This window comes from Vulpes vulpes, chromosome 14 (genome assembly GCF_048418805.1).
Source record: "Vulpes vulpes isolate BD-2025 chromosome 14, VulVul3, whole genome shotgun sequence".
NCBI lineage: Eukaryota > Metazoa > Chordata > Mammalia > Carnivora > Canidae > Vulpes > Vulpes vulpes.
This window is the reverse complement of record NC_132793.1, coordinates 126,597,814-126,669,902: the sequence shown is the minus strand read 5'-3', so window position 1 is coordinate 126,669,902 and position 72,089 is coordinate 126,597,814. Positions and strand designations below refer to the sequence as shown.

The following is a 72,089-nucleotide window of genomic DNA, read 5'->3' as shown; positions in this document are numbered from 1 at the left end:
TATAACTAGATGTTTGTATTTCTTAATGCCCTTCACCTATATTATCAGGCCGCAACACCACCTTCCGGTAACCACCGGTTCATTTCCTGCATATATGAGTCTACTTCTGTTTTGTTTTGTTTGATTATTTTAAATTTATTTATTTAGTTTTTAAAATTTTTATTTATTTACGATAGTCACACACACACACACAGAGAGAGAGAGAGAGAGAGAGAGAGAGGCAGAGACACAGGCAGAGGGAGAAGCAGGCTCCATGCACCGGGAGCCCGACGTGGGATTCGATCCCGGGTCTCCAGGATCGCGCCCTGGGCCAAAGGCAGGCACCAAACCGCTGCGCCACCCAGGGATCCCGTTTTGTTTGCTTATTTTGTCTTCAGATTCCACATATAAATAAATAATTCATTCAGTTATCTGTCTTTTTTTTATTATATATTCTACTTGGCATAATAATCCCTTGGTTATTCACATTGTCACTAAAGGCAAGATTTCACTTTTTTTTTTTTTTTTTGGCTGAGTAATACATTATACAAGAATACTTTAAACAATACAATACTTTAAACAAGAATCGCCAACTGGCCGAAAACGAAAATCTCCCACAGCAGCACCTGCCCCACCAGATGGTACAGAGTCTGAACGGACTGACGTAGAAACAAGGTGTTCGGTGGCTGTGGAGATGAGAGCAGGATCTCAGCTGGGACCTGGCTACCAGCATCAAGCACAACCCAAGCGCAGGAAACCATGTCCCGACCATCTTTTCATTTGTGTTGGTGATTTCTCCAAAGCCATGCCAGGCGTCTTCTGAATCATCTTGCAGAACTGCAGCTTTGTTGAATATCACAGACCTCAGATCCGTTATACACTGGTGCAGATCAATGGTTCCAAAGATACCTAGGATTCAGCACACTTTTTTATATTCTATGCCTTGCTTATATGAACTTTTATAATGCTATTGTTTTGTATATTTCTTGTGTACTTTTTTTTAAATATTTTTTTTAATTTTTATTTATGATAGTCACAGAGAGAGAGAGAGGCAGAGACACAGGCAGAGGGAGAAGCAGGCTCCATGCACCGGGAGCCCGATGTGGGATTCGATCCCGGGTCTCCAGGATCGCGCCCTGGGCCAAAGGCAGGCGCCAAACCGCTGCGCCACCCAGGGATCCCCTATTTCTTGTGTACTTAATAACTAATTCGCACAAGTGTTTTGTTTTGTCTTGGGTGATTAAAGAAATATATATAGAGACCAAAAAATACTTTTTTATATGTATACATATATATACACATATGTATATATAAAATACACGTTCTTTATCCATTGATCTATTGATGGACACTTCGGTTATTCTCTATCTTGACTATTGCAAATAATGCTGCAATTAAAGTAGAACTACGTATATGCCTTCAAATTGATGTTTTCATTTTCTTCAGATATATATCTAGAAGGGGAATTGCTAGATCATATGATATTTCGACTTTTAACTTTTTGAGGAAACTCTATACCACTTTTCATAGTGGTGACACCTATTTACCTTCCCACCAACAGTGTAAAATAATTTCATTTTCTCCACATCCCTGCCAACATTTGTTGCTTTTTGTCTTTTTTGATAATAGCCAATCTGGCAGGTCTGAGGTGACAACTCATTTTGGTTTTGATTTGGATTCCCTGATGATTAGTAATTTTGAAAATCTTTTCATGTGTCTGTTGACCATCCACTGCTGTTTTGTTTACAGCAATTAATATAAGTATTCCCCAAAATAATCACAGTATATTTTAAATACTTTCATTGAGATTCAGTGTATGGAATTTAAAGTTAGTCATTTAATTTTATGTCTTTATTGAGGTATAATTGACATACAACATTAAATTAGTTTCAGCTGTATAACATAGTGATTTGATATTTGTAGACCTTTGAGCAGCATGGGTTTGAACTGTACAAGTCCACTTACATGCAGATTTTTTCAATAAATACAGTACTATAAATTATTTTTCTTATGAGTTTTCAATACCATTTTGTCTAGCATACTTTATTGTAAGAATACAGCATATGATACATATAACATACAAAGTATGTGTTAATCATTGTTTATATTATTGGCAATGTCTGTAGTAGGCTATTAGTATTTAAGTTTAAGGGGGAATCAAGGTTATAGTGGATTTTCATTTGCACAGGTCGTTGCTGCCCCTATTCCCTGCATTGTTCAAACTTGTCTAGATGGTCTGGGCTGGCTGGAATTCTTTGTCTGGTGTTGGTGTACCTTGAAGGGTAGCTTTGGTTTCTAACAAGGATGCTTCGCCTGAGTTAAGATACAAGCTGGAAAGAAGAGCTTAAGGAAAATGTGGGACAAAGGTTGGTGGATATAGGCAGGTGAGCATTAAAGATCAGGTCTTGGGGATCCCTGGGTGGCTCAGTGGTTTAGTGCCTGCCTTTGGCCCAGGGCATGGTCCTGGAGTCCTGGGATCGAGTCCCATGTCAGGCTCCCTGCATGGAGCCTGCTTCTTCTCCCTCTGCCTGTGGCTCTGCCCCTCTCTGTGTGTGTCTCTCATGAATGAATAAATAAAATCTTTAATAAAAAAAAAGGTTAGGTCTTGGGGTCTAGCTGATGATAGTAATGTCTCTGCTTTTATTTCTGATTTCAATTATTTGACCTTATCTCTCTCTCTCTCTCTTGTTTTTTTGGTTAGTCTTGCTAAAAGTTTGTAATTTGGATGATTTTTAAGAACCAACTTCTGATTTTTTGAGTTTTTTTAAATGCAAATTGTAATTAGTGAACCTACAGTGAAACACCGGTTTCTGAAATAGAATTCAGTGTTTTGGCACTAACATATAACACCTGTGCTCATCACAAGTGCCCTCCTTAATACCCATTACTCATCTAGCCCAACCCCTACTCTCCTCCCTTTATCAACCCTCAGTTTGTTCTCTATCATTAAGTGTCTTTGTGGTTTGTTTCCCTCTCTCCTTTTTTTTTCTTTTTCCCCTTCCACACATGTTCATCTGTTTTGTTTCTTAAATTCCATATATGAGTGAGATCATATGGTATTTGTCTTTCTCTGACTGATTTATCACTATATACTCTAGCTCTATCCACATCATTATAAATGGCAAGATTTTCATTCCTTTGGATGACCGAGTGATATTCCATTGCATATCTTTACACCACATTTTCTTTATCTATTCATCAGTTGATGGACATATGAGCTCTCTCCATAGTTTTTGCTATTGTTGATAACATTGCTATAAACATCAAGGTATATGTATCCCTACAAATCTGAAATTTTATATCCTTTTTTTGTAAACACCTAGGATCAACTAGCTACTTTTGATGGGGAGGACTACACAACCTTGCCTTAATGGTGTTCTGATTTTGTAGGAATGTTTATTTTTTAATTTTTTTTTAATTTAAATACAATGAGCCAACATACAGTACATCATAAGTTTCAGTTGCAGTGTTTAAAAATTCATCAGTTGCATATAACACCCAATGCTCATCACATCACATGCCCATATTAATGTCCATCACCCAGTTACCCCATTCCCCCACCTACCTCCCCTTCAGCAACTCTTAGTTTATTTCCCAAAGTTCAGAGTTTTTCATGATTTGTCTCCCTCTCTGATTTCTTCCCATTCAGCTTTCCCTCTCTTCCTTTATGATTCTCTACACTATTTCTTATATTCCACATATGAGTGAAACCATATAATAATTGTCTTTCTCTGACTAACTTATTTCACTCAGCATAATGCCCTCCAGTCCCATCCATGTTGATGTAAATTGTAGGTATCCACCAGCCTTTCTGATGGTTGAGTAATATTCCATTATATATATATATATATATATATATATATATATATATATATGATATATATCTCACATACATATCATATATGTCACATATTATCTCTATCTCTATCTGTATCTATATCTATATCTATCTATATCTATATCTATATCTATATATCTATCACATCTACTTTATCCATTCAGCTGCTATGAGCATTGAGGTGCAGGTGCCCCTTCGTTTCACTACATCTGAATCTTTGGGGTAAATACCCAGTAGTGCAATTGTTGTTTCATAGGGTAGTTCTATTTTTAACTTCTTAAGGAACTTCCATACTGTTTTCCAAACTGGTCCCACCAACAGTGTAAGAGGGTTCCCCTTTCTCCACATCCTTGCAAACATTTGTTGTTTCCTGTCTTGTTAAATTTAGCCATTCTAACTGATATAAAGTAGTATCTCATTGTGGTTTTGATTTGTATTTCCTTAATGCTGAATGATTTTGAACATTTTTTCACGTGTCTGTTGGCCATTTATATGTCTTTGGAGAAATGTCTGTTCATGTCTTCTGCCCATTTCTTGACTGTATTGTTTGTTTTTTTATTGAGTTTGATAAGTTCTTTGTAGATCTTGGATATTAGCCATTTATCTGATATGTCATTTGCCTGATCTGATTTCCCATTCTGTAGGTTGCCTTAGTTTTCTTGACTGTTTCTTTTGTGGTGCAGAAGCTTTTTATCTTGATTAAGTCCCAATAATTCTTTTTGCTTTTGTTCCCTGCCTTTAGAGATGTGTCTTGCAAGAAGTTGCTGCATTCGTGGTTAAAGAGGTTGCTGCCTGAGTTCTCCTCTAGGGTTTTGATGGACTCCTACATCTTTACATTTTTGGTTAGATTTATTCCTAGGTATCTTATGGTTTTGGATATTAGATTTCATACAACAACTCAGTAACACGGCAGGATACAAAGCCAATGCACAGAAATCAATTGCATTTCTGTACACTAACAATAAGCCTAAAGAACTCTTGATTTAATTGATCTACTGAATTGTGTCTCTATTACCTATTTGTTAACCTCCACTATAATCATTACTATATCTTCCATTCTACTTTTGTTTTATTTGCACTTTTTCTATTTACTAGAGATGTAAAGCTATTAATTTGAGATTTTTATTCTTTTTTATCATAGGAAGGAGACAGAATGAGAAGGAAGGAATAAAAGAAAAAAAAAGAAAAAAGAATGAAAAACAAAACTTGCATATTAGCTCTGTATGCATTCAACACTGCCCAGCCATTTCTAACTTTGTCTTAGCATTTACTTACTCTGAGCCTAGTGATCAAAGGTGAAAACTTAGTGTCTTCTCAGGTCTCCACAGAGCATGCATTCTGCCTTGGATGTGTGCATGAATTTTTAGACTTTGCAACGCTCAAGAGCATTTTTTGAATATCCATGAGAAATTATCTGCCAAGCTTTTCCTCTCAGGCTGTTGTTTGCCTACATTTTAATCTTTTCCCCTAAAGAAGTGTAGGTTGCATTTTAAAAAATATCTACCTCTTTTCTTCCATGAATAAATTCCAAGTTAGGTGCCAGAAAGAGTGTCAACTCTTCAGACAGTCCCCAAAAAAGTTAGAACAAACACAAGTCTGTGTGATAAGTTCTGCTCTGTTTTCCTTGACTTTTGGTGGTTCTCCACAGAACCCAAGTTCTCCACCATGGGTCCTTGGGGAAACCCTTTTTGTCCCCCCGATATCATTGTTGATCACTTTTGAGCTTTTGATGTTCTTTAATTCAGTTATTTTATTCAGTTCATGATGTTTTTGGTTTTTAGGTGCAATACATCTTAATAAGTAGCTATGTGCTATGTGTCATATGATTTATTTACTCTAAAGCATTATTTATCTATTTTTAATATACTTCAAAATTCTACTTGTGGTCTTTTACGTCTTGCTAACAATGATCTATTCTATTACTTGTTATACGTGATTTTTTCTCTTAATTTATATACATAATAACTGGGTTTTGATCAAATGCAATATTTTTTCTTTTTTAATGCAATATTTTTTCTTGAGTTTATTACATTTAAATTAAATGGCATATAAAGCTATTTTTTATCTCACCATCAGCATTTTACTTTATGTTTAACACCATTCCATGTTAATTTCATTTTGGTAGCCATTTTAGGCCACCAAATTTCCTAGAAATATTGCATTATCATTTACATTTATTTGACAAAGCTCTTTACTTTTTTGACAAAGCTCTTCCTATTCAAGGTGTAGTAACCATTTTTTTAGCACTATCTCCTGAATATCAGGCATACAGATGCACAGATATACAGACATAAATGTATGCATACACACATGTTTACATTTAAATGCACATTATATCATAAATTTAAAATATTTATATACATATACAAATATTTTTTCCCAAGGAAGTCTCTTTTCCTTTTGATAATCTAAATACAAGGCACAGAAATAAAAATTTAAAAAACTGTAAGTATCCAACACATTTTCAATTTCTCATTTTATATGATGAAATAAGTCCCTTAAATCTATAGGCTATGAAACCTAGGACAATGCTCCATCAATCACCCCTAAACATCTTTTTCCTCAAAATTATCTTACACTTCCAAAGTCAAAATAATTTGTAATATATGACACTGTTAATCTGAAATTTGGGGTTGTATAATAAATCCTATAATGCAATTTGGCTAGCACTTATATATGTTGTTATATTAAGGACATTGTGTTAGCACAACAAAAAACAGTGTATTTTCAGTGCTCTTAAACATTTTACTTTCTTTCCTTTATTCTATATCTTAACTAATTTAATCATTTAATATTTAGGCATACCTTAGGGATATTGTGGGTTAAGATCTAGATCACTGCCACAAAGCAAGTATTGCAATGAAGCTAATCAAATGAATTTTTTGAATTCTCAGTGCATATAAAAGTTATGCTTACACTATACTGTGGTCTATTAAGTGTACAATAGCATGATGTCTAAAAATTAGTGTATATACCTTAATTGAAAAATACTTTATTGTTGAAATGTACTATCATCTGAGCTTTCAGTGAGTTGAAATATTTTTTGCTGATGAAGGCTATTGCCTCCATGTTGATGACTGCTGACTGATTGAGGTGGTGGTTGCTGAATGTTGATTTATTTTCTTTTCTTTTTTTTTTTTTTTAAGAGGGGGAGAAAAGTGGGGAGGGCCAGAGAGAATGGGAAAGAATCTTAAGCAGATTTCATGACTAATGCAGGCTCAGTCTTACAACCCTGAGATCATGTTCTGAGCAGAAATCAAGAGTCAGTGCTTATCCAACTAAGCCACTCAGACATCCCGTAGCAATTTCTTAAACTAAGTAATACTTATTGCTACACCTACTGACTTTTCCTTTAATAAACATTTCTTTGTAGCATGTGATGCTGTTTGATAGTATTATAGTCATAGTAGAACTTCTTTCAAATTTGGAGTCAGTCCTCTTTAAACCTGCTACTGCTTTATCAACTAATCTTACATAATATTTTAAATCATTTGCTATCACAGCATCTTTACCAGAAGTAGTTGCTATCTCAAGAAACCACTTTCTTTGCTCATTCTTAAGAAGCAGCTCCTGATCCATTAAGTTTGATTATGAGATGGCAGCAATCCAGTCCTATCATCAGACTCCACTTTTAGTTCTCTTGCTGTTTCTACATCTGCACTTATTTCCTCTACTGAAGTCTTGAACCCCTCAAAGTCATCAAATTCAAAAGTCTTATATATATTGTGAAAACTACCAAATGTGACACAGAGACACAATTGAGCAAATAAATACTTTTGGGAAAATGGTGCCAACAGATTTGCTTGATGCAAGGTTCCCACAAACTTTCAGTTTGTAAAGAATAAACCAAAACAAAATACACACAGTATCTGTGAAGTACAATAAATTAAGTGCAGTAAAAGGAAGTATGTCTGTATTGAAAACAAACTCAGGAGAAACAGAATTGCAAATAACTTTAATATCAAGACTGGTGTTTGCATTTTAAGAAACAAAGCAGATTTCTGCCATTATCTCTAGTGGCCTAAGAGGTACACGAAGAAAGGAAGGGATTTTGAATAGGACAAGATTCTCTGATTACTAGACAACTACCATTGATACAAATATAGAGGAATATGAACCATTAAAACAATAATCCCATTAATGATTATCATCTGTTATGCTGAGACCCAGTTCTTAGGGAACTCATTATATGGCTGACCACCAAACAGAACTCATTGATATTCTGCTAAACATATTTTTCTCTTATTTAAATACCAATATATCCCCTTTAGTCAGATTTTCCCCCCACATTATCTCTCATTAATAATGGATAGGCAGGTCGGTTATGGTAAGGCACAAGAAGGATTTAATTTTTTTAAAGGAATTTGTTTGTTTGTTTGTTTATGGAAGAGAGAGAGTGTGTGTGAGAGAGAAGGAGCAGGGGGAGGATCAGAGGGAGAGGGAGAAGCAGATTCCCATCTGAGCAGAGAGCATGATGCTTGATCAGAAGGCCCTAAGATCATGACCTGAGCTGAAGTCAGACATTTGACTGAGACACCCAGGTGCCCTGAGAAGGTAGTAGAGTGTTACCAATTCCTATTCTATATACTTCTCAGACAATTGTAATTCTTTTTAGTGCTCCAAATATAAAATGTATTGGATGAATCAATCTCAGTTAAATTAATTTTTTTCTTATTATAATCATATAAGGACCACAATATCAGATAGAAGAAAATTTTGGTAAATCTTTGGATTGGGCACTATGCAGCTGTAGGTTGTACACCAATTTTAGACAACCAGATTCATTTATGCAGAGAGAGAGAATTTTCTGCTTAAATACATGATGTTGAAGAAACTGGTCTTCACAAAGCCATTGATCTTTTTTTTTTTTTTTGTCAAGATGATATCTACCTCTTAAATCATATAAAACATTTCATTATGAGCTTGTAGGAGTCCTAAAGATAATCCATTTTTTAAGATAATCAATTTTAAATCTCTCATTTTATGGGTTGAAGAAACAATTAAGAGAAAGTCAAGGTATTTGATCATGTGGAAGTGTCAAGACTAGAGTCTTGGTCTCATCACTTCCAGCCCAAAAATTACTCCAACAGTCCTTGGAAATGACATTATATAATAAAGACACATAAAATAGAGTATCGAATTTTATTGGAAGAACATAAGAAAACTTGGAAAAATATAGTAGGAGAAATTTATGGAATACTTGAAACATGTTTCCTTTTAATCCCTTTAAAATTATTTTTAAAATTTGCTTCCATTCCAAACTCCTATTTTCCTCACTTATATTTTCAAGTTATCCTCTTTTTATGATTATTCAAAGTTTGTTAAATATTGACTATGTCAATTACTCTTTATTCAAGTTATTTCAAGATCCCTATGGTGCAATGTTATGCTCATTTTAAAATTGAAGAAATGCATTCAGAGAGGTTAAGTAATTGGTTTAATGACATTTACCTAATAAGTAATAGACTTAGAATATTAACCTGAAATTCTTTAGACATTGTCTTTAATTTTATTTTTTTTTCCAGTTTTACTGAAATATAATAAATATAGCATTATGTAAGTTTAAGGTGTGCAACATAAAGACTTGGTATATGTATATGCCGTGAAATGATTTTAAATGATTGTGTCTTCAATTCAAAGATTTTGTCTAAAATCCTCTTAAAGTATTGCTTTCTATATTTTATTTTATATGTTTTAAAAATATTTTATTTTTTATTTTTTAGAAAGAGGGAGAGAGCACAAGCTCGGGAAGAAGCAGGAGGAGAGGAAGAGACAGGATTTCAAGCACACTCTCCACTGAGCAGGAGTCCTATACTAGGCTCAGTATCAGGATCCTGAGATCATGACCTAGGTCAAAATCCAAAGTTGGACGCCTAACTGACTAACTGACAGAACCATCCAGGCACCCTGCTCTTTGCGTTTTAATATACTATCCCTGTTTCCTGATTTTTATACCTAGCTTCATTAAGCATCATGGGATGTGAATATTTTTAGAATCAATAGATGTATTTGTCTTTACTGTTGCACATTAAAATGTTATAAATATATGAGCAGGCCTAAGTCTCTGGATATATTTTTTGAGTCAGTGTGGTTTTCTTTAAACACCTTATTTCATGTTGAAATTGATTATTATCACAGGTCTTCTAAAATAGTGCTGCATGAATCATCTACATTGAGGGACCAACTCTTTTAAATTTTCAGACCTTCGAAGAATGATATATTCATAAAACACAGCAGAAATTTTATGGTAATGTAAAATTGCTGTAACATTTTCTGAGTAATTATTCTCTTTACCTGTGCTTATGTCATTGAAGACTAGTGCCACGAAGTTATGTAGAGCAGTGTTGTGTCTCACCAACTTGTGCATACATATTAGCTGAAAATCACATAAAACTGCAGATTCTATTTTGGTAGGCATGTGGTGAGGCCAGAGATTCTGTATTGTAACACGTTCACAGGTGGTGCTGTTCCCTATTCATATTTGGAGTAGCAATTCCTGCAAAGGAGTGCCTGCAGCAATGATTGAGATGCCAACACTTTATTTGGAAGTTCTAAGCCCACTGGAGCGTGAGTGAGAAATAGTGCGTAATGAAGGAGAAAGGAAAAGAATGCAATGAGATATTGTTCCTTACCACATTCACTCCAGGTAGTTAAGAGTCAACAAGTTGCCCTGAAGTGTATTTACCAAGCTCTAGCTTTTTCATGAAGGTTGCAGGGAATAAATCAATTTTTAAAGAGAGAAAAGAAGAAGGATTATCTTCAAAGCTGGTCAGTTTTTACCCTAGTCTCAACCATGCTTTTGCACATCATCTCTGGCCTTTGAGTGGCTGCTCTGAATTCCAGATCCTTTATCTCATGGTGGAATATTTCATCCAAACCTGAAAGTGGAAGGGGCCATCTAAAGCTGGTAAGGTATTGACTAACAAAAAGAAAACAGAATGATGTCTAAGAAAGCACACAAGGTTTTACCCAACACACATTCCAACAAATAAATAATTTCCTTCCAAGTTTTATTTTTCTCCAGAATATGTGTTACCATACATACACACATACATATAATATATAAAACTTCTTTCACTTTATTGTTCCTTTCTCTTATCACACTGTATGGTACTCTCTTATCACAGAGGTCAAAGACTATTTTTGTCCTCTAACTCAAGAATAATGTTCAACACATAATAATTGCTGAATAACTTTTTAAAAAATAAACGTGTCTACAAATTAAAAGGAGAAAGTATTCTATAAAGAGATTAAGTCCAAAATTAAATAGTTAAAATGACCATTCTTTAATCTTGATTATATGATTTTTCCCTATGGTAAGGCATTACTATGCCAATTTTTAAAATCAGGGAATTACACAGAAATTGGCCTGATGAAAGCTTTGGGATTAGCATTTCATTAGCTATTGCAGTTTAACTAACCAAAGCCAAAAATTAGCTGGGTTTGTGTTTAGTGCAATTTGTAACAAATTATTGAGCTTTTCAGAAAATAATGCCTCCCAGTCTAACAGAAAGTGTTAAATTTTGAAAGAAAGGAAGACATATATTTTACTGAATTTTGATATTTTATTATTTAAAAAGCAATTGCAATCATTTTCAGTATTGTCAGCAGAGAGATTACTATGATTAATGTCCTTGCATATGAATTTTTGAAAATGGGAATATTTCATTAATTTCAGATACTTTAACATCATTCTATGCCCAAATTTACAAATCTTCTCCCACAGGGTAGATAAAAGCTGATTTCAATATATTTTAGATGACATTTTAAAGCACTTTATTTAGACATTTTAAAATAGTATTATCATACTAGACATTGTAGCTTTATGCCACTATGAATCTCCTTTTCATTTTGTCTAATTACATACTTAACTAGTAATGTCATTTATATAATTTCTGTTTCCCAATAGAGTGACAGAAAAATCAATTCAAAATTTTGTTTTCAATTTTTATGCTTATATATATATTTTTTACCAATTTTAAAATGTGATTTTTTCAATATTTCTAGGATACAGTATAAAATCATAGATCTTATTTCTATATTTTACACTCCTCTTAGTACCAGAAAGAATTATTCGTCATTCACTCACTCATTCATTTATCAATAATTAGGTGATTACCATATAAATATTACTATATAGATTACTTCTGGACAGATTGAAAACACTTATCCCCTTACATCTAAACAAGAGACCATTTGGCATTGGCAGTAAGTACTGTTGTAATATAGAGAGATACAGTGCTTATTACTGCCAAATAACAGAGCTGTTTCAAAAAGTGAAATATTGGGAGGCCTGGGTGCCTCAATCAGTTAAGCACCTGCCTTAAGCTCAGGTCATGATCCCAGGGTCCTGAAATTGAGCCCTGCATTGGACTCCCTGCTCTCTCCCCTCTTCCTGCCTCTCCCCTGGCTTGTGAGCTCTCTCTCTCTGTCAGATAAATAAATAAAATCTTCAATAAAAAAAGTGAAATATTTGCAACAAAAATTCTTCTTGCTTGCTAAGGAAATTTTATGACACATAATTGGTTATGTCTCTTCCTGTTAAGAGGATTACTTAAAAATAACTTTATATTTGGTTTCCTTTAATACATCTTGTGGTATACATAACCTATCAATATAAAACAAGCTGATTCAATATTTGCTTTCACAGTCCTTCATTAATCTACAGGAAGGAATTTTTAGTTCTAGATTTTTGCATTTGGATGTTTTAATAGCTTTTTTTTTATCTACTGAGATTCCTTACCTCTATTTTATTTCCTTTACCTCATTGAGCGTGGCTATAAAAGCTGCTATAAAATGTTTTTCTGCTAAAATCAACATCTGAGTCATCTTGGGCTTTTAACCCATTGCTCAGATTTTCTTATGAGAATTCCTGAGTATTCCTAATTCTTAATATGCTGTGCACTTTTGTCTTGTATCTTGAACATTTGGATTACAAAGTAGATACTGTTATATTCCTCAGAAGAGTGCTAACCATTTGTTTAAAAGACAATTTATGTGACTAGACACATGCTGCATATTCTCTTTTGAGTGAGATCCCCAACCTCGGTTCAGGTTTTTTAATTGTCCTGCACCTACATGATTCAGGGATAGCCATAAATTTGGGCAGAGTTTATATGTAGAAACCAGGTTTCATATCTGGCTCTCATATTACAGGGTCCCTACGCGCTTTCTTGCATTCATATAATAATTATCTATCATAGTTTTAGCCTTCTCATTTCTGCCAACTGCCTACTTTTGTATAATTTCTAGTGCCTCAAAGTGATTGTAGTTTTTGCTGCTGTTTTGTGATTTGCTCAGAGTTTATAGTGGTTATCTATTGAAGGCTTACTCTAGTAGTAGTAGTCTTTCATTACCCTAGAAACAGAAATGTAGCTAGAAAATTTTAGGGAAAAATTTAATTAATTTTAGAAAGTCTATGAACAAAACAAAGCAAACAAAATATAGAAGCTTTGCTTTTGAGGGATATGGTATGCCTGTTCCATTGAGACAGAGTGTGAATTTCACTGATTCATTAAGGAAACATGAAGAGAACATACAACAGTATGTCACAGTGGAGCAGAATGTATAATGTATGAATATGGAAAATGCCTGAAGATCCTGGTCATTATATTTCAAGTGAATATTCAACATTAGAAATGTCAAATATGTTATAAAATTTACAGTTTTGAATGTAGGATATTTGTGCAGTTTTTTAAAGTATACTTGACCTTTGGGAACACAGGTTCATCACTTGGGAGTAATTTAATTGCTTTTCAAGGCTTACTTTTAATCATGGTATAGGCAGGACAAGAGCAAACTTTAATCTGGATTTAATTTTTTTGGCCGTTAATGAGGCCATGGTTTCCTGAATACTCTACCTAATGTCCCATGCATTTGTTACAAGTTTTTTTCTTCCTTTGCTAGGGGAGGACACAGAGTGTTTCCAGCCCTGTGAGCTCTGGTGGTTATTGTATCCTCTTAACAGTCCTTGCCCTCCCTTGAGCATGCATAGTCACACCTATGTGCTACTTGATACTCACCTGAAGTCTACAAAGGAATGCTCTGTAGGTCTCCTGAGCTTGCTTTCTATGCAGCTCTCCTCACCTCTTCTCACAGCTGGCAGTTATCTGTTCTGTGAACTCTGAATGACCGGTCACCTGAACATCTCACTTCATCTCCTCAGTTTGAGACTCCTGAATCTGTTTGGATTATACCTCCCAGTTCTGTGGCCTGGAAACTCTCTAGGCAGTGACACTGGAAGCTACAACAGCTCACCTTGTTTGTTTTTATTCTTTCTCAGTCGTTGCCCTGTGTTGCCTATTATACAATGTCTGAATCTATTTTTTTCATATTTATATCAATTTGCTGTTATGTTTAAGGCGGGAGATTAAATTCAGTCGCTATTACTTCACCATGGCTTGAAAAGGAAGTCTGAAACTGTAATCAAATTTAAATTTGTAATGGACTGTGTGTTGAAAGTCACCTTGAGCTAATGGCTTACTAACGTTTTCCATTTTATTTTCCATTAATTAAAATGAAAATATTATATGCACTAAAGTATATGATTCCTGTAACAGAAGAGAAGGTGTGCAGCCTCAGATACCTAACAAGTTTGGAAGGAATTTGTACTGCAATTTGTGTGGAAGGTAAATGTTCTTAGCTCAAATCTGTAGGAGAGAGTCTGCACATGCCCTGGAGCAGCTCTACCAGTTTGAGAATATTCTGAATCAAATTATTCTTTAATTTTGATAGAAAATGTGCAGACACAGAAAGAGCCTGTTACATTTATTATGTTAGCTGAGTTGTTAGTGGAGACATTTTACCCTAGTCTATTTATTACAACTGCAGCCTGCTAACATAGCTCCCAAATTCAAATTGCCTCCTCTAATAATCTAGTCTCTGGGCAGCTACCAAAGACTTCGTATTTTTTCAGGCAGCCACCAGTGCTTTTTCTTTTTTTTTTTTTCTTTCTTTCTTCTTTCTTTCTGTATTATTTTTGGTAGAGTTAATCATATTTTATTACCTCTTTGCTAAAAAGCATTTAGAACCTTTCTATCTCACTTAGAATAAAGTCCAAATTATTGACAAGACTGATATCCTCCATTATTTGTCTGCTGCTTATTTCAATCACTTTATATTTTGTTCTTCTTATTATACCTTCTTTCAAATTAGCTGAGTTATTTTTATTATTCTATTGCATTTCCTTGTTTGATTATTAGATATACCTGTAAGTGTTATACATTTGTAAATGCCTTAGATTTTATAGTACGTCTTTCACTTATAGCTGTCTTTAAGTAATATTTTACTTTTCAAGCATAAAATGTGACTCTGACAGTACTGGATTTCCACTTTTCTTCTTCTAGCTTATGTGCTATTATTAAAAGGAAGTCCTTCAGGAAGAAGGAAAATAATTCCAGATAGAAATCTGGATCTACACAAGAAAATAAAGAGTGCTGGAAATGGTAAATATGTGCATAAATTTAAAAATACATTTTTATGGTTTTAAAGACATTTTTAAAAAGATAATTGGCTACTTTATGCAAAAATAACAATGTTATCCTGACTCTCTTATTCATGTCACTTAGTATGCTTGTTGGCTTACGTTCAGCTACTCACATATGACAAGAATTTCCTACTTTAAGCTTGAGGAAAGTGTTTTCCTTGCCTGGAGATATGACATCCACACTCCATACACAGCCACATGCACACGCACACACAGTCACACATGCCCACACATGCACACACACTCACATTGCTCTGGCTCGGGCTCTTTGTGGTCTCAACCTAATTTTTATGTCCCCAAAGACCTTCACAACTCATCTCATTTAGCCAACATTCCACTTGGTATCCTTACCTCCAGATTCCTCAGTTCCACTTTGCACAGTTTGTAATTATATTTTTGGTTTGACATTTACTCTTTTTTATGTGTCTCTCTACTAGTTCTCTAAGTTCTGTGAGAGTAGGAGATATGTCTCTATGGTCATATTTCCAGAATCTAAACAATGTCTGTGATTTTATGAAGCACCAATCGAATAATTTTAGAATGTATGAAGGATGAACTTAGAAAACATTTCCTTATAAGGTGGTTTTCCTATTGGGACTGTCTTGCAAAAGTCCTGTAAAATAACGTACCAACCCACTGTACTTCACACGAGCAACATTTTGAAGTTATTTAGATTCTACTTACTTTGCCTTGTGTGTTCTATCTACAAAATAAGCATTACAAAATAGGCCAGTACATTTTATTTTTAACGTTTTTTCAGAACCTAGAAGAAAAGTTACCATATCATTTTTTTTTTAATCCCTTGAGCTTCTTTGAAGTGACCCTGTCAACATCTCTCAATGTTTCAGCTCTTAAGTTGTTTCTTGGTCTGTTGCCAAAGGAAACACTGCAGGGATTTACACTGGCAACTTCTCTTAAAAAATATACAGAACATTTTAAAAAGTGAGGTGTACCTTGGAGCAATTCAAATCATTTTGTCACTTGTGATGAAAAGGCTATGGTGCTGATATGTCATTATACTTATTCTTAGGGCTGATAATTGGTAAGGTTTGACATTTAACTGACTAGTTAACCTCCACAAGGGGATGTCAATGGACATCACAACCACAAAGTCACAAGCAATGTGCTTTTTCCAGTCAGTGGTTGTTGATGTTCATATTCATACAATATGAAACCTGCAACATAGAAAGAGATGAATGGAATGTTTATCAAGATACATAACAAATATACAATTTCTAAATCTATTTTTTCATCTAAATAAATTGTATCTATGGTCATTATTTTTACTGATATATGTTTGTTAAGTGTAGGCTTCTTAATTACACTCACACATACTATCACTTTATATTTCATACAGCAATTAGCTTTAGGGTCATAACAAGAAATTATGCTATATCTTAATGGGACTATTTGAGTTCAGCTATTAGGTACCCAAATTAACATATATTTAGAGATTCTGTCAATGATGTTGTGACCCATATGAAAAAAATCAGAAAATATTGAATATCTTTTGCTTAACCAAAACTTGATGTTACATTCTTTTTACATGTGTAGATTGCATGCAGAGTTTCTTCAAGCTAGTGTCTGCTATTTTCACTTGAGAACACCCTATTTCATCACCTAGATAATTCTGTGAAAAATGTGCTATGAAAAAAAAAAAACAACCTAAATTATGTGCAAGTCGGTTATCTGGTAAAACACCTCTGTCTGGAAAACTGTTTTTAATTAATTAATTACCTAAATTATTAGTAATATTACAATCTAGAAGGATGGCAAAATTTAGGATTAAATGCACAGTTTCATAAAGACGCCAAAGTTAGAGCTAAAGTGAAGGTCCTGTCTTAGTAATATATGACTTATACGTTTTGAGACTGTATTGGAAATGTGCCAATTATAGACAGAAGGATATATAAATATTTGTACAATCATTAATTTAGGTTTAATTTTGTATAACATCTATAGAGAATGTGAGAGTATGCTGATCTGGCATGGAAAATAAGCAGAGGCCAGTATTATTCAGTAATAACAAGAATGTAAAATCAAATTATGTTTATTGACTATCAACTTACTTATGAGCCTACCTTTCATTGAACCAAATATTTTATGAAATTCTACCATGGGTATCTGCAGGGCACTCTGGGATTCAGAACACTCACATGTTTAATTATTTTTTGGCTACTTTTTACAGTAGTTATCAAAATTTTGATGAGCATAATAAGCCTTTAACTGTAGCTTTGACAAATTTTTTCCTCTCCTGGGAGGGAGCATGAAGGGAAAGAGGTTTTTTTTGTTTGTTTGTTTTTGTTTTATTTTGTTTTTTTCAATCATCTCTCTCTGTATAAGAACATTGGATTTTCAGGGAGTTGGAAAGGAAAAACACAACTCAAGCTAGCTTTATTTCTGCACTTTAAAAGCTATAGGATTCTTTAAGCAATACCCTGTCTCATGCAATGCATTCCTTTAGTTAATATTAAATTTATAAAACATAGCCTCTAGTTATCAAAGACCTTGAAGAAGCTGCAGAAACAGAGAAAAAAATTATCTCTCTCAAGTTATAAGAACTTACCTTCTTAAAACTTTTTTCATGTTGCTGAAGTAAATTTTGCTCTATTAAATTGGTTGTATTCAATTTAATTGCATAGAGTAGGCTTTATTTAATATACAGAAATTTTTTGATTCTCTAGGTTCTGTGATTTTATTATTCAGTAGTGAATAGAAACGTGAATATTGAACTTGTGCAATACACATCATTACCCACATTTAATGGGCTTTTTACTTGATATTTATAATTAAAATGTCTGAGGTAATGTACACTTGTCAGAAAAAAAGATTATGTTTTCTCTATTAGGGAAAATAAGCTCCATGACACCATTATCAACATGTGTACTTTTGTTATTAATTAATAATTTCATAGATTTGTCCTTTATAAATATTTTGCCTTGGTGTCTGAATATTTGTTTTATTTTTCCTGATTCAAACTGTTTCAAAACTTGACTGAAAGTAAATATATGTATAAAATTAAAAGAAAAACATTTAAACAAAAATTAAGACAAAAATCTGCATGTGTCCTGTGTCTGAATATGTGTACCAATGTTCATTGTGATGCCCATAGTAGAAAATATCCAGACTTTGTATTCAACTTGATCACAAAGTTTAAGCATAATTTATTAACATGGTGTTAAAGAAAGAATATACAGATTAGTGATAGAACCCAGTGTTCAGATTCCTTCTTTGCCCCTTTTTTTGTCTAAGATTTGAAACAATTATTGATTTTCTACTGGTATATTAACACAGGTTGATAATAATGTCACTCACAAAGGGGATTTATGAAGATTCAAGAAATATTTCAAGTGTCTCTAATCAGTGCTCAAATGTGATAACTAGCATTATTGTTGATTCTGATTCATTATCTTCAATATATCCAATTTCCTATGAGGTTTGAAGGTGGAGGAAGTAGGAAGAAAGCTCAAGGCAGAACTTCAAGGACAAAGGAAGTAATAAGAAGTAAAATTTTCCAGATTGTTTTATTTTATTGGCTGAGTGATAGTGGTTAACATTTCATTTATTAAGTCTAGCAAGTCTTTAAAAATCATGGCTAACCACTAAGAGAGTAATAATAGAAAGCATAATCCAAAGATAAAAGGAAATTTAAGGGAATTAGGGATGTATTATTGTATCAAAAAACAGTACAGTAGTGTACTGTTTCACATGTACACATGTACATGTGTATACATTTTATCATCTCACATCATCACAAGAACAAGAAAGGTATGTATAGTATAATAAAATATATTGAGAGACTACACGGACATAACTTTTATGACAGTATATTATTATTATAATTGTTCCATTTTATTAGTATTGTTAATCTCTTACTGAACCTAATTCATATGTTAAATTTTATACATACAAAGGTATGTATATAGAGGAAAAAAAAACAGTATATATAGGGTTTGTTACTGTCTGTGGTTTCAGGCATCCACTGGGAGTCTCGAAACATATCACCCATGGATAAGAAGGAGCTACTGCAGAGGAAAAAAAGAATGTTCAGGTAAATCCATAATGTTGATACATTGAGCAGTGGAAATTCAATATAATAGCATGATGAAATAAGTTTTTCTAAGTTTGCATTGTTTTTCTAGAACACAGCTGGTGTATTTAGGAAACATGGTCTTTATATACATTCTAGTAGACAATAAGATAAAATATCAGAATTTATGTCCAAGGACAGAATGATGGTAACGTTTAAATTAATAGTCTAATTCAAGATTACTGAGCAGTTCAAAAGTTGCCAGATCATGGCAAATGTTGTAAGAATATTTATTTTACAATACAGCAATTAAAAGAGGTTTTATTAGTCATGATTCTCCAGAGACAAAGAACCACTCAGCAATGTGGATAAATAGAATAAGATTTGCTATAAATGATTAATTTATATAATTATGATAACTGGCAAGTCCAAATCCACATGTGGGCCAAAAAGCTCAAAACTAAGGATAGCCAGTGGTACAGATGAAGTCCAGAGGAAATCTGTAGGAGACTTTTTTTTTTTTTTTTTAACATGGAAGAGGGTCAGTCTTTTTCTTCTATTCTAACCTTCAATTGATTGGATGGGGCCTATCACACTATGGAGGTTAATATGCTTTACTCTATTCATTAAATGTTAATCCCATCTAAAAACACTCTCAATGAAATACCCCAAAGAATGCTTGACAGATGTGTGAGTAACCCATGGCCTAGTCATGACACATAAAATTAACCATCAGGAATGTCCTCAATTTGGGTGGGAAAAAAAAAAAAGGAATAAAAGAGAGTGGTTATGAATGTATTAGTGAGATATGATGTTCAAAAGGATTAATGACACTCTAACATAATGTTTATTACAAATAATAGGATCACATTGAAGAACTCTGAACTGTGAAGGTAAGTTGAAAGACATTGTGTAACTCTTACAAGATCCTTTGTTAGAATTCCATTATATTGATTCATCTAAGTAGAAAAAGAAAATCTTGAAACCAAAGAAGTTAAATGTAAGGAATAGTTTGTACTTGAGATCATTTTTTAAAGCACTTTCCTACATATTGTTTTCACAGTATTATTTTTATGTTCCCATTAAAAAATTAAAAAAAATTCTTAATATGTTACTTCATTGAACTCTACAATTTCCCATTTGAAACAACACCCTGTAGCTAATGTGTATGACATTTCTGGGTATTTTATATGCCTTATCTTCTTCAATATTCTCAGCAATCCAATCTTGGACCTTTGTGCTACTATCTTTAAAAACAAAAAAACTACCTTACCCCAAAACACTCAACTTTGAGTCTATCTAACTCTAAATTAGACAAATATATTAAAACATATGGGAAAAGAAAGAAAAGAATCCTGACATTCTTCTATTTCATATTTGATCTGGAAGAATGAAGATCAAAGAATAAATGACTCAAAAGAAAGTAGTTTGAGAGTTTCCCTAGGAATAGCTATTTAATGTGAGATGAACAGTTGTTAAAGGCAAAAAAACCAATGATCATCACTTAATACAAGTAGCAGGGGAATATTTTAATGCTAAACTAGCAAGAGTTTAATGTTCAACTTGAAATAGCTCTCAATATGTTTTAGATTCATACACAGTGTCTTGATAATGGAAAAAATAGTACATGCAAAAAATGAAGTATATTTTCCTGACAATTGAAAAGCAAAGTTTCTATAATTAGTCCCAGAATTGAGGAATGAACATAACATGATGTCGAACGTAAATTCATGGGGTCAGAACTAGGGCTGGTCAAGCACGATAGGTGCACAGTCTATACAAACATGAGCAGAATTATACTTAGGGTCTAGTTAATAGTAATAGATAAACAGAAATGGGAATGAAACTAGCATAGTGTCAATGTATCAAAAGACGTGCAGTGAAAAATTCAAAGTTGGAAAGACTCCTGGTTTCCAGTTCCACATGTAAGTATCTAAAAACCCTTCTTTCATTTGTATCCCTCACTTATATCCTCAGAAACTATCGGATATTTTATGATATATTTCACTGCTTTGCCAAAAATCTATCAGCTAACACCTGATCAAAATCCGTATCTCTTAGAACCTAGTTCAAATGCAACTTCCTCCTTAGGGAGCTTTGTCTATACATTTCTCTTTGCCTTTTTCTGAGAACTCTTTTCTGTTTTTTTTTTTTTCTTTTAATTCTATCATCTCTAAATTTGGTGACACAGAGGAAGCTTCTTAACTTCCATGAGTCAAATCTCATTTATCAGCAACAAAATTAGGGAGACTTATGGTTTCTAATCCCACTTGTAAGGAGCTTGGAAGTCACCATTCTGTCCTAAAGACAAATAAAAACCTGAACAGACAGAAAAATCAACAACTCTTCCTGGATGTATAATAGAGGGCAGAACACAGGGCAAACCACTGTCACCAAGATTGAAGAGAAAGACAGGGGAATACAGGGAGTCACAGCTTACTGGAGCAGAGATTCATAAGGGGAAACACAAAAGGAGTCAGTGCCAGGACCAGAAACTCTGAACTGTGAATGACAAATCATAGGGGAGCACCCACAAAATTCTGAGATTTACCTATAGGATCTCAACCAGGTTTCCACAGTAAATAGTGAAGAAAAATCTCCTAATGCTTCCAGCAGGAGGAGAGGAAGCAAAACTATGTTGTAATACATCAGAGAACTCTGCTTTAATCAGGCTTGCACTCAGGGGGAACTAGTTAACCAGAGCCTAACATGCTGCAGTAGTAATAGGGACTAACTGAACTAGGGGAAATAAAATAACCAACTCCAGGTCACTTTAGGTATCCTGTCCCATTTAAGCAGGGAGAAAACACTTAGATATACTAGCAAAGTTTCTAATCATAAGACTATAGAACACTTTACCTCCCCTTATACCTCACTACCATGAGACTAAAAGCCTATTTACAGCAGTTCCTTTTACTAGATACATTAGGGTCAGCTATGAAGAAAAAAATTAGAAGGTGTATATACCAAAAAGCAAAACAAAAACAAAACACAGAAGAGACAGAGCAGATATATGGCAAAAACGTTGGAATTGCCAGAATAGGACTTTAAAATAAGTATTTTTTAAGCACTCTACTGGATAAAGTAGACAACATGCAAGAACAGATGTGCAGTGTAAGCAGAGAGATGGAAACTCTAAGAAAGAACCAAACAGAAATGCTATAGATCAAAAACACTGCTACGGAAATAAGGAGTAGTTTTTATGGACTCATTAGTAGACAGGATATGGCTGAGGAAAGAATCTCTAAGCTTGAGGACATGACAATAGTAACTTCCAAAACGGAAAAGCAAAAGCAAAAAGAAAGTCTGAAGAAAACAGAAGAGAATATCCAAGAATTATGGGAAAATGTTATAAAAGGCATAACATAAATGTGATGGGAATACTAAGAGAAAAAAAAGAGAGAAAGGAACAGATGAGATATTTTAAATAATAAGAATTGAAAATTTCCCTCAAACTTACATTAGACACAAAACCATAGACATAGGAAGCTTAGAAAACACTAAGCAAGATAAATACTAACAAAACAAACACAACAAAAGAAAAACTTCCTACACTTAACCATATCATTTTTGTAGAAAATGAAAGATTAAAAAGAAATCCTAAAGGACACCAGAGGGAAAATACCTTATATAGAGAGAAACATAGGTTGGAATCACATCTGACTTCTCCTCAGAAACCATATAAGCAAAAAGAGACTGAAGTAAAATATTTAAAGTGTAGAGAAACAAACACCAAACTAGAATTCTGTAACCTAAGAAATTATCTTTAAAAAGTGAGAAAGAAATAAAAACTTTCTCAGACCAACAAAAATTGAATTTGTTGCCAGGAGATCAGCTATACCAGAAGTGTTAAAAGAAGTTCTTTAAGAGAGAAGAAAAATAATATAGGAATGAAACTTGGATTTGTATAAAGTAAGGAAGAGTATAAAAGGGAATAAGTGAAGGTAATATAAAAAAAAATAGGGGCACCTGGGTGGTACAGATGGTTAAGTGTCCAACTCTTGATTTTGGCTCAGATCATGATCTCAGGGTTCTGGGATCCAGCCCTGGGGCCAGCTCGGCATTGAGCGCAGGGTCTACTTGAGATTCTCTTTCCCTCTCTCTCTGCCCCTCCTATTCATGCTTGCTCTCTCTCTCCCTCTCTCTCTCTCTCTCTCTTTATCCTGTGCATGCACATGCACACATGTGCTTTAAAGTAAATAAACAAACCTCAAAAAAACTTTGATTTTTCTTATTCTTAATTGAGCTAAGAACATTTTGTTTCAAATAAAAATGCTGACAATCTATTTGATACTTATATATAGAGAGGTGCTTATGTATCCTTACACATAAGTGAAATAAATGACAATTATATAAGATATGGGAGGGAGGGATGAGGGTTATTTTGTTATTAAAAGATACACCCATGAAGTCGTATAGCGTTATTTGAAATTTGACTTGGATTATCTCTCTGTATATATATATATATATATATATATATACTGCTAAGAAAGGAGAGAAAATAAAGTCATATAATATGACTAATTAAACAGTAGGCAGGAGAAGAGTGAAAGACAAGGAACAAAGAATAGGAACAAAGAATAAGGCCATAAAATGGAAAACAGTAACAATGTGCTAGACATTAATACCACTATATCAATAATGAGTTTGAACATTAGTTGTTTAAATGAAACAATAAAAGACAGAAAAATAAAAGTAGATTAAAAAAACAAGCACTAACTATAAATTGTATACAGAACCTCACTTTAAGTATAAGGACACACAGATTAAGTGGATAGAGAAAATACACCATGCTGTCATTAATCAAAAGAAAACAATAGTTAAATTAATTTCAGACAGAGCAGACTTCTAAGCAAGGGAAGTTATCAAGGATAAAGAGGGGCATTACATAATGATAAAGAGGTCAATTCTCCAAAGAAACATAACAACTTTTAAGGTGTATTTAACAAGAGGGCATCAAATTCTGTGAGAAAAGAACTCATGAAATCACAAAAAGGAGTAGATGAAAGCATATGACAGTTGGAGACTTCAAAACACTTCTATCAGAAATGGACAGATCCAGCAGGCAGAAAATCAGTAAGGACACAGTTGAACTCAACAACATCATCAATCAACTGGATATAATTGACATCTATACACTACTTCATCCAACAACAATAGAATACAGCACCAACCATCGATTGAATATAATTGACAGCTATAGATGATTTCATTCAATAATGTCAGACCACATATTTTTCTCAAGCTCTCATGGAATATTCAGCAAGATAGACCATAAAACACAACTTGACGAATTTTAAAGAATAGAAAAAAAAATAATTTCTTCTTTCAGTCCTCAGTGGAATTAAATTAGAAATTTATATATTTAGGAATAAATGAAAGAAATAACTGAAAAATCTCAAAGTTCTTGGAGACTAAACAATGAACTTCCAAATAATAAATGATAAGAAACCTCAAGAGAAATTTAAAAATATTTTGAACCAAAGAAAAATGAAAATACAACTTATCAAAATGTGTGGATGCAGTAGAAGTAGCACTTAGAGGGAAAAGTACAGCATTGAAAACCCGTATTAGAAAATAGGAAATATCTACTAAAATCAATCATCAAAGTTTCCATCTTAGAAAACCAGCAATAGTAGACCAAATTGGATCCAAAGAAGCAGAAGAAAATAAATAATAAGAATTAGGGCAGAAATCAATGAAATTGAGGATAGGGTATCAATAGAGAGCATCAAAAAAAGCAAAAACTGGTTCTTTGAAAAGATCAATGAAATCAATGTCTCTAGTCAAGTTAACCAACAAAAAAACAGAATGAAGACACATATTACTAATAACAGAAATGAAAGAGGAAACACCACTACAGATTCTATGGACATTAACAAGATAATAAGTCAATACTATATACAACTCCATGGCCACAAATGATGAAATGGATACATTGTTTAAAAGGCACAATCTAAAAAAAAAAAAAAAAAACTCATGAAAGAAGGAATAGATGATCTGAATAGGACTACACCTATTGAAGAAATTGAATCCATTATTAGTAACTTCCCCAAACAGCACAGGACTCAGGCGAGTTCTGATGCTGGCATAAAAAAAGTTATATATCATGGGCAAATGGGATTTATCTCAGATACACAGGGCTGGTTCAACATTTGACTATTAATTAATGTAATCCATTATATCAGTAGGCTCCAAAGAAAAATCACATGATCATATCAACAGAAGTAGAAAAAGCACTTGATAAAATCCAATAATTATTTGTGATTAAAAAAAAAAACTCTCAGTGCATTAGGAATAGATGACAAACTTCCTTATCTTGATAAAGAATATTCTTAAAAATATATTTTACAAATAACTTTATAAAACTTCAACAGCTAACATCATAATTAATAGTGACAAAGTCAAAGCTTTCCTACAAAGATCATGTGCAACACAAGATGTCCCCTCTCATCCCTTCTTTTCAGCATAGTACTGGAAGTTCTAGCTAGTGCAGTAAAACAAATGAAAGAAACAAAAGGCATAATTGGGAAGAAAGGAATAAAACATTGTTTTTGCTTACAGATGACATGATTGCCTAGGTATAAAATCCAAAAGAAAAGATAAAAGTATGCCTGAAACTAATAAGCAATTATAGCAAGGTTAATATACAAAAGTCCATCACTTTTCTATATTCTAGTAATGAACAAATGGAATTTAAAATTAAAAGCAAAATACTATTTACATTAGTGTACAAAAATTAAATACTTATGCATACATCTGGCAAAACATATGCAAGATATATATGAGAAAAACTACAAACTGTTAATCAACAAAATCAAAGAACTAAATAAACTTAGAGACATTCTGTGTTGTTCATGAATAGGAAGACTCTATATTGTCAAGATGTCAGTTGTTCCTAACTCAGTTTATAGATTTAATCCAATTCCAGTCAATATCCCAGCAGGTTATCTTATTTATATTTACAAACTGATTCTAAAGTTTATATGGAGAGGCAAAAGACCCAAAATAGCCAACACAATATTGAAGAAGAACAAATCAGAGTACTGACACTACCCAATTTCGAGATTTACCATCAAGCTACAGAAATGAAGATAGTGTGATATTAGCAAAAGAATAGATAAATATTTCAGTGTAATATCTGAATAGAAAGGGATAGAGAGACCAGAGACAGAACCCCATAAATATTGCCAACTGATCTTCAATAAAGGAGTATAGGCAATGCAATGAAGCAAAGTTAGTCTACTCAACAAACTATGCTGGAACAACTAGACATCCAAAGGCAAAAAAAATAAAAATAAAAATAAAAAATAATTTAGTCACAGATCTTATACCTTTCACAAAAATCAACCCAAAATGGATCATAGTCCAAAATGTAAAATGCAAAACCATAAAATCAGAAGATAACAGGAGAAATTATAGATGACTTTGGGTATAGCAAGGACTTTTTGAAACGACACTAATGGCACAATCCATGAGAGATATAGTTTAATTGATTAAATAATTTAGTAAAACTGGATTTCACTAAAATTAAAAAAAGAAGAAGAACAACAACAACAAAATCCCTTCTGCTCTGTGAAAGACAACATCAAGAGAATAAGAAGTCCTGCCACAGACTGGGATGAAATATTTGTGAAAGACACATCTAATAAAAGATGGCTATCCAAAGTATACAAAGAATTCTTAAAAGTCAACAAGAAAACAACTTGATGAAAATATGGGCCAAAGACTTTAACAGACACCTCAGCAAAGAAGATACATAGGTGGCAAATCAGCATATGAAAAGATGCTTCACATATAAGTCAACAGGCAAATGTAATTAAAACAACACTTAGATATACTACACACTTACTAGAATGGCCAAAATATGGAACACTTACACCCCCAAATGCTGGCAAGGATGTGGAGCAACAGAAACCAAATCATTGGTAGTGGGAATGAGAAATGGTAAAGCCACTTTGGAAGCCAATTTGGCATTTTCTTACAAAACTAAATGTATTCTTTCCGTACACCAGCAATTGTGGTCCTTGTTATTTACCAAAGAAGTTGAAAATTTTGTCCATGCAAAACCCTGCACACTCACGTTCATAGCAGCTGTATTCATCATTGCACAACTTGGAAGTGGAAGAATAGATAACCTGCTGGGATATTGACTGGAATTGGATTAAATCTATAAACTGAGTTAGGAACAACTGACATCTTGACAATATAGAGTCTTCCTATTCATGAACAACACAGAATGTCTCTAAGTTTATTTAGTTCTTTGATTTTGTTGATTAACAGTTTGTAGTTTTTCTCATATATATCTTGCATGAAAATTTTGTCCATGCAAAACCCTGCACAAAATTTTGTCCATGCAAAACCCTGCACACTCACGTTCATAGCAGCTGTATTCATCATTGCACAACTTGGAAGTGGAAGAATAGATAAGTAAACTGTGGTATACCAGGAAGTGACATATTATTCCCTGAGAAAAAGGCAGGGTTATTAAGCCATGGAGAGTCAAGGAAGAAACCTAACTGAATATTCCTCTGTGAAAGAAGATAATCTGAGAAGTCTGTATACAATAGGATTTCAACTATATGACACTCTGGAAAAGGCAAAACTAAAAGGTGGTAAAAAGATGAATGGTTGTCAGGGATTAGGGGTGGCAGAGGAATAAATAGGTAGAGCACATAAGATTTTTAAGGGAAAGTAAATATTCTGTATAATAGCATAATGATAGATCCATGCCATTGTATGCTTTTTCAACCCATAGAATGTGCAACACCAAGAATGAATGGTGATACAAACTGTGCACTTTGGATGATTATGAGGTGTCAGTGTGGGTTCATCATTTGTACAAATGTACCACTCTACCGAAGGATGTTGACCATGAGGAAGGCTACACATGGGTAGAGGCAGGGAATAAATATAAAATATAAAAATAATGTTATATATAAATAATATACTTATTATATATTATAAAGAAAATATCACACCTGTCCTTCAATACTGCTGTGAATCTAAAATTGCTCTAGAAAATTTGTCTTAATAAAAAAAAAATGTTGAATAATCTGATTCCTCTGGGATCAGAGGTCAGTAGGACTCTACTGCATTGAAGTGCAAGGGAATGAACAACAAGAACAGAAACTGAGCTAAGTTTCTGGATAAGATTGAAATGGAATTGGTGAGTTGAGCTTAATGTCACAGAAAGATATAAACCAAAAACTAGGTTTTGGATACAAAATTCATTCTAGAATTACTTTTGTTTCAGTGTTGGTTTTAATTTACAAGGATATAGTACTCTATGCTTTTGTGTATCCAGTATATTTTATCATCTTCTCTCTGTGATCCTTTCATGTCAGCACTGATTCTCAGTGTTCATTTTTGTGGTTGCACAGTGGGTAGATTATAAAAACTGAAGCTGAGTGTCATAAGTGATTAATATAGATTCCATTTTTGACAAAATAGCAAAATGGCTGGCATGTAAAGGCCCCTGTTTGTTTGTCTTTTTTTAACCAAGAAACAAATAAATATATACAAAAAACTATAGAAAAAAAAATCACATCATCCAAATAGCTAGACATTATATTTTGGTAGCATATTGTTGATAGTTCGCTTTTACAGTGTGCTCATTATGCCCACAACTGTGCAAGCAAGTATGTTTTGAAAAAAAAAAAAAAGCATAGAGATTGTTATTTATGTATTCACTTAGTTATCAAAGCCTGGATATTTTTTCTAATACAAGCTAATATATACATGTATATATGTTTGCAAACAAATATATCCTGTAATGTGAATTCCTAGATCTTCAGACCAAATGCATTAGAATAAAGAAGTGTCCAAGTTTTATTCTAATGCATTTAGTAAATTTGTAGGAAGTGATTTACAAAGTGAGAATAAGAGACAAAAACATCAATTAGGATATCTTTAATGCAACTATCTCATGACAAATTTAGGACACCTAATGTCAGGTATTTATTGAAATAAAGTGGGGCATAAGAAAAGGGGGAGACTTAGAGAAGACAAGCAGTTAAAAAGTATAGTAGCATACCAAGGTGGGAGCTACAAATTTAAGAGTTATTAATATTTCTTGTGTACTGTTAAATCAGAAAGAAATGGAATCACTATAAATTTTATCCTTGTAACTAATCTAGAAATTTAGAAAAGTTACTTGTTAACATAAAGTCTGTTAGTGGCTGCTAAACTAATCATGAGATTACCTAAATCTGTAGCCTCTATATTGAAAAAAAAAATTAAAATTCAATAACAAAGGTCAAATTTAAATTGATTAATAGTGATGAAATACTGATTTTCAAATATTTGCACACACACAACTGTATTATATTTGTGTAAGCTAATATATCAACCACGTAGCTTTTATTAGAATATACTTGACATATAACATAGTCTAAGTTTTAGGTGCATGTTGATACAATAATATACTGCAATATGATAATCACCAGAGTGTTAACTAATATCACTGTCACACCAAATATTTGTCATATATTTTTTTTTTTTTGGTCATATAGTTCTTGTGATAAGAACAGAACATCTTCACCATTCATCTGTTAATGGAAATTTAGGTTGTTTCTATATGTTGTCTATATACTGTTTTCATTTCTTATGAATATATACCCAGAAGCAGGGCTACTGGATCATATGCTACTTTTATATCTAATTTTTTAAGGAATATTCATAGTATTTTCACAGTGGCTGAATCAATTTACATTCCTACCAATAGTGTACAAAGATTCCCTTTCCTCCAAAACTCATCATCCCTTATCTCTTTGATGATAGCTAATCTAATATGTGTGAGGTAATAACCTCATTGTGGTTTTCATTTGCCTTTCCCTGATGATTAGTGATGCTGAGCACTTATTTACGTATCTGTTGGTCATTTGTATGTATTTTTTTGGAAAAATGTTCAGTTCCTCTGCCCATTTTTAATTGATTGTGTCTTTTGTCATTGAATTGTAAGGGTGGTTTATATACTGTGGTTATTAACCCCTTACCTGATATATGGTTTGCAAATAATTTCTTCCATTTTGCAGGTTGCCTCTTAATTTTGTTGTTTCTTTTGCTGTGAAGGAGTATTTTATTTATTTATTTATTTACTTACTTATTTATTTATTTATTTACTTATTTATTTATTTAGATTTTATCTATTTATTCATGAGAGACAGAGAGAGAGAGAGAGGCAGAGACACAGGCAGAGGGAGAAGCAGGCTTCGTGCAAAGAGCCCAATTTTATTCTAATAAAAGCTATGTAGTTGATATATTAGCTTACGCAAATATAATACAGGATCACACCCTGGGCTGAAGGAGGCGCTAAACTGCTGAGCCACCCGGGCTGCCCTGAAGAAGTATTTTAACTTGAGGTAGACTCACTTGTTGATTTTGCTTTTGTTGCTTGTGCTTTTGGTGCCATATTCAAAATATCATTGCCAAGACCAATGTAAAGAGCTTCCTCCCTGTCTTCTATGAGTTTTATGGCATCAGGTCTTATGTTGGAGTCTTTCATCCATTTTTAAAGTCTTTTATCCATTTGAAGTTAATTTCCAAGAGTGATAAAAGAATGAAGACAATTTCCTTTTCCTGCATGTGGTTAACTAGTTTTCCTAATATCATTCATTGAAAAGAGTATTATTTACCCATTGTGTATTCTTGGTTCCCTTTCAAATATAAATGGATACATATGATTTTTCTTTCTGGACCTTTTTTTCTATTGCATTTGTCTATATGTCTATTTTTATGCTAGTTCCATACTGTGTTCATTATATTGCTTTGTAATATAGTTTGAAATCAGTAAGTGTGATGCTTTCAGGTTTGTGTTGTTGCTGTTGTTATTTCCTCAGCATTGCTTTGGCTACTTGAGGTCCCTTTATGTCTCCACAAAAATTAAAGATTCTTTTTTCCATTCCTGTGAAAAATGCCATTAGAATTTCAGTAGAGATTGCATTTAATTTCTTATTATTTCTCATTTATTTATTTTATTTCAATTCAAGTATTTAAGCCATAGGGTAGTATTGGTTTCAGGAGTAGAATTTAGTGATTCATCACTTACATATAACACCCAGTGCTCCTCCCAACAAGTGCCTTCCTTAATAACCATTACCCATTTGGCCCATCCCTCCACCTACCTCCCCTCCAGCAACCCTTAGTTTGTTCCCTTAACTATAGAGTCTCTTATGGTTTGCCTCCCTCTCTGTTTTATCTTATTTTTCCTTCCCTTTCTTAATGTTCCTCTGTTTTGTTTCCTACATTCACATATGAGTGAAATCATGTGATATTTGTCTTTCTCTGACTGACTTATTTTGTTTAGCATAATACACTCGAGTTCCATCCACATTGTCACAAATGGCAAGATTTCATTCTTTCTGATGGCAGAGTTATATTATATTGAATATATATATACTACATCTTTACACATTCATCAGTCGATGGAAATCTGGGCTCTTCCCATGATTTTGCTATTATTGATAATGCTGCTATAAACACTGGGGTGCATGTGTCCCTTCAAATTAGCAGTTTTGTATACTTTCAATAAATACCTAGTAGTGCAATTGCTGGGTTCAGGGTAGCTCTATTTTTAACTTTTTGAGGAACCCCCACCCATGGAGTGACTGCATCCAGTTTGCTTTCCCCCAACAGTGTAAGAGGATTCCCCTCTCTCCTCCTCATCCTCGCCAACATCTGTTGTTTTCTGAGTAGCTAATTTTATTTCATTTTTTAAAAAGATTTTATTTATTTATTCATGAAAGACACACAGAGAGAAAGAGAGGCAGAGACACAGACAGAGGGAGAAGCAGGCTCCATGCAGGGAGCCTGATAGAGGACTCTATCCCGGGACTCCAGGATCACGCCTGGGCTGAAGGCGGCACTAAACCACTGAGCTAAACCACTGAGCCACCCAGAGATTCCCCTGAGTTGCTAATTTTAGCCATTCTGACAGGTGTGAGGTGATACTCATTGTGGTTTTGATCTATATTTCCCTGAGGTTGAATGATGTTAAGCGTATTTTCATGTGTCTGTTAGCCATTTGTATGTCTTCTCTGGAGAAATATCTGTTCATGTCTTCTGCCCATTTCTTAGCTGGAGTATTTATTTTGTGAGTATTGAGTTTGATGAGTTCTTAATACATTCTGGATACTAGCCCTTTATCCAATATGTCATTTGCAAGTATCCTCTCTCATGCCAAAGGTTGCCTTTTAGATTTGTTGATTATTTCCTTCACTGTGCAGAAACCTTTATCTTGATGAAGTCCCAGTAGTTCATTTTTGCCTTTGTTTCCCTTGCTTCCAGAGTTGTGTCTAGTAAGAACTTTCTGTAGCCGAGGTCACAGAGGTTGCTGCTCTCTTCTCCTTTAGGATTTTGATGGATTCCTGTCCCAAATTTAGGTCTTTCATCCATTTTGAATTTACTTTTGTGGATGGTGTAAGAAAATGGTCCAGTTTCAGTCTTTTGCACGTAGCTATTCAGTTTTCCCTACACCATTTGTTGAAGAGACTGTCTTTTTTTGATTGAATATTCTTTCCTGCTTTGATGAAAATTAGTTGACTGTATAGTTGAGGGTTCATTTCTGTGTTCTCTCTTCTGTTCTACTGATCTATGTGTCTGTTTTTGTGCCATTATCATACTGACTTGATGATTACAGCTTTGTAATACAGCTTGAAGACTGGAATTGTGATGCCTCTCACTATGCTTCTCATTTTCAACATTACTTTGTCTATTTGGGATCTTTATTGATTCCATACAAATTTTAGGACTGTTTGTTCTAGTTCTGTGAAAAACGCTGGTGTTATTTTGATTGGGATTTCATTGAACTGTGTAGATTTCTTTGGGTAATATGAACATTTTAACAATAGCAATTTTTTCCAATCCATAAACACAAGCTATCTTCCTAATTTTTATATCTTCTTTAGTTTCTTTTGTTAGAGTCTTATAGTTTTTGTGGTAGAGATCTTTGATTTCCTTGGTTAAATTTATTTCTAATTGTTTTATTATTATTTTTTAAATTTATGAAACAAGTTTAGCAAAATATATTGAGAATAAAAGTCAGAAACTGGCAAAGAAAACCCAAGTGAAAAAAATATACAAAGTCTTCCCCAAAATGTTGGTAAGGTCCTCGTGCATTTAGGAGATGGGCCCAGGTGAGATGCCAGATGCCAGACCTTGTATGGTCAGAAGAGGCTGTGCCTCAGGACCCCACACTTGGGATGCGATGTGGTGGTGCAGCTCAGTCCAGGTCCATGACAGAACAAACTACAGGGGAATCTTACAACACCACTATCATATATTATGTAAGATCATATAATAGTCAAACAAAGACAATTTTACTTTTTCATTTCTGATTTAGATACCTTTTGCTACATATTAAAAGGATCATACACCATGATCATGTAGGGTTTATCCCTGGGAAATAAGGATGTTTCAACACGAACAAATCAATAAATGTGACATACTACATTAATAGAATGCACAAGAAAAATCATATAGTCATCTCAGTAGGCACAGAAAAAATAACTGACAAAATATAACATCTTCTCATGATAAAAATTTTCAACATATTGTTGAACGTACTTCAACATATTAAAAGCCATATTTGACAAATCCAAAAGCTAACATCACACTCAACAGTAAAATATTGTAAGCTTTTTCTCTAAGATCAGGAATAAGATGAGGGTACCCAGTCTAGTCACTCTTAATCAGTGTGGTGTTGGAAGTTTTAACCAGAGAAATTAGTAAACATAAAGAAATGACATATTTATTAGGACAAAAAAATTATATAATATTCAGCCAAGTTTAAATTCAAAAACCATTACTCAAAATTCATCTTCAGAATTTAGGAAGTAAATGTATTTAAGTAATGATGTTTTTGTGTAAATTTAAGGTTTATAAATTTTATATATAGTGCTTAATAGTTTACTCATTCCTCATATCCTAAAACGTTAACATATACATTATAATGTAAAGTATAATCAATAAGTTACCTATAAATAATATTCAATTTTCTGTTTCTAAATCAGAAATACACCTAACCTGTCCAGATTTGAAAGTGAAAATCTCATTTGAATTTTATGTCCCATAAAACTAAAGTTTTCAAATATATCCTTTATATACTTGAAAATTAAAATATACTTTCCATTTTTAACCCTTCTGTGCTCTTGTGAGTTGTAACTAAATATAAATATCATCATTTTTCTTAAAATAATTTATGAAGCTTATATTACAATGTGGATATAACCGAGACAATAGTTGCTTGAATAATCCTTGATAAAATGGTGTAATATTCTTTATCTAGAAAAGTTAAAGAAAAATAAAATTTAATGCAAATGACCTTTGATTTAAAAATGTCAGACTATTTCTCTACTGGATCTAAAAGGAGACACATGCTTGAACCCAACAAACAAGCACAGAACATAACTAAACTGAGTTTTAGGTGCTGGGTCTAGGTTCCATACTGGCATATGCAGAGTGCCCTGGCACACCTCACAGATATTTAAAACTAGAAGTTGCTATTGATTATTGTAAAATCTGGAAGCAGCCTATCTGACTACATATCCCAGCCTTTTCACTTATTGGTGAAATAAATTTGGGAAAGTTCAATGGCTTTTTTGTTCTTCATTTTCCTCATTTGTAAGATGACAATAGTGCTTCACAAGGTGTCTGTGAAGATTAAACAATTTAAGCTTTAAAAAAAATTTAAAGCAAATTTAGCATACAGTAAATCTTCAATAGTGGTAATAGTTTTACTGTATTATTATTAATTATTATTATTATTTTTTTAGTAGTAATACTTTCTTCTGATTTACTACACCCCCCAAATATCTAATAAATACCTAATCATCTCAATGTTTGTCTAATAGTATCAAGAGTATTTTTTACTGCTAAAAAATAAAACCCCCAAAACTTTAAATGTGTGCTAGAGGGAGGCCAACCTGTTTCTCCTGATGACTTTATAACTATAAAATTGCTTCCAGAGACACAAGGTGAGCCTTGACCTATGAATCAAAGCATAAAGCCATCCTATTTATTCAGTCTTTTATCTGAATGACGTGAAAGGATCAATCAGGTAGAGGAGTGATTAAAGCTGTTTCTTTCTGTATATTTACCTAGAAGCAAAATCAATGAGCATCCCCAGTTAATAATAAAAAGTAATAAATGAATAAATAATCACATTTTTGAAGGAAGTATGTCTCTGCCTTGAGGTAGTTGTCTATCAATTATTGATAGATTGATTCCTGCATATGAATATTTTGAAGCCTATCTTTAATGCTCAAATTACAATGAAAACTTTTCCATTTACTTTTGAATAAGCAACTGTCTTCTTTTTTTTTTTTTGTCTCAACACTATTTGTGTAATAAAGGTCTTAAAGAAGAGCGAGGAGATCAAAGCTTATTGAACTTGTAAAACAAAATAGCCCAAAATGTTACCACTGAAAAGTCTCATTACCATGTCAGTCATGTGAAGAAGTGAACTCTACCTCCAAAAAACTCTTTTCTTTTCCCTGGTGTGTGACTGATTTTTAACATGAGCTCAGTGAAATTTTTACTATAACCAAAACTAAATGTAATTCATCTCTGCAGGAAAAGATCAGGACCATTATAGAACAGTAGAAAAGGTGAAAATGTGTAGCAATAGTTATATGGGGTTCCTTTTCCCCCTCTATGTTCATGTATTATAAATTTATCCATTATAAGTTTTGTGTATTACTCTAATAAACAGTGACCTTTGCTACAGATAGAAAAAACTTCCACATATTATATATGTTAAAGGCAGCAATGTAAACCAGGTAAGTTCCTGATCGTGATTCAGAATACAAGAGAATACTTTGAGATCTTGATTTCATAATGATTCAGACCTGAAATATATTATCATGAAAACACTTTTAAAAACTCCAACATTATATCAACTTGAGATTTTAGTGTAACATTAAGTCATGTCTTATTTTTCCTGGTCCTAATGATTAGATGACTCTACTGTTATTATCTTGATATTATCTAAAATGCTTAAATTGTGTAGAATTCATAGATGTCGTTGTTGCAAAATTTAATGGATACCGAGAATATAGCAGAAATAATTAGGCATGTTCCACTTCAGGAAATTCACTCCCTAGTGGCTTATGGCAAACCATGATTCGGGAAACTAATTGGGGTTGAAATAAAGTCTTCAGTATCTGCAAATTCCTTACAGCCTTCTCAGTCATGAGTATGATTAATGATTAAATCATATATGATTTGCAATTAGATATTACAATAAAATTTTATTGAATATAGATATTTTTCCTGAGAAAGTAAATATTAAAGTCATTTTAAAAGATTTCAAAAGAAAAGTAATAGATATCAAAATAAAAGGAAACTACAGAAAAATTGAATATGGCATTTTGACTGTTTGTCTGATCCTTATCCATCAGTGAAGGGATATCCTCTTGGGATTTTATATTTTGCATATGCAGTATTTCAGTGAGATAGGAAACAAAGTTTTAAGACTGAAAGTTTAAGTGCAAGAATGTTAGTTTCATCTACAAGAGTATATGTCATATGAACTGAAAAAGGAAGAGAACAGAGAATAAATATATCTGGGGGTTCCCACACTGTTCAGAGAAAGCAATGATTAACTTTATAATTTGCTGATTTTAGAGACAGACACAGGTAGTAGGAAAATGGATATAGAAGGAAATCAAGAGAAGATAGAATTTTAAAACCTCAGTTGGAGGAATAGGATATATAAGGCAAGATAACAATTAATGGTGTTAAATAAATGCCATGGAGTTAGAAGTAGGATGGCACAGAGAAAAAATTAGATTTGTGAATGAAGTTACTGGGATTTTAAGTAGGCAGGTAAAATTAGAAGGATTGCACTTTATTGAGGACTGATTGTGAATGAGGAAAATGGAAATAGTATTGTTTCTTTAAGAGCTTAGAAAGAACAGAAAGAAGAATGTAGGGTAAACTCAAGGAGAAGGCAGATTATTATTCTGTTTTTAGCATGAGAGAGTTTTGAAAATGTTTGTGGACAGGAGGATCAAAGAAGAGAGAAAATTTGAAGATAGGAAAAATTAACTGTTTAATAATATGAAGTCTAGTAGGAGGTGAAAAGAGAAGCATTCCAGTTTACAGGTGAATAGATGGGGGAAGTAAACAGCATCTGAGTCAGAAAGCAAATCTAAACATTTATTCAGTTCCTATTTTGCCAGTGACTGCATACAAATACTTAGGAAGTCCAACTTCATTTAAACACCTGTTTTCCTCACTACCTCTAAGGTAATAAAATGCTATTGCTCAATGTTTTTTTTTTTTTTAATACTTGTTTTAGAAATGACTGGCTTCAAGAAGAAAGTTGCTCAATCTCAAACTTTTCCACCAATAATTCACTCAAATCCATTGCTCACTCTTTTTTTTGTCAGTCAGCCAATATTTATTAAACACCTGTCATCTGTCAGACACTATTTCTGGCACAGTGAAGTAGAAGGTGAAGAAAATTGATGATCTTACATTTCAGTGATCTTATATGCCAGATAGGCCAGATAAATAACATATTTGTGGGGAAAAGAAGGTAATATAATATTCTGGCTTGAGAATTGTTATGAGGAGGAGACGATGTAATATGGATGACAGTGGCTGTAGAGCTATCTTCATTCAGTTTTCTGAAAGTATGTTCTCTGAGAAGACACTTGATTGGAAACCTGAGTATAAGATCTGAGTATAAAGCATTTAATTTTGGAAATAGAGCACTTATAGAAGAAATAACCTATCAAGTGTGATTATTAGAGAAGAAAAAAAAAAGAAATGCTTGGAGTATTCAAAAAACAAAAAGTCAGAGTTGCTGCAATATATACACAATACTAGAGTTAATTTCAAGGGAGATAATTTGAATCTTAGGTTGGCATCACAACATGTTGAATATTAGCAGAGAGAACCAGTCAGATTGGAGATATATTTGAAGCTAGAGAAGATCTAGAGGAATCAAAGATGACTCCAGTTTTTAGCCATACAGCTGGATAGATCAATGGTTACACTTGAGAATTAGGTGAGTTGGAGAAGACATTAATGGTCTGTATTTTGGTGGAAGATTTTTTTAATAGAAATAAATAGTACTTCTGGGACATGGTAATTTGAAGATACTTATAAATGATAAATACAATGAAAATAATATGGGGGCAGAATTTTGGTGACAATGCCAGCAAAGAAGACTGAGAAGAATAGTGAGATCAAAAAAAAAAAATCAAGTATACAGTGTCCTAGAAGACAAAGAAAAGAATGTTTCTGGAGGGAGGGTTAGAGATGATAATCCTTTCAAATGTTACTGAGATATTTACAAAAATGAAGGCTTTTAGGGCAGTGAAACTACTCTGTATGATACTACAATGGTTGATACATGTCATTATACATCTATCCAATTCCCTGGACTGAACAACATCAAGAGTGAACAGAAATATAAACTCTGCACTCATCACGGATGTGGCAAAGTAGGCTCATTAGTTTTAACAATGAACCACTGGGGGTGGGGGGGAAGTTGATGCAGGCTATGCATGCATGGGATCAGAGACAATATGGGAAATCCCTGTACCTTTTGATTTATATTGCTGTGAACCTAAATCTACTCTGAAAAATAGCCTATTAAAAAATGAACACAAGACATTGACTATTAGCTTAAGCATGAAGACGCCCACCTGCAACTTGTTTCAGTAAGACTATGTGGAAGAAGTCTTACTTGGAGATAGAAAAGGAAAAAGCAAACTGCAAATAGAGAATATAAATATATCATTTTTAAAATACTGCTATGAGATGGATATAGTTTGGCAGAGTTATCAAGCACATACCCAATTATGATAGACGTTTTCTAAAAACTAAATGTATTTCTTTGGTATTTGCCTGAATGGAAGCTTTCTATAAAGTAGAAGTGAGTGTGTATGTGGCTTTAAAATACTAATCACAGCAAATTTCCACAGAACACTTAATGTGTGCCAGATACTACTACTCAAAATGGCTAGGTCCTCTTATCAGTTTTGTTAATTGTTCACTATTTTGCCAAGGAGAAAATTAATATATAGAAATTGGAATAACGGAGAGTAGAAACAGTTTACAATCTGAGACAAGAACACAAACAAGAAAAGATGGAGAGAGTATCCATTTATTATATCCAACGTGTTCAGGGAGTCAGAATGAGAGTGGGTGCTGAGAAGTGCATCTGACCCATTGCTGAGAGACTGGGACTAAAGAACAGATTTTGAAATTTGCACCATCAAGTAAATTGAGATTGCCATAGCTAAGCAAGAAGGAGGGATTCTAGAATGATCAATACAAAGATGGTACTTTGTATTGCATCAGGAATGGAAGTAGGGAGGTAAGAAAAGATATTGCTAAAAAGGAGATGCAAGAATTGAGAGCAGGGCTGACAGTTGATATGTAGATACTTTTGGGGTTTTACCTTTTTAAATGCTCCTACATGCATTACCTGAGTAAGACAGGCTCTCTAAAGGTGAGTGGCCAGGTTACAGTGGACTGAAAAATATGAAGCAGAAATACATGAGTGATATAAGAAAGCTACAAAGTGTTATGGAGTTTAAAAAAAGTGAAGCAGTGTATGGAAGGGGAGAAAAGTTTTCACAGAAGAATTACCAGTTAAAACAGGTCTTAAAAATGCATGGGGATTTAATTAGTAATGATTAGGGGCAAGTGTATTATACATAGTGCATCTTTCGTATCTCAGAAAGCCATTCATTCATCCATTCATTCATGCAACATGTATTTATTGACCTATTATGTGCACAGAGCTTTTAAAGTATTGTAAACTAGAGCATAAAAGAATAAATAATTATTCCGGTTGGTTATAAAACACCAACACAATTTATAAACATTTCATGAAAGTCAAAGCCTGACAGCAGATATCCAAATGATTATTTCAGACTTAAAAATCATATCTTAAAAAAAAAAATCATATCTTAGGGAAGTTGGTGCAGTAACATATAGAGCATAGTTTGAAGAACATAGAACAATGTATATATGTAGAGAATATTAGAAATACATTTATTGTATAGATATAGTCAATATTTGTATGTATTTTAAAATACTTTTAATGTATTCAGTTCTCCGAAAAAGTGTCTTACCTGCCCTATGCTTCTCTTTATATATAAATATGATTAAATATGTAGCATAATTTAAAATTGTTCAATTTAACAAAACATCTATTTACATAGTAATCATTTCACATAAATGCATGCCTTTTATTGGGACTCTAGACATTAAGTCTACTTACTACATCCTCCTACGACATTTGAAATTGATTAATTTCATCTGAGGTTTAGGAACAAGTTTATTGAATTATTTTCATTGTATTCGGTGTTTAATGACTCTAATTTTTGTAAAATTAGATTGTTTAATAATCCACAAACAAGATTCACACTGCATTACAGATTTATTTACTTTTTGTTTCCATTTTACTTAACAAGGTGCTTTAACTATTTATTCTATTTAATCATGTCTTTGATTACTGGTGTTTTGTCATCTTATATTTAGGCATATACATTACACGCTCTAATTTTTCTTCATTGATAAAAGGATTCTAACTTACACTGATAAACAGATTTAATTTTTAACTAAGTAGGATCATTTAACTTCTTTCTGCTTCCAGGCAAAATATCAGGATTTATATTTAAGTACTTGAAATTGATTTTATATCTATCTAAGTTTATCTTTTCCATAAAATGGTTTATTTCAAGAAATAAATCATATCACTAACTGCCTTTACACTCCTTCAGTTTTCTCACTTAGGGCAACTTAACCTCCAAATGCTGAACTCTGGCCATTATCTGTGGATTCAAAACTATTGTTCAAAATAGTATTTTTTTCACAATTAATAAATTTCTGTTTTCATCTAATCATTTAATTCTACCAACTAGACCATAGCCATGATCAAACAACCTGGCTCCTACTTTGTACTCAGTTTCTGGTAACACTGTCTTATGTTATTGCCATTTGCCTAAATAATTGACATGACCCAATTCCTTCAGCAGGAGATATTCCTTCTCAACATCTGACCTGCCACATTCTTGTATGCTGTAACTGCTCCCTACCTGGGACACATCTACCATTGATCTTTGCTATTTCACTGTGTCTCTTATCTCTCCTTTGCACAATACAAAAAAAAAACAGAGATAACAACAGTAGCAAAGAATATTAACATATTACTTAGAAATATATTATAAAAAAAATTCTTTTCTCAAGCTGAAGGGAAATGACCCAAGGTGGTATGAATTTAATTTATAAACTTATAGAAAAGAATTAAGAACACTGTAAATGAAAAATATATTAATATATATACACACACACATATATACATCTGTAGATAGATTTTAAGGCATAACTATTAAAGCAAAATCATAATTTTTAAAAAGATCTTATTTATTTATTTATGAGAGACACAGAAAGACAGGCAGAGACATAGAGGGAGAAGCCGACTCCCCAAGAGGAGCCTGATGCGGAACTCGATCCCAGAGTTCTGGGATCACAACCTGAGCCAAAAGCAGACGCTCAACCACTGAGCCACCCAGGTGCCTCAGAAAAATCAGTGTTAACTCTAAATAATATTAACTCTAAATAGGATGAAATCATTTGGAGTAGATAATCCAATGTATGGTATGACTAAGAATTAGAAAAGCACTAGTGTAAACAAGTGCCTCTTTCTCTTTAGAAAAGTTGAGGTCATTTGGCAACCCAGTATTCTCTGGAGAGGTTAAGCTTGCTAGTATATGAAGTACATTTTCATAATTTTTGACATAATTTTTACTTTATCATATTTGACAGCACTTAACAATTAAAGACACCATATTTTGACCTGGAATTCTTAAGGCAGTTGTATAAAGTGACACGTTTGTTTCTACTGAGTGTAAGAATTCATCTTGATTGCTGATTTGCCTTTTATATCATTTGATATTTTAGAATCTTGACATATTTGTAAGTTTAAGTAAAAAAAAAATGTGCTGATGTGGAGAGATATATAAGAACAGGGTTTGCTTTTCAACTTTGTTTTTGATCTGAGGAAAAATAAAGAGTCTGAAGTTTAAAAGATAAACTTATACCTCCCAGCTGTGCTAATTATAGAACGAAAAAAGTAGCTAATTTTCTGCTGTTTAAATATTTCATAACAAGTTCTCAGGACAAATTAATTGATGAAATTTTAAGGATTATTTGGAAAATAAAGGTTAAGGAAAGGACTTTCATGCTTACATGAATAAAATTAAAAATTTGTTAGTTTTTCAATAAACTTTAATTTTTAGAACAGATTTTGATTTATAGAAAAATTCAGAAGCTATTACAGAGTGCTTCCATATACCCCCGCGGTCTTCTCTATTATTAATATTTTACAAAATAGGGTACATTTGTCACATAATGAACAAAGATTGATGCATTATTATTAACTAAAGTATCTAGTTTTTTCCAGATTAACTTAGTTTTTACCTAATGTCTCTTTTTCTCTTCCAGGATCCTATCTAATACACAATGGGATTCAATAAATATTAAACAGTGTTAATATAGAACAATGTTAACATACATTAATTTGATCATTCTTCTCAAATATTTATGAAGCCCCTACTACACATGAAATGCCATTAGAAAATAAGCAAAAGAATCTTTCTCAGTACAAATCTTTCTCTGGAGGAACTGATGCTCATCAAATCATAGAATCATATGCATCTATGTAGATGCATAGATGCATCTATATGAGATATTTTACATCATTGAGTCCAACACTCACATTTAGAGACCAGGAAATTAAAGACCAGCGACTTAAAGAACAAATGTCAGAATCTCCAAATCATGGGCTTTGGCATAGCAGAAGAAAAAAGACATATTAAAAAATATAGTAAAAACCAAACTGTGATACAAGGGTTAATGTTTATATGTTATCAGAAAGTACTAATAATGCTATGTGTGTATAATTTTTTTTTTCTGTAAAGTAACTCAAAATCCACTTCTATATTATTTTGAAATTACCACTTTGGTACCCAAAGTGATGTCTTTGGTGTTAATAGAGATCAAGATGCTCACCAGAACCTGAAATATGTTCACATTATCTAGTTGTTTAAAGAAACAAGTCAGCTTGATTTGCCACATTAGCTTCCCACTAGAAAATCTTGTTTTTTGTCTCTGAAGCTTTCTCCCTATACATAGCTCCTGTCAAAATATTTCACATGTAATCACAAAAGTTTGGCCAAATATCTCATACCTGTCTTCACTGTTTCTGTTCCAAATAGTTGCTAGTAACACTCATCAAATATTGAATAAGCAATATGCTAGAAAAATCGCAACACCTTTAGTAATCACCTGTTTCAAATAGTGTGGTCCCAAAATAGCAGTTAGTAGAATATGTGTAATTTTATAACTAGTGTGCTTGGCAGTAATACTAAAGTCAACATTTGGTAATAAAGTCATTTCTGGCAATATGTTTTATTTATATCAAAGACAATACATTTATTATGTCTGAAGGAATTCTCACAAACCATACATCGGGACAGAAAATATGTAAGACTATGGAAGGTACCTTTATATATGGCTCTTAATAACTAATTTTTATCACTCTTCATTAAATAAATTGTTCCTCAGATGTTCTTCTCTTAAAGTCATTTGGCTCCCTTGGGGTAAAGAGAAAATGGCAGAATGGATCCAGGAAGGCGGTTTTGGAGCAGATGCATCTCTTGGTCCCCGCAGCCTCTTCCTTCTTGGAAGAGCTTTCATCAGTGATTTGGCTTTAAGGATAAGAGGCTGCCCCTCAGGAATGTGTCTGTGCTGCAAAGAGAATACTCTGTAACCACAGTACTTAGGGTCGCTAAGTAACACAGAAGAAAACAGAGATGCATCTGTCTCAGGGAATCCCTTGTGACCACCATATTATGACTGTATAGGCGACATGGTGTTGAACATGCTGTGTAGATAAAGTCCTGTTTCAAGAGAAGGAGGATCAACCACGTAAAAGGATGATACCGGGTCAAATAATAAAGGCTGAACAATTCCTTTGGATTTATGGACATGGAAAACTGCAGAAGCAGTGATTTGGTGGTGTGGTTGGAGGAGCTTGCGGGGGTGACTTGATTAAAACCTGACCTCTTGAATGCAGAATGTTCTGTCAAGAATGCTCTCTCTTTAGAGAGAGGATCATACCATAAGAATGCCATGTTTTCTTTTCCATTTTGGACACTTAAATGGCAAAGGAAGCACTGCAGTTGATTGCAGGAAATTAAATTGATATTTTGTGGTATACTATAAAAAGTGAAATTTTGCCATGTTTTTAAATGAATAAATCATGTATTTTATAAGTTAAAAAAGTCATCTTCCAGGTATTATTAGCCTTGTTAGAGTGTACTGGGCCTAGTGACCTGCTTCTATTGAATAGAATATGCTAAGTGTGGCGTGATATCACTCCCATAATCATGTTATAAAGCTCTGTGACTCCTGCTTGCTAGCCTTCTCTTTCTGATGGCCATCTCCCTTGTCTTGCATACTGTGATTTGCATATTGCATATTGCTCTATAGAGAGGTCTGTGTGGCAGGGAACTGAGGGAAGTTTCCATACAACAGCTTGTGATAGGCTGACATCTCAGCGTGAAAACAGGAGGAGCTAAATCCTGACAATGGTCAGATGACTAGGCTGGAAGGTGGAATCAATCTAGCCTTTTGATGACTCCAGCTAAACTGCTCTCAGAGTCATGGTTCACAGAAGCTAGGAGGTCATACATGTGTCTTGTTTTATACCTGTAATTTTGGGGGTAATTTGTTTCACAAGAGTAAATAACTAATAAATTGTCCTAATGAAAATACTTGTTCGAGTGACAATGTTCATCATGATATGCCATGATAAAATTGGTTTCCAAATTATTATTACCACGGAATAAATTGCCTTTCTCTATGTCACTATTTCAGGAATCAGGAGAAGAATCAAGGTATAAAAAATTGAGTTGACAAATATCTTCTTTCCAAGGGGCATTTCCATTTAAAAAGAAAAAGCTAATAGGAAAGACTATTTAAGTTCAATAAATATCATTTAAAATTAAATTTCATTGAAAGGCACCTGATCTTCCTTCCAAGAACCAGCCCACCAACCCTGATTGTGAGACATAAATGTACCTTGAATTTTTACTAGGGAGTAAAATGATTCTTGGAAGATGACAAAGGTTCTCTTCACTACGACAATGCCCATCTGCAAGTTATTTCAAGGTTCTGAATTCTCATCTCAGCAGAAAATTAATTACAAGAATATCTCAGCTTTTAATGGATTTTAAATGATCTAAAAACTCTCTTGTATTTTTAATATATAATTCTTTTATATTAATAGCAGAACAGATATGAGGAATAAACTTTATGAAGCATACAGCACATCAATAACTCTCCATGTATTTGAAGTCTTTTGCTTACATTTTTTAATGTATGCTCTGAATAAGATTAATTTTCTCCTAAGAAGCCTTTGCAATCTAGCTGAAAATACTTAATAGAAATTTGTGTAATTTCTTTAGAATGAATGCTGGCTAATTTTCCTATTCTTGCTTGTTTAGCATAACTCTTTTTGTTCAAAATGTATCTGAAAGCCATTTCCATAGCTATAATACAAATATTTTCAAGCATAAGATAATGTTTTGTTTGGTAATCAAAATGGCAAAATGATTCTAATCAGTGGCAGTATTATATACAAAAGTTCCAAATAAGTTATGAAACACAAGAAACCATTGAGGAGTGTTTACATTTATAACGATTTGGTAAAAATGTATTTTTTGTTAGATGTTGCAAAACTGCAACATTATACCAATGACATATTTCACCAAAAGTAGACAAAAATATCATTTAATGAAATAATCAACTGTACAATCTGACCATGGGTCAACTATACCTTACTTTTAGCATCCAATAAAATAAAGATAATATCATAATATAATAATAGCTATCTCAAAGGATTCTTGTAAGGAATAAATGAGTTACTGTAAGTACAGTGTCTCAAAAGTGCTTGGCACATGTAAAGTGCCATATATGTATTATCCATTATTATTTTTATCATTTCCAGTAGTACAATTATGGCAAGGAAAACAGAATTATGTTGTTTGCTGCAAATATGCATTCAGATATATTAGCTATGAAATGATGTAACACATCAAAATTTTAAATGCTGCTCTATGTACAACTTGTTGTATGATTAATTTAGAGTAAGAAGCTCAGTCTCCAAGTGAATATATTCAGGTTATGATTTCATGGGTTGTGAGACATGGGGCTCAATGCTCAGCGGGAAGTCAGATTGGGGATTCACTACCTCTGCCTCACCTCACTCACATGCACGCTCACTCTCTCTCTCTCTAAAATAAAGTAAATAAATATTTGTAGACTGACCTTGAAATTTAGGCTCATGCAGAACCCTGTACGCCAAGTAGATTCTATACTTGCCATCAGTTAAATTCAACTTACTATGGAAATAAAGTACTGAAAATTACTGTTTTTTGAAATTCCAAGTTGTATAATAGAATGCAGTTACCCTTACAATAGTATATTACTATATGATATATTAAATAGCTGTGATGCTCTCTCTACAAGAATACCTTAAATTTATTAAGAATGCTAGAATTTTATATTGCCAATTAGAAATGATAGAGCACAGGTTTTATTTTGGTATATTTTTAGAACCATGTGAAAAGTAAGTTATTAACTCATTAGAAGTAAATTATTGGGCTATGACATTTTGTAATTGCTTAAGTATTTAATTTATTTGTAAAAATAAGGTAAGTCACAATATAAGTGAATTTTACATATTAAATATTACATAAAGTGCAAGGAATAATCACTAATACATGTTTTATGACTTCTTAGTAAAAAAGAAAATTATGCTAAATTATAACCTGTGTGAAATATTCCACTTCAGTTCTGGAGAAACTTCTACTAGTATAATATTTCCTCCTTATCCATGTGGGATATGTCCCAAGACTCCCAGTGGATACCTGAAGCCACAGGTAGTACCAAACCCTACATATACTGTTTTTCCTATACATTCATACCTACAACAAAGTGTAACTTATAAATTATCACAGTAAAAGATAAACGAATAATAAAATCGAACTATTTTGAAAGTATACTGTAATAAGTGTTAGGTGAATCTGGTTTCCTCTTAGAAGATCGTGTACTGTGCTCACCCTTCTTCTTATGATGATGTGAGAGGATAAAATCCCAACATGATGAGATAAAATGAAGTGAATGACATGGCTCTTGGGATGTAGTGTTAGGCTACTATTGACCTGACCATATCTCAGTAGGTGGATCATCTGCTTTTGAAGAGAGCATGGTTGACAGTGGTTAACTACAACTGTGAAAAGCAAAACCACAAATAAGGGAGGACCACTGTATTCATGAGTTCTTCTAAAAGACACATTTGTTTCATATCAACTCAGATATGTTGCTATTATATTACTATATACATGTATACTCTGAATGTAAAAAGTGAGTATATACATAATGCTAATTAAGAAATCCTGTCATGGGGATCCCTGGGTGGCTCAACGGTTTGGCGCCTGCCTTTGGCCCAGGGCTTGGTCCTGGAGTCCTGGGATCGAGTCCCATATTGGGCTCCCTGCAGAGAGCCTGTTTCTCCCTCTGCTGTGTCTCTGCCTCTCTCTCTCTCTCTCTCGAATAAATAAATAAAATCTTTAAAAAAAAAATGATTAAAAAAAAAAAGAGAAATCCTGTCATGAGGGATGCCTGGGTAGCTCAGTTGGTTTAGTGCCAGGCTCTTGATTTTGACTTAGATCATGATCTCAGAGTCCTGAGATCAAGCCCCGCTTCTGCTCCATGCTCAAGAGGGAGGCTATTTGAGATTGTCTCTTTCTCCCTCTCCTTCTGCTCCTTCTCTGCTTTCTCTCTCTAAAATCAATCAATCAGTCAATCATTTAAAATATGTAAAAAAAATAATAAAATAAAAAATCCTGTCATGAATTAACTGTATTTTCAAATAACACTAAGAAATTAAGCCTTTCTAACTTGGGTTGAATTTCTTTTTTCAAGCAGATGCATTCACTTATAACCATTTCCATCATTCATTATATCTTGACTCAGTGTAATAGAAGACGTTGGTCACTTTTTGCTAACCACAATACTGGACATATGTTTTGTCTTCTCAGCATACATACATTATGTTTTTCTATTGGAAATACTCCCATTTTCCTTTCCAAAGCCACCAAACCCTATTTTCCTCATGATTCAAGGATCGGAAGGTGGTCCAGCAAGATTAAATTTCAAAATACTTTCTGCAATATGGAGAAAGAGAACCCTTGTTTCTGTTTGTAGCTTTGAAGTGAAGAGGACAGAGATTCGGAGATCATCTTGCCAACTTGGAATAGAGGAGGCCTCTCTGCCTACTTGAGGCTGAAAGCGATATAAGTAAAAGTAAAACTAAGAGTTGAGAAAATACAAGTTCCTGCAGACAAATTTGAACCTTGGAACCTGTCATTCCTAAAGCTGAAACCCTTTGTTTTCCTTTCAATGAACCTACAAATTTGCAGTTTGATTTCTGTTTTTATTGCCACAAAAGAAGAGTCATAAATAGTTCAGAAATACTGCTTACTAAAGTATCTTTTAAATAGAAATGTTTTATAAAAAGGAAAAATCAAATTCTCTTCAATATGAATTCTTTGAGAAGAAACGAGATCAATTAAGTCTTTATGTATTAGAAGCCTTCTAATTCTATGCCATGATAGATACAAGTGAACTTGGTTTTTCAATTTGTGGATCACAGTGTGGTTATAATTTCAACCACAATATCTTTGAAAATCTAATTGGTTTCAATTAAGATAAGTTACTATAAGCTACTTCCACTGCATAGATGAAACTGAGAAAAACTGGCAAGTTTCTTCAATCAAATACATAAAAAACCATCCATAAAATAAATCAGTCTCAGCTACATCTTCTGATTTGGGTTTTATATCAGGTTTCCAAGGAATATTAATATAGTGATAGGGAGTGTCCAGCTATGCAACTGGAAGACTTAGAGGCAAATCTTATAAACCATGTGAATTTGAACAACTTTCTTCACACTCAGAAGTTTTAGAGTTTTTTTATGTATAGTGATATTATTTAACGTCAAGAGTGGTAGTTGTGATTGAGACTGTACATGCAAGAATATTTTATAAACTGTTAAATTCTATATGAATGTCACACTACATGCATACATATATTCTATGTGTGTGAACATATGTATGTTAGGTATATGAGTACGGACACAATTAGTTTTTATAGAATCCTAGAAATTTTTTCTAGATTGTGTGAAGAAATTATATACTATGGGATTTAGGAGCACTGTCTCTGTAGCCACACATTCTGGGTTCATATCACATCTCTGCCACTTACTGTGTATATAACTTTGGGCAAGTTTATCTTCTTAGGGCCCCCTTCCCTCATATGGAAATAATTTTCATTAATAATTTAATTAATACACATATAAAGCTTAGAATAGTTAGACCTTTGCTTAATGTATGATTAGAGCTCTACTACTATTAGCTTTTAGTTTGAATAATTATTAGGTAATTCTCTGTTGTGGTTTGCTCAGCCCTTGACTCAGATTCAATTTTCTCAGATATGGCCCTCTTAGGGTTTTCCATTCTCTGTAATCTGGACAATATTCGTATACTTCTTCCATTTTCAGAATGCTGAAAATGTCAGGCATGACATCAAGGCAGAGAGCCCAGAGAAAACAAGTTGTCACATTCTTGCCCCTGGAAACAATCAAGTTTCTTAGATAGGTGACAACTTCCCCTTTGGGTGACATCAGTGGGCAACATATATTACATTTGCTTGTTTATCACTGGGTTTTCCCTGGTAGATGATGAGTTCCTTAAGGGCATGAGTCTTTCTAAATTTATCAGAGCAAACACAGGGTCTTTTTAGCTACAGAAGAGGAGTCAGAGGATTATAAAAAGGAGACAGACAAGGTGAGGAAGAAAAAAACTAGGAGGGGGAAGTGGAAATTGCAGAAATTTACACTAGTTCATAAAGAATTGGAACTGGAATGAAAAAATAAAAAGGCAAGACATATTCTGACATTGATAATTCCCCAAAGGACTGAGGCAGAGTGTGTAAAAAGGTAGCAATAAATTAAAGGTGTAGTGGTGGTGACATTAATAGTAATAGTAGAAACAGTTGGTGTCAATTTAAAAGGACTATTGTTCCTTAATCTCTAAGGTTATTGGTGGTCTTGCTAACACTCAGATATGTTTAAAGCAATTGTAGCTTCTTCCCACTGCTCTAGAAACCAGCAGAAATATTTGAAATCGTGCAAGAAAAGTAAAAATTTATTTAATCTTAGTGAAACTTTGGTGGTGTCAACAAAGGAAAAAATTTGAAAGACGATATTTACCTTAAGGTATATGGGAGCTATTATCTATCTATCTATCATCTATCTATCTATCATCTATCTATCTATCATCTATCTATCTATCTATCTATCTATCATCTATCTATCTATCTCTCATCTATCATCTATCTATGTATATATATACACACACATATATAAATAAAAACAACAAACCTTGAAGTGAGTTTTGAAGTTAGAATGGCCAAGCTCGTCATATTTGAATTTTCTTGAAAAGATCTTCTGCAGTAAATAGGTATGAAAATTAACGATTGACAACACAGGTCAGAAAAACCAATGACTTTCTTGATGCTCTCAATGATAGATGAAGGAGAGAATCTGGTTCAAGACTCAGGAGTTAACAGTTTGGTATTTTTATGATACCAAAGCATGAAGATCATGGTGTCAAGATGTCATGACCATGAAGAAAAAGTCTGTAAGAATAATCGTAGATTTAATGGCATTAGAAGTGTCCTTCTTATTCCCTTGATCCCTCAAAAATATTAAATCATTAAGCCATACAGGATATATTCAATTGTCTGCAATCAGTAGGGAAGAATGTTTTAGGGTCATAATGAAGATTCACAATGAAGGTATTAAAATACTTTCTCCCTTGATCTCTCTCTCTCTCTCTCTCTCTCTCTCACAACCTCTCTCTCTCTTTACATATATATGTAAACAAGAAATACAATAGTAGAATGCTGGGGATCAGATAAACTATTTTTGACTATATCTTTACATTAAATTCTCCTATTATCAATGGAATTATTTAAAATATATATAACAATTATTCTATCTAATAAAATGGGATATAGTGCATAATGGAACATTTAATATATGAAACTAATTAATTACCACTTTTTGAATTTGATTCTAGTATTAAAACACATCAATGCTTAGTTATGAATCCATGAATACTTAAAACACAGAGAGGGTAACCAGTTATATATTTATGTATTAACATATGATCTTAATGATATTTTAGGATTGATAAGTAAATTGTTAGACAATAAGACATTGGAGGGGCACCTGGGTGGCTCAGTGGTTGAGCATCTGCCTTTGGCTCAGGTCATGATCCTGGAGTCCTGGGATCCAGTCCCACACTGGGCTCCCTGCGGGGCCCTTGCTTCTCCCTCCGCCTATGTCTCTGACTCTCTCTCTCTATGTCTCTCATGAATAAATAAATAAAATATTTTTAAAAATATATTGGCACTTACCATATCATCACCATTTAAAAAAGAATGTCATGAAAATGACTTAGAGAAAGATACGAGTCTAGATACTAAAAAAAACCCAAAATGCTAAAAAATGTATTGTACAGAGTAAAATTAAGGCAACCGTGTGTCAACAGGAACAAATAAAGACATTTTTGGGCTATATATTACTAATTAAAAATTCACTGACCTATATATATGTGCCCTCATAAGAAAAAAGTCAAGAACTAACAGATGTTGCAGGGTCATGGGGGAAGAGTCTGTAGAGTCTTTTCCCACCAGTGTCCTCACTCTCTGGCTCCTAGAGTTAGCCGGGTCATTTGTCATTGCTGAGGCTGCAATTCTGAATGGTGGGACCAGCTCTGGACCTACTGGGTCCCTCTACCTCATTCCTCTGTGTGGTCCTGATGGTGCAGCAGACAAACTCCTAAAGCTCTGGCATGAATTTAAGAAGATTTTGCTTATGTATGGCATAGAAGCTGAATTCTTCCTCTACCACTGCAAATGAAGAGCCTGTTGCTCTCTCAGTAGTTAGCTATGGGATCTAGCAGCAGATCCATTAAATAGAAGAGCCATTGTCCAGGATCAGGGATGTCTATCTGGCCTTATTTTATTTATGGACCATCCCAACCACTCCTCCATCCACTCAGCTTTGCTCATTCTTCAGTACTTGGAAGAATGCTGTGCTAACAGAAAAGATGAAAGGAGAACTTACGATGATGTTAAGCTTGCAAAATGTAGAGAAGACTACAACTCCAGGAGAAACAAAACTGCTAGCTTCTGAAATTCTTCAGTCTTTCGATATGGCAAATGGTGATAGTTTCAGTGAAATGAAATCACATAGAAGGAAAGCTCAGTTTTTTGTTTGTTTGTTTGTTTGTTTGTTTTGTTTTGTTTTTCTGGGGACTACTTACAAACATTCCAAAACAGTGGTTTTGGATTTAGATGGTATTGATGCTACATCTCAGAGAAATCTCTGTGAAGAGGGTTTGTTAAAAAGTAAAGTTGTTTATTTCTGTGCTTTTAGGTCTCTTATCTCTGTGGTAAGGGTCTCTCTGGTTTCTTCTATGCTCTTTTCAAGTGTCACATGCGCTCCAAGTGGCATTATCAATAAAAGCCAAACTATGGAGAGAGCCCAAATGTCCATTAACTGAAAAAAGGATAAATAATTTGTGATATATATATATATATATATATATATATTGGAATTTATATATATATATATTGGAATTTATATATATGTATATGTATACACATACACACACATTGGAATATTATTTCACCATTGGAAAGAATGAAATCCTGCCATTTGCAACGATGTGGATGGAACTAGAGGGTATTATGCTAAGTGAGATACGTCAGTCAGAGAAAGACTATACTGTATGATTTCATTCATGCGGAATATAAGAAACACAACAGATGAACATAGGGGAAGGAAAACAAAAAGAGAGGGAAACAAACTATGAGACTTTCAACTATGGAGAACAAACAAGGTTGCTAGAGGGGAAGTGACAGAGGATGGACTAAATGGGTGATGAGTATTAAGAAGGGCATTTGCTGTATTGAGCACCGGGTGTTATATGTAAGTGATGGATCACTAAATTCTAGTACTGAAACCAATATTACACAAATGTTAACTAACTAGAATTTAAATAAAAACTTGAGAAAAAAATAAAGGTGCCATTAACTCTAATTTTCAAATGGCTGTTCAAAGAGGTGTGGTATGGATGCATTGAGCTTTGGAAGCAGAAGCTCTCCATCAGCTTTAGAATCGATCCAGGTTATGAAGGCTCAGCAAGCTGTGAAAAGTGAAAGTGGAGAAGAGATACTGATCCCATTCCTAGACACACCTGTGGAAGTAGAACAGAATATAGAACTGCCTGACTACCTGCCTGAGCATTAGAGCCCCACAAGGAGCAGGACAAAGTAGTGTCCTAGGCTGACTCACATCTGGAAGGTAAAGTTACTCTCTGAGCAGAACTGCAAATTTTTTATCCAGATCATTTTATCGATGACTTCGTTTGGTTTTCAAGAACTGTGTGAAACAACAAGGGGCCAGTTTTTCATTGTTGTGGTGAACTGTCAAGTGAAATTTGCAATAAGTTATCATGAAAATTTTTTAGATTACATGATTGCATATGCTACACTTTACATTATATTGGCCATTTAGTCCCACATGGTGGTAAGAAGGACATGCTACAGGTGGAGTTGCTTTGTTATAAAGGTCTTATAGAAAAGTGAAGGTATCTGTAACAGCATTTTTTGAAATAGAGTGTAAAATAATCTTAGGTAGCATATATTTTTTAAAGAAGAGAAATCATGTCTGCTTCATTACTTCTATACATGGAATAATATCTAGAACACAGAGAGTATCTAATAAATATTTATTGTTTAAATACAATTATAGTATGAGTATTGGAATGCATTCATTGAAATAAGTAAATGCTTACTATGAACCCACTATTTTTCAGAATGATCAAGACTTAAAAAAAAAAGAATGATCAAGACTTTTATAGGGATGCAAATGAAATGATTTAGTTTTAATGTAGGAGAAACTTGCACTTGGGCCAAAGGCACAATATATGCATAATACAATAGGAGGTATGATTTGAGAATTCTTATAGTATGTGATAATAAATCCCAGATTGGAGGAAGGAAGCAGAAATTTCTCCAGATATTTTAAGTGTAACATTTTTTTTGTTACAAGTAATTAGGTAATTGAAAAATCCTAGAAATAGCTAGACAAGCAGAGCGTAGGCTTGTCCTTAAGGAGCAACTGCTGAACAATACCACCTAGAAGCTGGAGCAACATAGGAGCTTCTATATCTGCACTAACCAGGAATGGTAGGAATTAGGAAGGATTGTTGAATTCAAAAATGCACCACTATAGATGTGAACCCAAAATCGGAAAACCACTGACACGATAACAGCGGTCTGTCATCCATGAAGAGAGTGAGTGAACACTTGAACACTGTAGTAGAGAACCTAATATGATCAGCATTGACATTAGCAGTAGAATAGTATTCTCTCTTACATTCAGCACCTCAAATTTCAGTAAGCACCTCCAATTGGCACAGGTAAAGAAACTACAAGAAAGTTGAATTGATACCACAGACCAATCCACCGAATATACAACTCTCAGTTTTGATTTTTCATCTGCAAAAACCTTTCACCCATAGGTATACTTCCAACAATAATGATAATAGTACAACAAATTTCTGTCAAACACATAATAGTCATCAGGAGGAGTTTATAAGCTTAACTTATTCATTCTGTGACATAAAAATATATATATATTTAATTATAGCAAATATATTGGCAATTCACATACACACAACTGTTACATTTGGAATGACTTGTTGTACTAGGCATTGTTTAAACAATTGGATCTCATTTTTAGAAAAGTAAGTACCAGTGTACTTACTACTTCCCAGGGACTATTCTTTGTGCTTAGGATATGTCCTGGAACAAAAGATACAGAAACTGCCACCCTGAAAGTGTAACTTTCAGTTGGCAGAAAGATTTAATGAATAATAAAATAAATAAGTGAAGTGCAGAATGTATTTGAAGATGATAATGTGAAAAAAAAAAAGTAAAGAGTACAACACGAAATAAACTTGGGGGTGCAGAGGTAGGGCAGGGTTGCTGTGTTAAATAGGGTAGTAGGGTTTCTGGATAGGCCTTCCTGAGAAGATGAGGCTTCAGCAAAGTTAAGGGCTTGAGGGAGTTATTGAGACGAAGAGAATCCTAGATGGAGGAACAGGTCAAATAAATGTCTTACATGTTTGCAGACAAACAAGAAGGCCTGGATGACTGCTGACTGCCCGGAAGAGAATTGGGGTAAGCAGGAGAAGGAAATTAGAATAGACAGGTGGCAGGGACCATTCTTGCTTTGTGTGCTTTGGCCTTTATTCTGAGTGAAATAGCTTTCTCCTCCCCCCCCTCCTCCTCCTCCTCCTCCTCCTCCTCCTCCTCCTCCTCCTCCTCCTCCTCCTCCTTCTTCTTCTTCTTCTTCTTCTTCTTCTTCTTCTCCTTCTTTTACTAGAGAAATGGCCTATTTTCACAAATATTTTTCAGTAAGATTGCCTTTATTCCTGATAAAATCCTGGAAACTGTGGCTCAGATTTAAAGACTTACCTAGCATAACACTGGACAAACTGGTCCACAGAGTGCTTTCCAAAGGAAATTTCCACTTATACCTGTGCTGTGAGGAAGCATATAGGATGCATATTCTTTCTGGGAGACTAGACACACAGATTATAAGAAAAAATGAAAAAGAGAGTGTGGGAATGAGGAGGTAGCATCTTGAGGAGTAGTTTCTTTCCAAATTTTCTAATCAGATGAAAGAAGTGAATGAGGGGTACAGATCAATTTGGAGTATTTTGTGGGGAACTCACCCAAATAGAAGAGAACATCAGGCCTGAGAAAGAAATATTTTTGTCCAGCAACTCCATTCTTGTCTGCATTTCTGCCACCAAATAAGGAGTTTATTCTGTTGGGAAGACCTAAGGTTATTCGGTTGAGTTAGTCATTCTAATTCAAGTGAGTGCTACATGGCCATTTGGCCATGCACCTAAACTCCACCTTTGAGTCCAGGTTTAATCAATAATGATTGTTTAATCTATATTAATCTGACTTTTCATTCCTTGGTCACATATAAATTGGGATGAGGTATTAGTAATCATTGAAATCTTAACCAAATGAAAGCATGAATGATCAAAAGTGGGGGGGGGGGGGGCAGAAAGTGTCATTTGAAAGAGAAAAGAAGGAAGTTTTCCTATCCTTCAATAAGAAAGCTCTCCAGATAAGGACATTATTGTTAACTCATGGAATAAAGGCATTTGGGTTCCATGGATACATTTTCATTGAGTTCTCCAAGACAGTGGCATTTGAATTTTCCCAACATGAAAGGTGCTACATGGATTAGTTAGCAGCAGCAGTTGTACCAAGTACTCAAATATATTAAGATACATCTCTTTAGAACTGGGAACCATAGGACACATGAGGTAAAAGGAGAAATGAGAGTCACTTTGGGAGTCTCTATGATATTTTGGAAAATGTGATAAAACTAGGTTGGAAAAACAAGGAAAAGTTGTCATTAATATTTTAGATACCTAGTAAAAGTCTTGGCTGTCACCACTCAAGAGATCACCAAGGAGTAATTAAAAGATTTCATTTGAGGTGAGCAGAGAAGTTTGTAATTTGAGGCATATGTTGGAGTGAGCATATTTTAGGTGGGGAAAAAAGCAAGCTGATTTGTAAAAAGGTGTAAAAGTGCTAACCTGATAAAGAGAAAAATCTCCAGAAATATGTCTTGCAATTTGTGTCTTGGAAAGAGTGGAATATATGTACAAAAATAAGCTGGAACAACACAGAGGAAGTAAAATATCCTTTCTAAACCTTAAATGGATCCTTAATTCTATAACCCTACAATGAAGTTTCAGAATTTATTTGTTTTACTTTGAGTATGTTGCTACTGGGATAATTTCTTGGAATTTTAATATAGAAGGAACATCTATGTTCAACTGAAGCAGGAAAGTATTGGAATTAGACAATGCTTACAGTTATTTTGGTTTAATGATTCTCAAACTTCTGTGTGCAGAGGAATCATGTGGGAACTTCTGGAACTTCTTAAAATTCAAACCCTAAAGCTTTAGCCCCAGGGGCTCAGATTCTTTTGAACTGGGATAAGGCACAGATATCACCGTAATGAGCTCTACCCATGAGTCTAGTGATTCCAATGTGTGTTGCCCAACATAGTGGAGCAGTGTTGTAGTTGTTTAAATTAGAAGGGATGAGGCCTTGAACTTGGGGGTGGCAGTGGGAATGAAAGAAGACAAGAAACTAAGAAAATATTTTTAGTGTTAAACTATCCAGGTTGACCAAGTAAGCATAAGTACTGAATGAAAGAGGACCCATGAGTATTCTAACAACCCGAGCCCTGGCAACGAAGAGAATACTGACATTTTTAAAGTGAATAAAAACTTAAGGAGAACTATATTATAGAGCAAGAAGATAAACTTTGCTGTAAGACAGCCGGAGTTTAAGATGGCATAAAAAAAATGAAATAGAAATGTGCCCACTAAGTAACTGCTTTAGGGCCAGGGACAGAGATGGCTGTGAGAGACTTCCATCCATCAGTCTCATGTGTGCAGTTGCCAAGTGAAGCTGTAAACGGGGATAAAGGAACTTGAATCTTAAGAGAATCCATAAGGTGAATGGAGAGAATGGGGAAGGTGCAGCCTTGGACCTAGTCATGAAGATCATGTTTTCCCTGAGAAGTGACCCTTGAGATAAAATTAGAAGGTGGGGTAGGGATTAATTTGGGGAAGAAGGAAAGAAAGTATAATCTAAGCAGAGCCTGTTGCCTCTGGGAAAACGCTGAGACAGAGGGATGGGAAAACCACTGCCTGAGGAGCATCTCTAAGGGCTAGGATGAGGCCAGATTCTGAGGGCTTTCATCTTCATAGACCAAGTGAAAATAATTTTTTCTTCACAGCAAGAGCAATGAGAAGCCACAGGAGGCTTTTTGAGGAAGAAGTGTCCTAGATCAGGTTGCTGAGGACCTGCCCTAAGATACTGCCATAATTTTGGAACAGGGATGAACTGCACTATTAATTCCAGCCTGCTGTTGCTTCCCCAAATACAGAACAGCTGGATGTATCATGAAGCATCTACCTTACCAGGTGCCAATCCTGACTCTGCCCTCAGTGTGTTAACTTGGGGAAATTACATAATTTGGTGCTTATCAACATTGGTTTTATATTAGAACCATAAAAGGGGCTTTAAAAAACAACAGGGCCTCCTGCCCCCACCTCCCAGAGAGTCCAAATTCAATATTTTTAAATCATGTTCATGTGTTTCTAATGTATCTCCAAGACTGAGATTCACTGGCTGTCTCTCAGTGTCTCCATTTCCTCATGTCTAAAAATGGGCTGATCATAATAATACCTAAACCTTGGAGATGCCGTGAGAGAATAATATGAGATGATGTCCAACAAACATTAGCATAGACTTGAACATCTAGAGAAACTTAAATGTGCATCCTCCATTGTCACAGCCACTTACTACAGATGCTCCTGTTGCACAGATCCTTTCCACATAGCAGATCCGTGATGAAACAACTTCGTCTTCAGCTTCCAGTCTGGTAGTTTGCCACGCAATGGTTCTTTTTGCATTAACTGATTCTTTTTGCATTAAGCTAAAGACTCCTATGTGGTGAGGTCTTCCTACTTTTTGCTTATAGACACAGCAAAATGTGTTTGTATCACTTTTTCCAGAGGCATATCTTCAAAAATTATTCACATTTTTTTCTCATTCCCTCCTGAATACAAATCCCTTCACTTCTCATCCATCTCCATCCATCAAGAATTCCTCATCAGCATTTAAAAAAAAAAGAAATAACCAAATAAAACAAAGAACATAAAAAAAAAAAACTAACAGCCACAAAAACCCTTATTTGGAGGGAGGGTGGATCTCTAAATGCCAATACAGATGAAATTTAGAATGTTGAGCATAGTTACACTGATGTAATGCCTCTCTTTAAAACATTAAACGATTGGGCTATGCAGAATAATTAGAGAATCAGATTTTTAAGTGACATCATTTCATTCTCTAAAGAAGTGCCTAATAGGAAATGCTGCACAACGCCATCTGCCTGAAGCTACTTTAAATCCTCCATTCTTGAGTTCTTAAATGATATATAACTTTGAATGTGGTGGTCTGAGTAAAGTGTGGATCATGGCAGGCTGCATTTTCCTGCCTGACTTTGGTTCCTGTATTGATTCACTGTTAAGAGGTTGTATTTGGTCCCTAGGTTTCTCATTACAATTTGTCATATATTATGATCTGTCATCCCTTGAGCACTTGAGAATAATTTATTTTCTATTATTTTGTGCTTCCTCAAATGTTCTCTAGTTAAGTCGTCTATGTCTACCGAATGACTTCCTTGAGGTCAGAGACAGTGTTTTCAGATTGATGCTGGGTTAATAGAGCTGGTCACAACACAACCACCATTTTAAGAGGGTGTGCAAGGCATATCTTTAATTTATTATTTTGTTCTTAACAGTTTCTTTTTAAATAACATTGACACATGTCCTCTCCAATGAGTGGAAGATACCAGCATGACACAAATTAGTATGATCATAATGCTGACCAGAGCTTCGCTTTGCTTCATCACCACCTTTGCTCACTTCACTCATATGAATATGCTGAGTTATGTTCCTTTCAGTACGATGCTTAGCCATAAACATTACAAGCTAATCCTTTTGTCAGATGGAAGCCAAGTCACAAGTAAAACGCAAAATGTGTTAAAAATGTATCTAAATATAAAAACATGAACAATATAATGCAAAAAATAAATTTTATTGCCAAACACACAAAGTTGTATGTGTTATATATATATATATATATAATTATTAAATATTTTGATTCTTTAATGTATCTTTGCAGTGCATTTGATTTCTTTTATTAGATGAAGAATAGAAACTCAATATAGAAGTGGAAGAAGAGATAGAGAAATTGGATATCTTGGCAGATGCATTTTTTAATCCATCAAGATATAAACACTAGCACTTCATTAAAAATTATATAAAAACATACAATCTATTTAACTGTAACCATTATTTTCCACTTGGCCTAGTGCTGCTGCTTTTCCAGTAATTCCATCTGACAAGAGCAATAGAATTAACTGCCTCTAGCTTCCAGAATTATGTATTATTGTTCCAATGCAGAAAAATTCTCAGTGTGATTAGCATTTACAGGTCTACTAACAGTGTTCAGTTGAATTTCACTGCAGGCACCAAAACATTGTGTTAGGAGTTCTTTGAAGAAGATACTATTTTTTTTCCCTCCCAAATACTGTACTGTTCACAGTGCACTCACCTTTGAGTTTTTAAATGCAGCCTTGTCTGAATCTACTTTGAAAGAAATGGTTTGGTGAATTGAAGTGGGAAAAAGCGGTTTCTACTTTCTAGGACATTGAAACATTCCCATCAAACAGCTCTAAAAACATAGCTCAAAAAAATAAATAAATAAAAAATAAAAACAAAAACAATGAAGTGACTTAGGTAAAGATGACCTGCAAGAGAAAATCAATTAATCTTTAACAAACATCTTGCAGCGCATGATATTTAGGTTTTTTTTTCTTTTTCAGTTTCTTTATTTAAAACCCACTTTGTTTCTATTTCATATAATTCTTGAAATGACTATGTAGGTTAGATTTACTTACCTCTGGGGTACCTGGGTGGCTCAGTGGTTGAGTGTCTGTCTTTGCCTAGGTCATGAATCCGAGTCCTGGGATCGAGTTCCATATGAGGCTCTCCTCAGGGAGACTGCTTCTCCCTCTGCCTCTGTCTCTGCCTCTCTCTCTCTGTGTGTGTCTCATGAATAAATAAATAAAAATAAATAAATAAATAAAAGATCTAAGTACCTCCATTTTTTTTTCCATTTGTATGACAAGTTTTGTTTTTGTTTTTGTTTTTTTTTTTTAAATTAATTTTTATTGGTGTTCAATTTACCAACATACAGAAAAACACCCAGTGCTCATCCCGTCAAGTGTCCACCTCAGTGCCCGTCACCCATTCCCCTCCAACACCTGCCCTCCTCCCCCTCCACCACCCCTAGTTCGTTTCCCCGAGTTAGGAGTCTTTATGTTCTGTCTCCCTTCCTGATATTTCCCAACATTTCTTCTCCCTTCCTTTATATTCCCTTTCACTATTATTCATATTCCCCAAATGAATGAGAACATACACTGTTTGTCCTTCTCCGACTGACTTATTTCACTCAGCATAATACCCTCCAGTTCCATCCACGTTGAAGCAAATGGTGGGTATTTGTCGTTTCTAATTGCTGAGTAATATTCCGTTGTATACATAAACCACAGCTTCTTTATCCATTCATCTTTCGATGGACACCGAGGCTCCTTCCACAGTTTGGCTATTGTGGCCATTGCTGATAGAAACATCGGGGTGCAGGTGTCCCGACGTTTCATTGCATCTGAATCTTTGGGGTAAATCCCCAACAGTGCAATTGCTGGGTCGTAGGGCAGGTCTATTTTTAACTCTTTGAGGAACCTCCACACAGTTTTCCAGAGTGGCTGCACCAGTTCACAGTCCCACCAACAGTGTAAGAGGGTTCCCTTTTCTCCGCATCCTCTCCAACATTTGTTGTTTCCTGCCTTGTTAATTTTCCCCATTCTCACTGGTGTGAGGTGGTATCTCATTGTGGTTTTGATTTGTATTTCCCTGATGGCAAGTGATGCAGAGCATTTTCTCATGTGTTTGTTGGCCATGTCCATGTCTTCCTCTGTGAGATTTCTGTTCATGTCTTTTGCCCATTTCATGATTGGATTGTTTGTTTCTTTGGTGTTGAGTTTAATAAGTTCTTTATAGATTTTGGAAACTAGCCCTTTATCTGATACGTCATTTGCAAATATCTTCTCCCATTCTGTAGGTTGTCTTTTAGTTTTGTTGACTGTATCCTTTGCTGTGCAAAAGCTTCTTATCTTGATGAAGTCCCAATAGTTCATTTTTGCTTTTGTTTCTTTTGCCTTTGTGGATGTATCTTGCAAGAAATTACTATGGCCAAGTTCAAAAAGGGTGTTGCCTGTGTTCTCCTCTAGGATTTTGATGGACTCTTGTCTCACATTTAGATCTCTCATCCATTTTGAGTTTATCTTTGTGTATGGTGAAAGAGAGTGGTCCAGTTTCATTCTTCTGCATGTGGGTGTCCAATTTTCCCAGCACCATTTATTGAAGAGACTGTCTTTCTTCCAATGGATAGTCTTTCCTCCTTTATCGAATATTAGATGACCATACATTTCAGGGTCCATTTCTGGGTTCTCTATTCTGTTCCATTGATCTATGTGTCTGTTTTTGTGCCAGTACCACACTGTCTTGATGACCACAGCTTTGTAGTACCACCTGAAATCTGGCATTGTGATGCCCCCAGCTATGGTTTTCTTTTTTAAAATTCCCCTGGCTATACGGGGTCTTTTCTGATTCCACACAAATCTTAAAATAATTTGTTCTAACTCTCTGAAGAAAGTCCATGGTATTTTGATAGGGATTGCATTAAACGTGTAAATTGCCCTGGGTAACATTGACATTTTTACAATATTAATTCTGCCAATCCATGAGCATGGAATATTTTTCCATCTCTTTGTGTCTTCCTCAATTTCTTTCAGAAGTGTTCTATAGTTTTTAGGGTATAGATCTTTTACCTCTTTGGTTAGGTTTATTCCTAGGTATCTTATGCTTTTGGGTGCAATTGTAAATGGGATTGAGTCCTTAATTTCTCTTTCTTCAGTCTCATTGTTGTGTATAGAAATGCCATTGATTTCTGGGCATTGATTTTGTATCCTGCCACGCTACCAAATTGCTGTATGAGTTCTAGCAATCTTGGGGTGGAGGCTTTTGGGTTTTCTATGTAGAGTATCATGTCATCGGCGAAGAGGGAGAGTTTGACTTCTTCTTTGCCAATTTGAATGCCTTTAATGTCTTTTTGTTGTCTGATTGCTGAGGCGAGGACTTCCAGAACTATGTTGAACAGCAGTGGTGAGAGTGGACATCCCTGTCTTGTTCCTGATCTTAGGGGAAAGGCTCCCAGTGCTTCCCCATTGAGAATGATATTTGCTGTGGGCTTTTCGTAGATGGCTTTTAAGATGTCGAGGAAAGTTCCCTCTATCCCAACACTCTGAAGGGTTTTGATCAGGAATGGATGCTGTATTTTGTCAAATGCTTTCTCTGCATCTAATGAGAGGATCATATGGTTCTTGGTTTTTCTCTTGCTGATATGATGAATCACATTGATGGTTTTACGAGTGTTGAACCAGCCTTGTGTCCCAGGGATAAATCCTACTTGGTCATGGTGAATAATTTTCTTAATGTGTTGTTGGATCCTATTGGCTAGTATCTTGTTGAGAATTTTTGCATCCATGTTCATCAGGGATATTGGTCTGTAATTCTCCTTTTTGGTGGGGTCTTTGTCTGGTTTCGGAATTAAGGTGATGCTGGCCTCGTAGAACGAATTTGGAAGTACTCCATCTCTTTCTATCTTTCCAAACAGCTTTAGTAGAATAGGTATGATTTCTTCTTTAAACGTTTGATAGAATTCCCCTGGGAAGCCATCTGGCCCTGGACTCTTGTGTCTTGGGAGGTTTTTGATGACTGCTTCAATTTCCTCCCTGGTTATTGGCCTGTTCAGGTTTTCTATTTCTTCCTATTCCAGTTTTGGTAGTTTGTGGCTTTCCAGGAATGCGTCCATTTCTTCTAGATTTCCTAATTTATTGGCGTACAGCTGTTCATAATATGTTTTTAAAATCGTTTGTATTTCCTTGGTGTTGGTAGTGATCTCTCCTTTCTCATTCATGATTTTATTAATTTGAGTCTTCTCTCTCTTCTTTTTAATAAGGTTGGCTAATGGTTTATCTATCTTATTAATTCTTTCAAAGAACCAACTCCTGGTTCTGTTGATCTGTTCCACAGTTCTTTTGGTCTCGGTATCATTGAGTTCTGCTCGAATTTTAATTAACTGTCTTCTTCTGCTGGGGGTGGGGTCTATTTGTTGCTTTTTCTCTAGTTCCTTTATGTGTAAGGTGAGCTTTTGAATTTGAGATCTTTCCAGTTTTTGAATGGATGCTTGTATTGCGATGTATTTCCCCCTCAGTACTGCTTTTGCTGCATCCCAAAGATTTTGAACGGTTGTATCTTCATTCTCATTAGTTTCCATGAATCTTTTTAATTCTTCCTTAATTTCCTGGTTGACCTTTTCATCTTTTAGCAGGATGGTCCTTAACCTCCACGTGTTTGTGGTCCTTCCATACTTCTTGTCGTGATTAAGTTCTAATTTCAAGGCATTATGGTCTGAGAATATACAGGGGACTATCCCGATCTTTTGGTATCGGTTCAGACCCGATTTGTGACCCAGTATGTGGTCTATTCTGGAGAAAGTTCCATGTGCACTTGAGAAGAATGTGTATTCAGTTGAGCTTGGATGTAAAGTTCTGTAGATATCTGTGAAATCCATCTGGTCCAGTGTATCATTTAAAGCTTTCGTTTCTTTGGAGATGTTGTGCTTAGAAGACCTATCCAGGGTAGAAAGAGCTAGATTAAAGTCACCAAGTATAAGTGTATTATTATCAAGGTATTTCTTCAGTTTGGTTATTAATTGGTTTAAATATTTGGCAGCTCCCACATTCGGGGCATATATATTGAGGATTGTTAAGTCCTCTTGTTGGATAGATCCTTTGAGTATGAGATAGTGTCCCTCTTCATCTCTCACTATAGTCTTTGGGGTAAATTTTAATTTATCTGATATAAGGATGGCAACCCCTGCTTTCTTTTGAGGACCATTTGAATGGTAAATGGTTCTCCAACCTCTTATTTTCAGGTTGTAGGTGTCCTTCTGTCTAAAATGAGTCTCTTGTAGACAGCAAATAGATGGGTCCTGCTTTTTTATCCAGTCTGAAACCCTGCGCCTTTTGATGGGGTCATTAAGCCCGTTCACGTTCAGGGTTACTACTGATAGATATGAGTTTAGTGTCATCATATCTATTCAGTCCTTGTTTTTGTGGATTGTTCCACTGAACTTCTTCTTAAAGGGGAATTTTAAGAGTCCCCCTTAAAATTTCTTGCAGAGCTGGTTTGGAGGTTACATATTCTTTCAGTTGCTGTCTGTCTTGGAAGCTCTTTATCTCTCCTTCCATTTTGAATGAAAGCCTTGCTGGATAAAGTATTCTTGGTTGCATGTTCTTTTCATTTAGGACCCTGAATATATCCTGCCAGCCCTTTCTGGCCTGCCAGGTCTCTGTGGAGAGGTCTGCTGTTACCCTAATATTCCTCCCCATAAAAGTCAGGGACTTTTTTTCTCTTGCTGCTTTAAGGATTTTCTCCTTATCTTTGGAATTTGCAAGCTTCACTATTAAATGTCGAGGTGTTGAACGGTTTTTGTTGATTTTAGGGGGGGATCTCTCTATTTCCTGGATCTGAATGCCTGTTTCCCTTCCCAGATTAGGAAAGTTTTCAGCTAGGATTTGTTCAAATACATATTCTGGCCCTCTGTCCCTTTCGGCGCCCTCAGGAACCCCAATTAAACGTAGGTTTTTCTTCCTCAGGCTGTCATTTATTTCCCTTAATCTATCCTCATGGTCTTTTAATTGCTTGTCTCTTTTTTCCTCAGTTTCCCTCTTTGCCATCAACTTGTCTTCTATGTCACTCACTCGTTCTTCCACCTCGTTAACCCTCGTCGTTAGGACTTCTAGCTTGGATTGCATCTCATTTAATTGATTTTTAATTTCTGTCTGATTGGATCTAAATTCTGCAGTCATGAAGTCTCTTGAGTCCTTTATGGTTTTTTCTAGAGCCACCAGTAGCTGTAAAATAGTGCTTCTGAATTGGCTTTCTGACATTGAATTGTAATCCATATTTTGTAACTCTGTGGGAGAGTGGGCTGTTTCTGATTCTTTTTTTTGAGGTGAGGTTTTCCTTCTAGTCATTTTGCTCAGTGCAGAGTGGCCAAAAACAAGTTGTATTGGGAAAAGGAGAAAAAGAGAGAGAAGGAAAGAAAAGAGAAAAAGAAAAAAGAGAAAGAGGAAAAAAAAGGGGGGGGGAAAGAGAAGAAAAAGAAAGAAAAAGAAAGAAAGGAGATAAAAGAAAAAAGGGGGGGTTGGGCGGGGTAAGCAATCAGAAATCAAGAAGAAAGAAAGAAAAAAAAAAGCACAAAACAAAACAAACAAATAAAAAAAAACACAAAAAAAAAAAACCAAAAACAAAAACAAAAAAAACCAAAAGCAAAAACCACGGGGAGTATCTTCCGATTCTGTGTACTTTAAGTCCCTTGACTTCCCCTGGAACTGGTCCGTGTCGCTGGTCTTCTGGGGGAGGGGCCTGCTGTGCTGACTCTCAGGTGTTAGCACTTGGGGGAGCTGCTCTGCCCCTGCCTGGTGCAGGGCTCAGTGGGGGTTGTTCACCCCGTGAGGCCCCGGGAGGAAGCCCCAGTGGCGGGGGCAGCTCTGGGAACCTGGAGTCAGCTCCCGCAGTAGCTCCGGGGCTCTCCGTCTGCAGGGCCTGGAGGCTCCCAGGCGGGGCCGCTGATCTGCTCAGTTCCAGGCAGGAGCATCCTTGCTGTCCTGCGCCCTCCCGGCCTCTGCCTGTCCCGGGGGAGGCCGGATCCTGGGCTGTGTCCCGGCGCCCTGTGCTCCGGGGCCTGCGCTGTTGGATTCGCGCTCCTGCCCCGCAGCCCCCTCCGCGGAGCCGCCGCCCGAGCCCCTCCGAGCTGCTCCGGGTCCCGCCGTGCGCGCTGCAGCCCTTAGGGAGCTCGGCGCACTCTCCGGGGCGCGGTTCCTCTGTTACTGCCCCAGGGAGCCCGAGGGCATCCCCGCCTTTCTGGGGATCCTGCTCCAATTCCCCGGGAGGCCTTTCCCCCGGGAAGGTCGGTGCAGCTCCTGCTCCTCCGGGACGGGGCTCTCCTGTCCTGGGGACACTCGCCCCGGCCTCAGCCCGGCTCCTCGGGGCCCCTCCCCCTTGGAGGCCTTTTGTTCCTTATTTCTTTTTCCCCGTCTTCCTACCTTGATAGAAGCGCGAACTCTTCTCACTGTAGCGTTCCAGCTGGTCTCCCTTTAAATCTCAGGCCGAATTCGTAGATTTTCAGGATGATTGGATGGTTTTCTAGGTAATTTGTTGAGGACAAGTGACCTGGAGACCCTGCTCTGCCGCCATCTTGCCCCTCCCCCCCAGTACCTCCATTTTTTAAAACAAGGAAAATGAAGTCCACACAAATTAAGTCACTTCCCCATCACCACCCAGTTGGACATGGCCACTTTAGGACCCAAAACTATCCTACAGAAGAGAGAGGCCTTCTTCAACAGACAATTCTGTGCCACCATGCAGGTTCCAGTCTTTATAAGGGGTAAATGTTTTCCTGCTGCATCGTCCATTTCCAAGATAAAATATCTTGACCTGAATTTGTAATAATTCACCCAAGAAGTAGCATGTTTTTCATATCATTCTGCTTGAGGCTTTAAATCCGAATATGTTTGTGAACTCAGAATGCAAAACTTCTCTCCTGTTTTTTCTTCCACCTTTTTTGAAGCAATGACCAATATGAATGTTCTCTGCAATTTTTGGAATAATAACTGCATCCAAAAGTAGTATCACAAAATTCAGAATGTTTGAGTTGAAAGAGACCTGAGAGATCATTGGATCTGAAACCTTAAATCTGCATATGAAGACTTTGGAAGCACAGCCTCACTGAGGAGAAATAAATCCTTCACAGTGAGTCTCAATCTAGTAACAGAGCTAATTAGTATAAAAACCAGAATTAAAACCCAGGTCCCCTAGCACTTACTGTGGTGCTTTTTTTCCCTTCATTGTATTATGAGTAATCCTACAAGTGAAGAGTTATTTTACCAATCTCTTTATGTTCGTGTACAAGTTTAAAAATATCTGCTCTATTTAATTAAGGTATAACACTCCTTAAAATAATGAGCCAAATTTAACCTGTCTAACTTGGGAATTTAAACTGGAGTGTGAATTAGGCCCTGTGTGCTTGTGTACTTCTCAATTAAAGTAACCCGATTCTTCTAGAAGTCTTACTGTTTTTACCAGGCTAAAAATCGACTTCAGTTGATTTCAGTGTTACCTATTTAAATAATATTTGCTTCAGTCATTGGTATTTAATTATTATCACCTGACTTATCAATCTCATTGTTGTAAAATGCCCAAATCTATCTAAAACATATTGCACTAGAAGAATAAAAAGGAGTTTACAGTTTCACAAAGGGAAATAAACCTAAAATTACTCTAACTCTGCAGAAGCTAATTCAGAACCATGTGAAATTACTTCATTTTTTACGTCTGAATACATTCACCTACCAATGCTCTAGCCCTTTTGTAAAATAAAAAAAAAAATATTCATTTTCTCGAAGAATACCAAATCGCTTTTGAAAAAATAAAACAAATGTTCTCACTGTGCACAATTGAAAATTACTAATTTCTCACTTACATAGATTTCTTAGAGCATCTGATATATTTTTTATCCCCTCCATGAGCAATAACATTGTAAATTGAGCTGTTAAACTGATTCATGCTTAGACCAGCAAAAAAGAACAGTAAGTGGCTCTGAATCTTTCATAAATGCTGCAGAAAAGATTTCGGTCTGTGCTTGCCCCTAACCCCTGCTATTTTGTGTCATAATGCATCATTACATACTGATGTTTGCTCTTGTGCAAGTCAGCAAAAAAAGGATTACATAGTGTACGCTGGCCCCTTTCCTTGAATTAACTGTGTCACTTTTGATTTGTTATGTTATTGGACCATGTTTTAGGACGTCTTAACATTGGCAGCTGAGACACAAATATGCATAGTTGTCCCCAGAGGTTTGCTATTTTGTCATCAGCACCCTAAACCTTTTAAACACTTTTATTTGAATAAAATTAGTTAAAGAAATAAACTAATCCTTGAAAGAGAAAGAAATTGATGATGTGCCATCTAATGAATGTGTTCTCTGTTGTAATCTCTTTGTGGAACTGTGGTAGAAAGTAGAGTTATTTTCTGGATTTAGTTATAAAAGAAAATAGAAAAGCTATTTGGGTATAAAATGGCCTGAACCAGAGTATAGTCTAATAATCCTTCCCATTCTTGTTTGTTCCCTAATGGCTAGGTCCAGGGTTGGCTCACATTTTGCCCAAATGACCTCACTGATGTGGAATTTGCTGACATCACAGGCAGTTCTAACCATCAAACTTTTTCTCATAATTGCTCAAATGTTCTACCAATAGTTTTACTCTTTGACCCCAGGATATATAACCTGGGGCTACTACATAAAGCAATCACGTACATACTAAATGCATTTGCCTGTTACACCCTGGGTAGGTAATCTAGCATGTTACTAGTCTCAATCCAGCAGGAAAAGCCCAATGTGATTTTTCTACTTAGATAGATTCATTTATTAAATAGTTATTGAGTTATAACTCTTCTCTGGGCTCTAGGATAAGCCTGGAGTATTTGAAGGGGATTAAGATACAGTTCTTGTCCTCACAGAGGTCATGGTTTTGTGTGAAGACAAAAGTAAGAGTACTGCTTAAAATAATATAAACTAAGAAATTAGAAAGACCTGGATTCAAGTCCAAGTTCTGCTACATGCTTGTCAAGTGATCTGGAATGTGTGTGTGTTTGTGTGTGCACACACATATGGATATGTAGGAAGAGATCATATATTTAAAGGGTTCAGCAAAGTTGAACTGAGACTGGTGATAAGACCAGTTAAGAGGTTGTTGTGAAAATCATCCACATTATAAAATTCATGGACTAAACTAAGAGAATAGCCATTTTGTGACATTGGACATGAAGAAAAGAGGCAAAAGAATTTAAGTCATATTTTTTATTCTGTGATAAATGTACTATGAAATGAAGGTTTCAACTATATCAGCTAGTAATATGAAAAAATTAAGAAGTAATGCTAATTTAATATACAGTAAAAATAATACCTGTCATTTCTTGGAGTCAAATTTTGAATTTTAGAAGAAAAACATGAGATGTTAATTAAAAATCACAGAAAAGAAGAGCTTAGGTACATTGGTTATTTGTAAAGAGGAAATAAGGAAAATAGTTCATGAAAAAGAAAGTTGATATTTAAATGTCTGCTAAGGCAGTTCTTGGACTAACTTGTCCTGAAGATACAATCTCTTAAGACCGTGTTCTCTTAATTCAGAATTGCTGACCTAAAGACTAAAATTTCTTTAATGTTACAGTCATGTTATAACTTTTAAAAATGCATTTTGAGATTAAAAAGCAAAGGATATGTATTATTCTCAGCATTGATTGGTCTATTGTCTCAGTAACCAAAATTTAGAGAAATTTAGAATATCACATAGTCTCTATTGTTTTTAAAGAAAGTATATGGAAAAGATAGCTTCTTGAGGTCAGATATGAGATCCAATGGTTTAATATCTAATTGACAGATAATAATGAAAAAAAAAACCTTTCTCTTTATCATCCCCCTCTTTTTCTCTCTCATGCTATTGCTTTCAGTTCTACTCTCTAACTAAGTTTAGTTCCTTTGTGTGAAGTTGAAATAGATTGTTGTCTGATTGAAGATGTTACGATAATCAATAATACGGTGAAGGAAAAAGTGCCTAATATGGTTCCCAGGCAGTACTCCAGTTTGCTGAAAGTATTGGTGTAGGCCTCTCTGTCTTGCTTGTGGAAAGGGTTTGCTGGTGGGAAATTAAAGGTGAAAAGAAAAAAAAAAAACAAGCAGAAATGTCAAACCATTTATATTCCTAAAAGTGAAAATAATTTTCAACTTACACATCAAGACAAAGTAAGGCAAGGAAATCTTTACAAATGTGCTTTTTTTCTCAGTGGTATTCACAGCACTAATGCATTTACAAGATGTTAAATCACATACTTAAAAAAATCAGATTGAAATGGGAAACAGTTTTCTAACATATTTGAATCCACTTCCATTACTAATGTAGACACTCCCCAGAACTTTTGTATATCAATTCGGCTATTAATGAGAGTTGACATGTCATCATTCAGGCTGGTTCATTGCACTGGTGTTGATTGTGCCAGCTACACCAGGGAAATATGGAGAGAACCAGTGATTTAGGAGTAGTTTTGCCTGAATAACCTTTCACAGCCCTTCCCTAAATTATTATCCAATGCAAATATATGAATTCTTGATTAAAAATGGCTTTTGACAATGTGCAATTCACATAAAATAAGAAAGGAAAATATTTTAACTTTGCAAATAGAGCCATCAGAGGTACACAATATCTGGCATGCAGTAGTGCTCAATAAATGCGTGTTGAACAAATGAAGGAAGAGGTAGTTAGGTGACTAATACTAAAGCATAATACAAAGCCACTTGATAAAAATGTATCGGAGTGGTGGACCATATACTCGATTATACCTAATGCACCTACATAGTTATTGTGATACTTCACTAGGACATGGTTCTCTATCTCAAAATAAAAGCAAAAAAAAAAAAAAAAAAAAAAAGAAGAACCTCATTCAATAATTTTTTTCTAAGTCACGCTTTACATAATTGATCCTGACAGACATGTTTGTAAACCATGATCTGTTACTGTGTTGCTCTATGGCCAACTTAATCATATTAGGAAATATCTATCCCAGGAAGCTCTTACCTATGCGCTCCCATTTGCAATGGATGATGAGTATTTG

The 72,089-nt window shown here is 34.7% G+C and overlaps 1 pseudogene; it reads left to right on the top strand.

The window, feature by feature from the left end:
- The first annotated feature begins 51,276 nt into the window (after positions 1–51,276).
- On the top strand, positions 51,277–53,918 carry LOC112922120 (armadillo repeat-containing protein 1 pseudogene; annotated as a pseudogene).
- Positions 53,919–72,089: the final 18,171 nt, after the last annotated feature.